Source organism: Castor canadensis, chromosome 4 (assembly GCF_047511655.1).
Source record: "Castor canadensis chromosome 4, mCasCan1.hap1v2, whole genome shotgun sequence".
In the NCBI taxonomy this organism is placed as follows: domain Eukaryota; kingdom Metazoa; phylum Chordata; class Mammalia; order Rodentia; family Castoridae; genus Castor; species Castor canadensis.
In genome coordinates, this window is record NC_133389.1 from 14585599 (window position 1) to 14657687 (window position 72089).

The following is a 72089-nucleotide window of genomic DNA, read 5'->3' on the forward strand; positions in this document are numbered from 1 at the left end:
GGAAAATTCCTATTGTTTAATTCTGGTATTTTTCTACTTTTATTCACCCCATAGTAGTAGATGATTTTCCATCTGAAAGAGAATATAAGCCAAGAATTCCATTCTCTAAAAATATGTTTGCCGTGCCATTGGCATAATATCTAAAACAGGTGAAAATCTTTTCAATTAATTCCTTGAGACAAGTAGAACTCTGTCATCTCTCAGAAGATGACATCCACTGCCTGCTATTATTGTCATTAAGGAGGTTGTGTATTCCTCGGGGTTTTCCAGTACACCGTCACAAAGTCCAGCTTAAACTGAATTAACCACAGGACACCCTGGCTGTTGGACATGTACAGCTGGTAGAAAAAGCCGTGTGTGTGTCACTGCTTCTCAGTATTGCTCTTATCTCCTTCACTGTGTGAAGGAAAGCTCCTTGCATCAGGAGAGCAAATGCATATGGCTTTTACCAATACCTGGATTACATTTATTCCACTTAGTAGCCTCCAAGGAAAGACAGATTCAGAAAGACTCTCTCCCAGCATTTTTCTATGAAGTCCCAGTCTCGCTCTCCCCGCACCCCTTAGGCAGAGTTCTGCAGCTGAATAGTTGAGGGCTTTGGTGCTATGATCAGCAATCTTACCAGATTAGCACCAATTGGCACCCAGACAGATTTAAACAGAGGCTCCTCTTCTTTTGCCAAATAGGATTTTGTTCAACTACCTTGCCTGACTTTTTCCAATATCATCCTTTTACCACTTGCAGAGATGCCCAAATCCATGGAGGACACTTGTAAAACCCAAAGAAGGAAACATTGAATATTTAGTTAGGGGTGTGTGAGCGAAGAGGCCCCATTTCTGTAACTAGTGAGGGACGCACTGATCAAGGTCCTGGGCTGCACCTGTGGTGAGTAACACCCTTCTTACATCTGTTTACTTATTGGCTGATCCCTTTTAAGTTTTGACTCACTACTTACCTAAAGGCTTAATAACAATAATGCAGATGAGTCACCTCCTCTCTTTCCTCCCTGCCTTTTTTAACAGACTGAGAAAGGGTGGCCTTCTGAATGGTGGAAGTAGCAGAGCTGGTTTTGACTTCTCATCCTAAGCCTGAGAAGGTGTCTAGTTACAACTACTCAGGGGCCTTATGGATGTGTAACTCTTTTCCCTTGTGAACATACACGCAGAAGTCCTTAACAAAATATTAGTAAATAAATCTCATAACATAGAGAACAGAATATATTTCATGATTGAGTGGCATTTATTCCGGAAATTCATGGTTTATTTAATATCCAGTACACATATTAGTAGAAAAAAAAATAAAATCACATGATCATCTTGATAAAAGATGCTTGATCAGAGTGTTTTTATCATAATAAAACTCTCAATAAACTAGGAATAGAAAGGAATTTCCTCAGCTGATAAAGTACATCCAGTATAAAACTTTTAAATCTTAATAAAATTCACAAAAAATTATTTGAATAATAAATGAGTTTAACAAAATAGAAGAATAAGATCAATATACAAAGTCATTTGTATTTCTAGACACTCACAATGAATGGTCAGAAGAGAAAGAAAATAAATCCACACATGATAGCATCAAAAAAAGTCAAAATAAATTCAACAAAAGACTTGTGCACTGAAAACTACAAAACATTGCTGAGAGAAATGAAACTGCTAAATAAATGCAAAGACATTCCATATTCTTGGATTAGGAGACTCAATATTGATAAAATTACTCATGTATTTAATCCTATTCCTAACAAAATTCCAACAAGTTTTAACAGAAAATGACAAGGCAATTCTAAACTTTATGTGAAAGTGCAGAAGGAGCTGGGCATAATGGCACACGCCTGTAATCCCAGCACTCAGGCGGCTAAGCCAAGAAAGTCATGAGTTTCAGGCCAGACTGGGCTTTTGAGTGAGACACTATTTTTTAAAAAAAAGGAAAATACAGAGCACTTATTGTGACCAAAATAATTTTGAAAAAGAACAAAGTACACTCCCTGATTTAAAACCATTATCAGGACAGCACTGGCTTCAGAATAATGATATGGATCCAAGGGATAAAATCAAGAGCCCAGAACTAAAGTCTTATATTTATAATCAGCTGATATTTTTATAAATTGTCTTGGCAGTTTTATGCCAAAAGTGACCATCTTTTAAAAAAATAATAATACTGTGACAATTGCATGTACGTATGCAAAAAAATAAAAATGAGCGTGGACACCTCCCTCACACCCCCCCAACCCCAACACACACACAACAAATAGTGTATGGGCCTGAATGGAAGAGCTTAAATTTCTAGAATAAAACAGGAGTGAATCTTAAGTGTTGGGTTCAAAAAAAGGATTTAGATGGTGAATATACCTACACAGTACAGTGAGTATGCTAAATCCACTAAATGGTAACTTCATGGACATTTTATGATATCTAAATTAAGGTCTCTCAGATGAGGTCTTTTCATTAGGAAAAAAGGTCCTCATTTCTTACAATGACTGGGACTTGGCTGCAATTACCCCATGCTTCCTAATTGGGATGGGACCTTCTACCAGGAGGTAACACTGGAATGCAAAATTCAGATGAGATCTTACAGGGAAGACGGTCATGCCAGGAAGACATCCAGGGAGTGATCCCTCCAGGAGAAGATGCGCACACACGGTGATGAAGGTTGAGAAATGTTCTCAAAAGACTTGCTATATAAGGGTGGAGAGTGGGGAAGTCACTGACTGTCAGAAACACAGTTTTTACTTTGGATTCTTAGGAAAATCATGCATGTCCTTTCTGCTTCCCACTTAGAATGAATTACTCTCTCCAGCACTCACCACCTTAGTGCCAAAGCTGACCGGGCTTGGAGCACTCAGCTACAGCCAGTGAACCTGAAGTTGCCTTTAATGCTAATTAGTGACAAGGACAACTGTTTCCATCTATTTAAACTCAGACACAGGAGGGAAAAGGTAGGGCAAAATAATGCCTTCATCTTACAAGTTTGGATATATTGCTGACTTGACAGTTATAAACTCTTAAAGATGTTGAGATAAAAATAAAAACTTGACTTTAAAATTTTTGATATTGTATATTCATATATATAAAGACACTAATAAGAAAATTAAAAGACCACGAAGAAATACTCGTATATTTGAAAAGCACTTACACACAAGGTATATAAGGAAGACTTTCAACACAATAATAAGAAGACAAACTACTCAATTTTAGAAGGAGTAAATGATTCGAATATATATTTCACCAAGGAAGTCCTAAAAATGACCGATATGCACATGAAAAACTGCTCAACTTAATCAATCATTAGGAAAACACAAATTAAAACCACTACAAGATAGAACTTCATACCTACTAAAATAACCATGAAGACACAATACTGATCTTAACAAAGATGTGAAGAGACCAGAACCTTTATACTTTGCCAGTGGGAAAGTAAAGATACAAACACACTACTAAAGAGTTTGACAGTTTCTGGAAAAGCTACTATCATATGACCCAGCAATTCCACTCCTAGAAATCTGCCCAAGAGAAATGAAACACTGGTCCTCAGAAACACCTTTATACAATGTTCCCAGCAACATTATTCATAACGGACAAAAACTGGAGACGATACACCTGTCCATCAGTGATGAATGGATAAACAAAATGCATCCACAAAATGAACTACTTTTCAACAATAAAAAAGGAATTAAGAATCAATACATACTCCAAGGGGATGAACCTTGAAAATAATATGCTAAGTAAAAAAAAAAAGCCAAACGCAAAGTACTATATATTGTATGATTCAATTTAGGTGAAATGTAAAAGAAATTTTATAAAAACAGAAAATAAATCAGTGATTGCATTGGATTAGAGATAAGAATAGGCACAAAGAAACTTTTAGGGTGACAGAAATGTCCTAAAATTTAGTTGTGATAGATGCACAACTTCTAGAAATTTACCAAAAATCAATGAATTGTAATTTAAAATCTGTGAATTTTAGGTTTATAAATTATGGCTCTAAAGTTGTTTAAAAATAAATCAGTAAGCCAGGCTCAGTGGCTCATTTCTTTAATCCCACCTACTCAAAAGGCAAAGAACTGGGGGAGGAGGGGCAGGCCTCAAATTGGTAGAGCTCTGCTAGCAAGCACAGGCACAGGCAAGCACAAAAAAAAAAAGTCAGTTATGTGATCTCATTAAAACCTGATAAAGTTCAAGTAAAACAGGTTCGCAGTGAAGACCAAAAGAAACACATTCAGAGTTTTTCAAAAACCATCTTTAAGAAAATATCATTTGTTAAATCCATAATTCACTAAAAAAAAAAAAAAACAGGATATGTAAATGGGAATAAAGAGAAAAAACTATTATTCTTCTAAAGATTACTCCAAACACTGCTTTCCAAAGACTAAAGAGTAACAAGGTAGGAGTTTCAGGCTTTCCGTCTCAACCATCACACCCATTTCTAATACCAGAATGTTTATGAAACTGACAAGGAGTAATGCACTGTGAGAATGGAAGACAAAACTAAGGGACTTCTCCCTGCCAGGTGCATTGTTTTCTTTTGTTCTGCACTTTAATTTTAACTTGTTTTCTTAGTGGTTCTAAACTCTTTCCTATAGTTTGCCACAATATCTGTTGAGAAAGAAAAAAGAAACACACGAATTTAGCATTTCAAAATGCCAAAATACTAGAAATAGATGGACCCCCCTCAAATCCTCCAAAGAGTCCTCATTTTTAGTTAAAGATAGCATTTCTCCCTACAGTGCACAAAAAAAAAAAAAAAATGCACAAAATCCTGACTTGCTTTCAGGGGTGACGGAGGGGAGTGTGACTGAGCTCGGCTTTGACTCGCCTTACGCACATCACAAGCAAAATGTCGTCTGAGTTTCAGGAAAGTTACAAACGTATATTGTTACCAACCTACACTGCTACCATCATTAAATCACTGATTTAATAGCAAGGTTGGAATGCAAGAAGTAAACGAAATTAAATGCGTGCACAGGTCCGTGGTGGCATTAACACTCCAACTCTGCGGGCTGGTCTGTCTAAGACAAACCACGTCGTGGCCAAGACGTGTTAGGGACAGGAAAACCTGCCAAAGAAGAGGATGCTGTCGGATGCGTTGTGCCTGATGAGGAACAGGAAAGGGTGATTGCAGTGGACGAGTTCACAGACCGGGACAGCAGAGACGGTGAAGCCAATGCCGGTGGCAGCAGCAGCCTGGACGCCCTCCTCGGTCACCTCCAGGAGAGACCTGTGCCGAAACTTGTGCGCGTGCAGGTGGAAGCGCGGGGACATCCCCGAGAAGTCCGCGCTGAAGGCCTCGCGTGTCCCCAAGGCTGCCAGCACCGGCTCAAGGTCGTAACTCTCCTCCACCACCAGGCGCGGCAAGTGCAGGTCCACGCTCCTTTCCTCCATGTGCCCAGGACTGGTCCACTCTATTAATTTCTCAGGACTTATTTTATCTATAATCTATTTTTTTTTTAAAAAATGAAGTCAGATTAGCACAATTACCAATAAAAATTTAACAGTGGAGCATTAATTTATATCAGTCAGAAATTAATTTTAGTAATAAATGTAAACATTTCATTTCCATACACTATTGTCTTTATATAGAAGACAATTAATGGCCTTATATTTCTCCATTTAACTACTATATGTGTATATGTGAAAATCCACTAGCTTTAAATTTATTTTTAAAGATTAAAACGGTTTTGGTTTTGGTTTTGTTTGGAGACAGGGTCTTACTGGGTAGCCCAGGCTGGCCTTAGACTTGCCCAGGTTGGACTTGAACTTGAAATTCTCCTGCCTCAGCTTCCCAAGTGCTGGAATTACAGTGGCTTACCACCACACCTGGCTTTAAAATATCATTTCTTCTTCTATCATTTTAATGTGCATTTCATTTTTTACTATCTTCCTCTATAATTACAATTACAATGAATATCCATTTTATAAAATTTAACTATTTCACACTACTGCATATCTCTCCTGAATGTCTTTAAACTGCTAGGTAATATTCCCATCAAGCTGATAAATTCTGACCAGCATTTATTTATTTGCTCACTTTACAAACATCTAGTATGTATCAGGCATTATGATAGATTCTGATAAATACTGCAGATGGAAAAATAACAACTACTATGGATTTCAAGCTAGTATATTTGATGCTGATATTACTGATTTGACTCAGAAAGACAATTCTTATTTTCTGAATTACTTCCTCAGAGTAATTTCCACACCTGAGTTTTTCTTTTTTTTTTGATCAACACTATTGTTGCTGGTTTTTCGGTGGAACTGGGGTGTGAACTCAGGGCTTTGCACTTACAAAGCAGGCATGCTACCAGATGAGCCACATTTCCAGTCCATTTTGCTCTGGTTATTTCGGAGATGGGCAGTCTCTCAAACTATTTGCTGAGGCTGGCCCCAAACAACTGTCCTCCCAATCTCAGCCTTCCAAGTAGCCAAGATTAAAGGCACAAGCCACCAGCACCTCTCCAGAGCTTTTTTTTTAACTCTTAAATCTCTCATATATATTATTAATTGTTACCCTAAAAATCTTTTCCAATTTATAATGCTACCAGTGAAATTTCACAGCACATGGAATTGCATCCTACAGCAGCTGTAATGCATTGAGAGCCTTCCATGTCCTCCACATAGTCTAGCTACATTTCCCTAATCATGCAGCAACACCATGCCTTAAGCACATGTGGCCCAATTTATAGGTAGGAAAATATTGAGGTATAAGGGAGTCAAGAAGCTTCACGATCAGAGAGCAACTAAAAGAACAAGAACTTGAAAAAAACCCTTAATGATTTCCAGAATATAAGACATCAGCCACATTCAGGTTTTATCGACAAAGTAAGATGTTCTAAATCAATGGGCTCAAGACCGGTCAAAGAAAGAACTTCCAAGTCCAAGGGCTACTGAATCACATGCAAAATTTGCAGTGTGTGGACGCGGTGATTTTTTTTCTGGGAAAGGAGACCATAGATCTCAATCCTTTCTCAGAACAGCAGGAGAATCTTCAGAACTAACTCCTGTATAATCCTAAATGTTCATTTTAGCTCATCCCAAAATATTTGCATGCTGGTTATTCTCAGTCATCCTGATTCCATTTAATGCCCCTTGGTAGACATTTACCTGTAGCTGTGGCACAGAGGGAGATATACTTTCTATTTGACACTGCCAGACACCAACTTCTGTTCAGAAGCCATTTCCAGGTTCTCCTAGAACAGGCATCAGGACACAAAGCCTTTGGAAATGAAAGTCAGATTAGGAAGATGTGTTTACCTTCTCCAGACCATCTATGTCATTGGGCAGGAGCACAAACAGACTGAGGTCATTGTTTTTGTATGGAATTCCCACAATTTTGGCCTGCAGGTCCTCCAGGAAGCTGAAGCTAAAGGAGTGTCTCTGTGCCATCATCTGCACGGGTTTACTTGTGTTCTGCAACAAATCGACAGAGCACCAGTGTCAAAGACGGAAGGCTGTGGGCATAGCCAGTCAAGCAGCTCACTGAAATGACCAGTTCATCCTAAAACAGTGCTAAAGGTCAGAGTTGCACAAAGTGAGCATTTGCCACCTACCAACATGCATTTGTTCAAATATGACTTTTGATCACAATGCCACAAGAAAGTACATCATGTAAATAAAGAACCGTACCTTATTCAACCAAAATGCCTCCTCCTTGGTATTTTCTTTCTTAAACTCCCTGTCCCACTGCCCTTTAAAATAAACTGTGTTTATCACCACCAGCTTGGTGGAGCTGCTAAGAGAGCCATCTGGAAACAGGTCCTTGATTTTTTCTGCAAACAAATGAACAGAAAAGATTAGCCTATCTTCCAAGTTACAGATCTCACATGCAACAGATATGATGCAGATGGACTTTAGTGACCATTAGCATCTCAGCCAGGTCAACACCAGAAGGCCTTCCCCACAAAAGCTTCACTGGCAGAGCCGGTGTGGAGATTCTCACTTCACCCATTCCCTACTTATCCCAAGGGCCAAATTGCGGTTGATAGCTAAATGTTCAGATTGCCTCTGGTCACCTCCAGTTTTGCCTCTTAGCTGAGGATCCTTGGGCAAGTTATTTACGCTCTCTGCGCCTCATCTGTAAAGTAGGAATAAAACCTGCCTCACAGGGTTGCTGAAAGGAGTAAGTGCTCAGAACACTATCTGGCACATTTACTCTTATAAATGTGATACAGTTCTCACCTGAGGTTTAGAGACTACTTCTATTTGAAAAGGAATTGAAATGTGGGGCTCTTGGTTTGGCCCATCCCAAACTAAATTCCAAAAAATACTGTTCAGTCAAACTTTAGACCCCTTATTTTCTGCTTCTTTTAATTTTCTTTCTTTACATTAGGCATGAAGAAAAATGCATTCCATAATAATGGAGAGCTCCCTAACAATAAGAAAATGAAATCCAGAACTCTAAATAGTATAATCTATTGCTGCCCAACATGACTTTCTATATTAATAATTCTCTCCAACACTTTTCGTATGAGGATGAGGGATGAGGATAGGGTGAGAGATTCATCAAATTCTCTGCTGTGGATGGACTAAAAGATGTATCATCCCTGCATGATGTCCAAGTAGAGATGAAGCCCAGGTGAGTCCAGCTTTTGGTAGCAAAGACAAGTCTTAATAGGAGACCTGTAGGTTTTTCACTTAAAAAGAGAACTCCTCTCTGTGACAATTGCACTTACAGACTCAGACTCAAAGGTAAAAAAGACTCTGACATAAGGGAAAGGATTTAAACCCAAGACAGTCATGAGCTCAGCTTCAGGAACCCCAAAGGTATTGTGATCAACAGCTGTGTTTCCATGTGGCTGGTTCCTGTGGTCCTCCTCCTGGTTCCCCTTGAATCTCTCCACATTGACTGTGACATTCCCACCATCTGCAGTGCCCTTCCCCTCTCTTATACCCACCACTTCCTTTTCAACCCTGCAAAATCCATCTCGAGTTTCTTTCCAAAAGGAACCTATGCAGTGTCAAGCCCAGGGATTCACTCAAAACAGGTGGTCAAGAAGTGTTTTTATGATAAATAAACCACCCATACTCTACCATTTGTTTGGCTTTCAACCCAGGAATTAATCTTCTTTCGACTTTCATCTGCTGCATTTATAAAATCAACAGGTTCCAGAGATGCATGGTAATGTTTTTCAACATAATCTAAGTATTTCTTTAGGAGAAATAGGAAAGAAATAGAAAGAGGTTGAAAGTCAATTTACCAGTTACCAACATTTACCAATATTTTTTTCTGTTCATTAAGACATCTAATGTCAAAACAAGAATTTTCAGGTCCTAGGAAAATGACTTTTGAGTATCTCCATGCACATTTTTACACAAGTACATAGGATTAGGGGAAAAAATCAGGTACAGATTTCCAGAACTAAAAAGAAGCTGAATGTCTGGAGAGCAGACCAGAAAGACCACTAGAGATGTGAGTGGAATAAAGCAGCCAACTTAGGCAGCATGCTCCCAGAATCCACATCCAAACAGGCATTTGGACATTTGTTAACCACCATTTATAGAGGGAGTAAACACAGCAAAACTTACTTGAAGGAAGAGGTATGTTTTCTCTCCAAATAGCCTGTTGGTTATGTTCAGTTCATAATCATCAGTGGGTTTGCTTATTTCAGCCAAAAGCTTTTGGAATTGGTGGTGTATCTCTTCTGACTTCTCAATCTTCAAAGACAAAACCTCAGAGGGTTATCTTGGCAAAAGCAAGCCTACATTCTCCTCCAACAGGATGTGGCTACTGGATCTTTCCTTCCATTGGACATCCTTGAGCACAGGCTGGGTTCTCTGACGTCTCACGTGGTCAGTTGGCTTTGACCCACATCACAAACATAAAAGCCACACCCAATCTCAGTCCACGAAGAAACTTTCGCCACAAGCCCAACACCACATATCTTGCGTATCTAATTCAAGTTGCAGTTTAGGTCTGAAATGTAATTGCCCACTAAGGGTTCCATACATTATCCACACATCATTCTTATCCTGCAAAGTTTAGAAATTTATGTTCTAGATATTTGATAAGAAAATTATCTCTTATAGGAGGACAGAACAGGTCCTGTGGTGGGGGTTACCAGTGGGATGAGAGAGGATGTGAGGAAAGGGTGTAGGAGGGTAACTATGCATACATAGTATATACATGTATGTAACTGGAAAAATGAGACCAGTTGAAACTTCCAGGAATAGCGGGAAAACAGGATAAAGGAGAATGATGAAGGGGATGAATTCAAGTATATTTGATATATTGTAAGAACTTTTATAAATGCCACAACATACCTCCAGCACAATATAAAGAAATAAATAAACAAATAAATAAGAAAGAAAAATATGTTGATGGGGTAATTGAAATTTATCCCTTAAACTGGAAATTTCCTGTAGGATCCATCATTTTTCTGATGGAGGTTTGAGGAACACTCCATAGCAAAGCCATGTCATGTCACATTATGTCACATCAACTACTGAGTATTGTCTGAATGCTTTAATTTACAGTGGATTAGATGGAGAGCCATTTTAGTTTTGAAGTGAATTAACTATTCCTGATTGTGCCTAAAAACAGAAGCCATCTTTCTCTAGAATGTGAGCCTTATGGATTGTTTGTTTCTTATTTATTTTATCTCTTTATTACTTGTCTGGTTCCCCAATACCTAGAGTAGTATCTGCCAAAAAATGGACAATTTAATTTTTCTGAATAATTAATAAACATGTGAAGACATTCAGATTCAAATGTAAGCTGGTAGAGTGGCTCAGTTGGTTGAGTACCTGCATAGCAAACACAGGCTCTGAGTTCAACCCCAAGAACCCCTTTAATAATAATGATAAAATAATAATAATAATAACAACATTGAAATATAAAATTATGCTGCTCTAACAAAATCCATGAGGCTGAATTTGACCTTTGGCTATCCCCTTGTTTACTATGAGCTTTTAAATGGCTGATGATAATTTTTTGGCTGCGTGGGTTGACTGGGATGTGCTGGGAGCAGATCAAGTATTGCAGCCTTTGGGCAAGAAGGGATTGATGCAACTATATTTCTGCAGTGAGACAGTTGTGACAAAAATGACCTACAAATGGATCAGGAAAGAAAAGACTTGCAGTCAAACAGTTTGGGGTTTGAATTTATACTCCTCTGCATCTTAGGAAACCCCAAACTAAGAAATTAACTTAAATTGGTCCTGGTTTAGTAATAGATCAAGAACTTATTTCAGAAAAAAAAATCTTTATTAGAAAAGTAACTACATCACAGGCTTCACTTTACTCCCACATATTATCAGCCAAATATGAGCTCATATTCCAAAATTATAAATCATGAGCAAAAAAGTCCCAAATTAAAAATCAGGAAAAAAATACCAAACCACCATAATATAGCCACAATACAGGTATTTAGATGTTGACATTAACAGCTGTCACATTTAGAAATAAAACTATATTGAGAATGCTAATCCCCCAAAATAGAAAATATGTTTAAGGAACATACGTTTCTAGGTTGGTTTAACAATCAACAGCAAGTCCTAGAAATGAATATTCAACAAGCCTTGAAATTAAGAGCTCGACAGACGGAGCTGGGCATGTTAGCTCATGCTTGTAATCCCAAAACTTGGGAGGTTGATGCAAGAGAAGGCTCAATGGATGGTTAAACAGCCTGTTAAGCATTGCTGATTGTGATGAACAATTTTCTCAGCACAACAAAGACAAAAAGTGATGAAAAATAGGTATGACATTAAGAAATCTGAACAATACAATAAGAACTCTAGCATTCTTTGAAAAGGCAAAAAAGGAAAAAGTAGAGGAAATGCATTGTTCAAAAAATCACCAACTAAGAATTTTCCAGAATTAATAAGAGGTATGAATTTTTACATTCAGAAATCAAAATAAATCAAAATCATGGCAAACAAAATAAATTCTAACCTTGACACACTGCAGTAAAAATCAAAGAAAAACAAAACAATGAGGAAAACTTAAATGCAGCCAGAGATAGATCACCTACCAAGAATGCCAATTAAGCCAACATGAGAAGAAGAGAATGGAATGATGTCTCCAAAGGACTGAGACTAAATATCAACCTATATTCAATATTCAGCTAAACCTTCATTCAAACAAGCAAAGGCAAATACAACTTGATGGCATCTATTATGTGAAAACCTTTACTAAAGAAACTGCCAAGGAGTGACACCAGCACTATGGCAGGATGGGAAGCTCCAAACCATCTTTCCACATAGAGACACCAAATTAACAAGAAGGTGGAGATGCTAAGGTATTGTGCTAAACATAGAAACCAGTTAAGAAGTCCATGTACTCCCAGGTGAGTATAAAGTCAACTACATGCAGCTCTGGGGCAAGAAGGTTTCAATTACATTGGAATCCAGAAGAAAAATTCTTAGCACTCACTCACCAGAACTCCTTGCCAACATAGCATTATGAGACTGGGAGAAAAGTCCCAACTCCTGATTCTTCCCTGAGGACAGAAACAAAAGAGTGAAAAAAATGGCCATCATTTTGACTTTTGGGGGAGTTGCCTGAGGGACTGGTCTCTGACTTATGTGAATTTAAGTTCTGAACAAAACAGAGTACCAAGTTGGGATGCACTGAGAATAAAGGTGTTCAAGTGAGAATAAAGGTGTTCAAGGTGCCCTGGAGTCTGCAATTGCAGAGAAAAACAACAGGAGGAGCTCAAGGAATTCCAATTAGGACAAACCTACAGGGCTTTCCACAGCAATACATCATAATAAAACTGTGAAAACTCACAAAGAAAGAATTGTAGCAAGAGAAAAGCAACTTGTAACATACAAGGGAGCTTCTATTAGACTATGAGAGGTGATTATGAGAGGTTTTGTTTTGGTTTGGTTTTAGGGGGATTTTTTAGCAAAATTTTACAGACTAGAAGGGAATGGGATAATATTTTTAGTATACTAAAAGAAAAAAAAACCCTTCAAAAACAAAGGGAAAATTAAGACTTTGCCAGATAAACAAAAGATGGGGGACTTTGCCACTATTAGACTTGTCCTATGAGAAATACTACGTGGGATCTTTTCAGATTGAAATGAGGGAATGTGGGAACATAAAACCACATGAAAACATTTTTTTTAAAACTCTCTTAGAAAAATAAATATATAGGAAAAAAAAGTATCCTGTAATTTGTAATGTAAGTATAAAAATCACTTCTAAATCTGGTATGGGATTTTTTTAAGTATACAATTATAGCCATAAATCTACATTAATGAATCTGCAGCATAAAAGAGGTCAGTTGTGTCATCAATATCACAAAGCAGTAGAGAGATATAAAGGTATAGTTTTACATGTGCTTGAAGTTAAGTGGTTATCAGTTTCAAAAAATAGATTGTTACAAGTTTAAGATGTTTTATGTAATTGCAAAGGCAATTACAAAGAAAATATCTACAGAATACCCAGAAAAGAAGATAGGAAGGGAAGGAGAGGGGAGGGGGGGAGAGAAGGCCCATTAATAGGATAAATATATAAAGAGCTGTGAAAATGAATCAACCAGAGCTACAAGTATCCACCTGAAATAGATGAATCTTGCAAGCATAATGCAGAACCCAAAATAATCAAGTTGCAAAGAACAATGTTAAAGGATGCTGTATGCAAAGAAATAAGTTTGTGGGAATGTTAAATATCTAACTCAGGACAGTGGAACCTCCTCTCAGAAGGAGATGGGCACTCAGAGAAGGTATGGTAATGGTTTGTTTCTTCCACTGGAAGGAGGTATTAAAGGGTACTCATTGACTTCTTTTATTCCTTATGCAGTTCGTACATAGGTCTTAAGAATTTAACAGCCATTTTTAAGGGCAAGGTTCAGAATACCCTGAACTTGTGTGATAATCAAATGGTACACGTGAAGCCTGGTTCTGGGCAAATCACTTTACTTATCTGTTTCTTCATCTAGTAAGGAGGATTAAATAGCCTCTAAAATGCACTCCAGTCAAACTCTTCTTTCAGCAGTCAGTAACTAGCTTTTCGTACCTTTTCAGCACCACCCAAAAAACCTGTAGAAGGGACAAAGCTACCTCACATGGTTGTATAGGTTGTGCCTACCCAAAGCTGAAATTCAAGTTCCATTCAGTCATAAGCCCTCCATCCAGGATCAGGGCATCTATCCAAGGATTGTGTCTGTGTCTAATTTGCACAAAAGTTCAGCATGGACTACTGTACTTGGGAGGGAAGGCACTCTGGAAACAATTGCACACCTTAATTGAGTACACATGAGGGCAGGTACCTGACCCAAACCCTGTTGAGCAAACCCTGAAAGCAACTGAGCCACCCAGACAACCTAGCCTTTTGGGATTATGAAATAAACAGCTCCCATTGCAAAGGTGATTTGAGCTATGAATTTATGAGGGGATGGAACTGGATTATGACTACTGTCAGAGCAACTACATCTTTCCTGAGAGCTCTGACTACCTCCTAATGCTAGCCCTGGCCTAAGGGACTTAACCCCTTCCCATATTTGGGAAGATGGAGTGAGGGATACAAGAAAACCAGAGCTGGGAGAAACCCTGGAAGACCAATGATCCTGTGCTAATTTCTTAAATAAAATGTCAACAAAATATAAAAGGGATTATTGATAATATAACCTATGACTACCACCACAACTGAATAAATTATCTCTGTGTCCTGGATTCTCCTACTGGGCACTTTACAGAGGCTCATGGATGATAAGTAACTTGCCCAAAGCACAGTCCTTAAGTGACTGAGTTAGGACTTTAACCCAAACACCATCCACTCTGCTGTAAGAAATTTTCAACCTGAAAGCCTTCACAGTGGTTATTTTCCATTAAAGTTATGATCTATTCTTAATCATAGATTTGTTGTTATTATATAAGACTAGCACTATGATCTGGAAGTGGTTCATGTTCTCGAGGTTTGCTCCCCAGTGCAGTGATGTTAAGAGATGACAAGAAAAGATCTAGTGAAGGATATGGTTAGATCACCAGAGGCACTGCCCTCAGAAAAGATTAATGCTAGTCTCACAAAGTCAGTTAGTTCTTAAAAGAGTGGATTGTTATAAAGTAAAGCCAGTATACAACGTCGGCCCCTTCTGCATATGGCAGGTTCTCTTTCCCCTTATCCACCATGTTGTAATGCATCCCAGGGGCCTCTCACTGGAAACTGAACAGTTGAAGCCACCCAATCATGAAATTCCAGCTTCCAAAGCTGTGAGCTAAATAAAAATGCTCTTTTGTTTATAAAGTACTCAGCCTCTAGTGTTTTATTATACCAAGAGAGAGTAGAGTAATAGCAATATTTAACTATGGTAAGTATTAGTGCTTACTAATAAATTTGACATGTCTCCTGTTTTATGCCATTCCCAGTCCTTTCCCCAGTGAACCACACCTAAAAAGTAATCTTACAGAAGGTTGCAAAACACATGTCCTCACCTCTTTTTCTTCTGCCTTTACTCCAGAGTTTTCTTTGTCTTTTTCAGAGTAAAACACCTAGTAGAGAGAAAACATTATTGCAGTCATCAAAGCAGGAAAAAAAGCTCACAAAGAATCAGTCAGGTTAAAGTGGAGGTTTGTTCTAGAAACCCTGGTGATCCACAGATAATATTTATCTCCTTGCAAAATCAAGAGAAAGTCTGGGTTGTCCAATGATCTCTTCAGAGGAGATTATTTACATATTCATCTTTGATGTGTCATTTATACTAAGTGACGATGATGCTACTTCTCTCAGTAGTTTTGCCTTTCATGCCCGTCTTTAATTATGAGAGTGATGGCTTTGGACAAGGCCTCTCAGCCCCTACTCGAAGGAATGTTAAACACCAAGGAGCAGCAGGTGGTATGACGGTATTGAGAGAAGGAAATTGCTCCACGTCTGTCTTCATAGTCTTTGTTTCCTGGTCCACAGGTCAGGATGAGCATATTTTAAAGCTAACGCTAGATGGTTGTGCCCCAGAAATAAATCTGTGTCTGCAAAGCAAAGGAAGCCCCCACCTTCTGTAACTGTGAGGCGGTAGCTCCTCCAGTCCCAAGGGGCAGCATGCCAATGGCAGTTGAGATGCCCAAAGGGGAGAAGAAGATGTTACCATCTTTTGTTTCCTTCAGTTCTTTGAAAAGATCAAACCCAAACTGAGTGATTGCTACACTGAGTGAATCCATGATGACTTTCTTGAGATCTGAAACAGCAACAGTAACAAAAAACAATGAACAGTTGGATAGGACTGCTCTGTGTCCCAGGAACTCTACCTGCACTGACTCAGAAAATAGGAATTTCACCCTTTCAATACAGTCACTGCTACCTTGTCTCCCCCCATCTCTTGACAGGAGAAGTGAGTCAGCAGGGAATTTGACTTCAACCAATTTATTTCCCCCAGGGAGCAAGGTTAACTCCTTAATGGTTCTATCCTCTCTTGTTCTCTTGTCAGAGCACGCCTGCCTCTGCCTCCCACTGCCTCCTCCTTGTGACCAGCTTCCTCCAGCAAACCCAATCCACAACCCATTGATGCCCAACTGCTCAGCCTGTGACAAAGTGGGGTTCAAAAAGTGCAGGAATCTCCACTGGCTTTGAGCCCAAGCAGTGTTTTTCAATCCAGATCAACAGTAATGAAGCCAACACTTGAATCCTTGTCTGACACCATCTATTTCTCAATGAATCCAAAATCCAATCTAGAGAATGGCAGAACAGATTCATTCTCTTAAACCCCAGTCCCTAATCCCAGGGAAACTTGACTCCGGGCTGAATTTTTCCTAAAGACCAATGAAATAGCTCTAGTCATGGATTGATTATTAAATCAGGGATTAGTAGGTGAGGTGGAAGGTTTTCTTTTTTGTACTTTTCTGTATTATTTCAAGTTTGTTTAGTGAGCTAATATTACTGTTATCTCACAAAAAAGTAATTTTTAAAGAGCAATTAATATTTTTACCAAAATAACCAACATGAGGACATTTTATGTTTTCTCATCACCCACTACTCTACAACTATTTAATAAAAGCTTTACATAGAATCCTAAAAACAAGAATAAGATTAATGCAGAATAAAGTTTTTGAAGGCTCACATACTTCAGGGGCCTTGGAGGTTCTTCCCTGCTAGAACATTGTAAATCTGCTGTAGTAGCTTCAATCTCAGCTCATTTCCTTACATATTTACTCAGAAATAAGATGAATTAACTTACTGTCAAACAAATTGATGAAATACATTGTTTTGGCCATGTAAGCACTGAATTAAATAGAACCACTCCAAGAATGAAAATATTTATTTCAAATCAACAAACATCCATGTGCTCAAAACACAGGAGTCTTAAATTGGAACTGAGGAAGAACTTACCTGGCTCCTGGAGACCCAGAGATGACTGGACAAAGAACTAAGAAGCCTTTGTAAAATGAGTAGCTGAGGTCTTTAATTTATAGCTCTCTCTCTGCCTCTCCCTAGTCATTAGAGTTTGTATTTCCAGTGAAACAACCTTTGGTTTCTCAATGATAATTTCCCTAATAAAAATAGCATGCAAAGTTTATGACAAAACTGAGGACTTAATTCCTGATATTTTCCTTATAGTCATAAAGTTATGCACTTGAGGTTGTCAACACTGTATTTTTAGCTATAGCTCAAATAGTATGTACTTTAGACATAGAGAAAGTTGAACCAGACTAGATTGAGGAGGAGATAGGGAAATTATAGTATTTTAATAAATATTAAAAGGGTGGGATTCAGACTTTAGAACTAGGAAGTAAAAACTGAAAAAAAGCTTCCTTCTACCACCTCCTTTTAGAGTTAAATAAAAAAATAGGGAGGCAGGAGGGGCTATCTGCATTTGCCTTCATTGTTGAAATGTTAAGAAGCTGCAAGCCTTCTTGAATAGGCAGAGAGACAGAAAAAATTAAAAACTTACCTAGCAAAAGAAAGACCTAAAACGCCTACTGTCCCTGTGTTCTGGGTGACCTAGATCACTTTTTAGCACTTTAGAATAATAAATGGCACCCATCTTGATCCCCCAGAACCACTGTCTAATGATTAAGGGTTGCTATACTTTGACTTGATGACATATATTTCCAGAACACATAGATCCCAGAAAAAGGCTGGCATTTTTTAGTACACTTCTAACAGAAGGTGCTTTTTCCTTTTTTAAATTTCTCCCTACTTTTACCTTGTTATGCTAAAATAAATCCTTGCTAAAACTTTCATCTTGTGAGACTCTCCTTTTTGTGTGTGACACCTTAAAATTCTTTTCACATTTATGGATCTCAAGTACTGTGATTTTGCATGGAACCTGGAATCTGAGGGAACTCCCTCATTTGAGAACAAAATGAATTTAAATTCTAACTTCTGCAAAATCTCTTAGAAATTTTTTTATTGGAGTGAAACATGAAGATATCTAAATTAACAAAAGAACAAAACAAGACTAAAGTCAGAAGTTCAAGACAGGACTCAAAGCAGAATTAAAATGACTGACTCAAACGGATTATGGCCAATAGGGGGAACCCATGAGTGGGCTTTAAGCCCTAACGCTATTAGGTTACTTCAGAAAAACTGTTTAGAGGAGTGGTTTTGCACCTTGGAAGCACATTAAAATCTCCTGAGGAATTTTTAAATATTTATGCCTAAATCCTATCCTGGACAGAGTCAGCATCCATGGAGTGAGAAACAGGCATCAGAATTTTTGTCACTCCAGGTGACACAGATGTGCAGCTGAGGTTGGGAAGTACCAGTTTTTATGGGTTGATGAAAACATCAATTAAATGCATACTTTACTTACCACAGATGAGCAGCGTTTTGTCTGGACAAGCCATTTTCTGTAATAAAATCTGTTTTGCAGTTACATTATTTTTCAGTGTCAAATGCAAAGAATAAAATTTAAATTAAAAACAAACAAAAAAAAAAACTCTTACTAGAAGAATAAAAAAAAAGAATTTGGGCAGGCAGCTTCACACACACAGGTATGCTTGTGTGCTCTCATGTCACACAAAACCACTCTTGTTCTCAAATATTTAATCTATTAAGAATTCTCATTTTAATTCACTCAATAAATCTTATTAAATATACTATATACCAGACACTGTGCTAATCACCAATAATTTATAAATATCCAACAACTTCACTGAATTCAGCAAAACAGCACTGTCAAAGGGGGAATAAAACTTCACTAGGGCATTAAACCTCCAAATTCCAGTTTTTCCTGCCAGCCCTGGAGCATTCCTACTGGCTCTACTAGTTCATCAGAAGAAACTTTAGATTAGTCTCAGCTTTGGTCTCCAACAAAGGGTGTGAAGATTAGTCATTGTTGCTAAGCAACAGCTCTTGGAAGGGCATTTTAGCTCCCCTGAAGTAGAGCCTCCTTAGAGAGGCAGCCTTAAGGGCATGGCATCTGTACATACCTGTCTCCATACTCACAATTCACTTAATTAAACTTTTTTTTCGATTACAGCTCTTTAAGCAAAATTCAAAGCAGTATTTAATCAGCTTGTTTTTTAATTGTCACTGAAAATATCCAAATTGAGTGAGACTTACCACTTATAGAATTAAGGCTGTATACTAATGAAATGAAAATGTTAGCTTTTTTAAATGACATAAAATTCCTCAGTTGACAATAACGTCCCTATCAGTTTGTGTTCTCTAAGTCCTTTCTCTATGGCCCCTGGACTCTGCCCCATTTCATAGCCTCTGCTTTTTTGTGAAGTCTTTCCTTTGCCATCTGCTTCCACAGGGAAACCGCTTTTCCCCTAGGATCATAAGAACAGCAAGTCTTCTTTGGGAGCAGGAAGGAAGGTCCCATTCCATTCCTATCGTCCCTTCTTCTCTCACTTCTTGCAAGATACTTTTTCTCCACTCATTCCACTGTTTCCCATTTGGAGATTCCTCATCAGCCTTTCTGCCCTTTCCCCAACTATGCACCCTTCTGCACTTTGCTCTGGCCTCCCTGTGGGCTCTCACTATGCCACCACTCTGTGCCTTGTAAGTGTCCACCACAAATGTCCACCATATATCACTACCCTGACCCTTTTCCCTCTCCTGTAGTGGCCCACTCACATGCTTAAGTTCTTATTGCAATCTGAGAAACACTGAAATGCCTCCATCTGCTTACAGATTCCCACTCTTGTTCTTCACAACCCCCAACCGTTAGGCTCCTCCTGTTCTTCTACTTCATCAGTCTTCTTTCCAGTTTCAAAGCTATCAAAGTGAAAGAAAATGTGTTGATTAATAACTGGAAAAGTAGTCCGGATGCTCATGAGTGAGGAAAGGAAATACTTGAGCCCTGAAGCAGAACACCGATGGATCCCTTCTCCTGTCCCATAACCCACAGTTCTGCTGCAAGCACTGCGTGTCTGTTGCTGATGCTTGCAGCATTTTCCTTTTTCAAGCTTGTAATGCTGTGGTGAATGTTGCCAGTATCTCAACAGACTCCTTTCCCAACCTCTGCATCCATCACCCAGTTGCTATTCATAGCTGCCGTTTTCTGGGGCCAGTGACCCTCACTGAATAGGATCCACTTGCTCAGATACAATGTACCACTCCACCCCCAGCCAGGGCACACCTCAGGCATGACTCGCTACAATAAGGGTGCTACAAAACAGCCCCTAGCAACGGATAGGACTAACTTCATAGAGCAATTTGACCTCCAATGCTCCCTCCATGGAATCAGGTCTTCTGAAACCATGTGATTGAATAATAGTTTTCCCTTGGCCTGCCCTTCTTTTCTCAAAGAAGCATCCCCTCCCACCAAAAACTTACCTGAACAAAAATGATTGTTTGGATGTCCTTCTAGGGCACCTAACCCAGGACAAATGTGTTTCAGTATCTAACCCAAACCTGTCATTGTTTTTGCAAAAATTCCTTGACAATTCTTGTATAAATTCCCCTTTCCATGATTCTTTAATTGATTTCTGAAGGCCTATGAACAACTTCAATTGGGTTTCTTTAGAATTAATATATTAAGTGGTAAAATTAAAATTTTTACATATTGCATAAGAAGTATATCATCTCATATGTCCTTCAAGACAGTTTATAAATAGAAATAGAGGGAGAGGAAAAAAGTTTTCTCCTTGTGGTCAAAAACATAAGAATCAAAAATGAAACAGAGCTAAGAATTTCTGGAATATAAGATTGTATGCATATCTTTTTCATTACATATGTAATGCTGATCAGTATAAAAATCTTAATTACTGTTGTGGATTATTTCAAATAACTTCAGCTCAATATATCAAATCAAAAAAGAAATATTGTGATCCTGGTACATTGTTTGATTGATCAGTAGACATTATTCACTCACATATGACTAGAACTATGCACATAATCACTGCTTCCTTTCAAAACCGAGCCAGAGTTGAACAAGGACAGTGACTTAATTGTTTGATTAGCTAATTATTTAAAAGATAAAATTATTCAAAAGGAAAAAATGATTGTTATTAGAAAGCAATTCAGACACATGTTGTGATAATTAAACCAAGTTTAGCAAGATTGATGTGAGGCGAATATTAAAAAATAAAATATTTTTAATATGTTAGCATATTAGAAACTTTTAAATACATAACTCAAAAGAATATCAAAAGGCTATGTAAGCCGGGCATGCTGGCTCATGACTGTGATCCCAGCTACTTGGGAAGTAAAGATAGAAGGATCAGGTTTGGGGCCAGTCTGGGAAAATTGTTAATGAGACTATCTCAAAGAATAAGTCAGGCATGGTAGCACACAGCTGTAATTCCAACTACACAGGAGGCAGAAGCAGGAGGATTGCTGTCTGAGGCCAGTCCAGGGAAAAAGTGGAAGACCCTATGGGAAAAATAACTAAAACAAAAATAAAAGGTGGGGGGGGGTTGGGGACATGACTCAAATGATTTAGCACTCATCTAAAAAGTGCAAGGCCCTGAAGTTCAAATCCCTGGACCAAGGATAAATAAATAACTATAAACAGCTATGTACAGCCAGGTGATGGCGCCTGGGAGCACTTGGGAGGCAAAGGCAGGAGGGCTTTAAGTTCCAGGTGCCAGGTGGTGTAGGCTACATAGCAAAAGAAAGGAACTGTGTAAGGTAATGCAGACGCTCATCAGCTAGACGTAAGCAATGCATACATATGTATGTATAATATATTGTATATATATTATAATATTGTACATAATATATGTGCACCCACATCAAAACATCGTCTTCTATACAATTGCACATATATATATACATACACACCTGCATCTAAACATCGTCCTTCACACACTTTCAAAACTAAATAAAACAATGAAAAACATCACATACCTAGCAAATACAGAAGCTGTATAAGCCTGTAACAGAAGAAGATTAAGTATAATTTAGGAACTTAAGCAGTCTAAATAAATATAGGAATATACTTTACTGATGGTTGGAAGATTTGCTATTGTAAAGCCATCAGTTTTCTCAAAATTGATCACAGAAAAATTGATCCTAGCAATTTCAATCAAAATCATCCAATGCTTCATTTTTCAAAAAATTGGCCAGCTGATTCCAAATTTATAAGAAATAGCAAAGGGCTAAGATTATAACCAAAATACTCTGGCAGAAGGAGGAGGTTAGACCTATTCTATCAGATAGTAAACCATTATCAAATGATTAAGTCAGTCTGGTTTGGGCAAAGGATAAACCATAACAGAGGTCTGGAAAAGCATCAGTGCATACATGCATACTGGAAGGGAAAGAAGGGGAGTGAAGGAAGGAAAGAAGAAAGGGAGGGAGGAAAGAAGGAAGGGAGGGAGGAAGGGAAGGAGGGAGGGAGGGAGGGTTGCCACAGAGAAATGGATAAAGAACAACCTTTCTAGTTACTCTGAGCCATTGGATATCCATATAAGGGAGAAAGAAATCTTGATTACTACTTCACACCATGTGTAAATTTCCATTCTAAATAAGTTTCAGAGGTAAATGGAGTACACACAAGCATTTACAATAATAGTAAAGATCACCAATTTATACTCCATAAAATGTAAATGCTTTCATTAATCAAAGGCACTGTCAAAATCGAACATATACACACCATGACCTGACAATTCAACCTCACATATACGCCCAACATAATGTGTGCTCATGAGCACCAAAAGACATGAATGCAAAGGTTTATAGCAAGCAGCATTGTTCATAATAGCCAAATACTAGAAGCTTAAAAGTATACCAACAGTAATCATGTAAATATGGTATGTTCACAAACTAGAACATTACAGAATAATGACAATGGATGAACTAAAGCTAAGAAATAAAATGGATGAACTCCACAAGTAATATCGAAAAACTGTGGCAAATATAAAGGAATACACACAGCATGATCCACTTATATGAAATTCAAAAACAGGCATGACTAGACTGCAGTGCAAGTCAGCATTTTAGCTAATTGGTAATATTTGGAATAAGACAAAGTGTTTGTTTTTGGAGTCATGATAGATAATGACTTATTTCTCCATGTGGGAGGAGATTGTATGGGTATTCACTTTTTGATAATTTATTCAGCTGTATGCTTAAAGTTTCTTATTTATTTTTGTTTCTGAGACATTCTTACTGTGTCGCCAAGGCTGACCTTGAACTTGGTATGTAGCCCAGACTGGTCTTGAACTCACAATCCTTCTGCCTTAGCCTCCCAAATGCTGGGAATATAAGTGCATGCCACTACACTCAGCTATATGTTTATACTTCAGAATTTCCATGTTACTTTTATTCCTCACAAAAAATAGTGTTAGATTTTATTCTTAGACACCTTATGATTTTGCTTTTGTTTGGTTTTTTTGGTAGTAATGGGGTTTGAACTCACTTGCAAGACAGGTGGTCTATCACTTGAGCCAGGCCTTCAACCCCATTTTATGGCTTTTGATGTTCTTGTGAATAAGATCTGGGTTTTTCTATTTATTTATTCAATAAATATTTTTGAACATCTACACTCATTTAAGTACTGAAGTACAACAATAAATATGATGGAAAAGAGCCTTTTTCTCAATAAATTTGCATTTTGTTGGGGAGATGCATCCAATAATTAATCAAATAAGTAATGAGATTATCTCAAATAAAGTGCTGTGAATTAAATAAAGTATTACATTTTTAAATCGCTATTACCAATATATAACATAACTTTTGAAGGGAACGTCTAGATAACTTTTAGATAATTCTTCAAGGTGTTCTTTAAGAATAACTTAAAGAATGTTCCTTTGGTAAGTTTTCAGCTAATTCACTAGGATTTTCTAAAAATCATAAAATCTCTGAATGATGTGTCAGTATCTCTTTATTAATATTTATTCCTCTGTATAACAGAAATCACTTTATTTCAAATCTCTGTGAACATAATCCAATCAAGAAGCATAGTAGTAAGTCACCATTGTTGGTTTGTTTAAATAAAGTACTGAGGATGGAACTCAGGGCCTCACACATGTTAGACAAGCTACCACATCCTCAGCTACCAGGCACTATTTTTAAAACTGCACTTAACTATACCAACAGAAGAGGGCAATCTTGAGCCAAGAAAACAGAGTGGGGCACCCAAATCATCTTCATAGTGTGGCCAGTGATTTTTAGTCTGAAAACTCTACTCATTTTAGTGTATGCAGGCAAAGGTGCCTTGAAAATACGCATCTCAGCTTGGTGTGTTAGTGCACACCTGTAATCCCACTTACTTGGAGGTAGAGATGGGGAGGATCATAGGTTGAAGCCAGCCCAGGCAAAAATTTAGTCAGACCCACTCTCCGTCTCCACCAATAAGCTGGGAGTGGTGGTTTGGACCTGTAATTCCAATACACAGGAGGTATAGGTAGGAGGATCACAGTCCAAGGCCAGTCCTAAACAAAAAAGTGAGGCTCTATATGAATAATCACTAAAAAGTAAGAGAGGACTGGGGGGGTGAGGATCAAGTGACAGACCACCTGCCTAAGCAAGCAGAAGACCCTAAGTTCAAATGTATATATATAAATAAAGTGAGATCAAAACTTTTCAGGGGTAAAAATACTACCCAATAAATAACCATGAGTGGAAAGGAAAGCTTATGGAGTAAATGTTATTTAAAAAACATTTGAGAACATGAAGAAGGCTCCAAATCATAAATTTCAGAACAGACATGAATAATAAGAACAGCAACAACAGAAAGATATGTAATCATATTTGTCTGAACCCAGGAAAGAAAATTATAGAAGTAACAAAATCATCATAGAAATGAGACTAAATAACAAGTTGCCTACAGGTAAAGCACAGTAAGGAACATAGAAAGAGATGTAAAAATAAGCCAGAGAATGAAAACTAAATAAAGAGCTTTTTAAAAGACCAGATAAAAAGGATAGAAACAGAGAAAATAAGAAGTCTAAAATATATACAATTGTAGTCTCTGAAATACAAAATTCAAACAGTGGAGTAGAAATAAGGTTTAAATCTATAATCTAAGAAAAAATATATATGTATAGAAAGACAGAGAGAGAGAGAGACTGGAAAAAGTGACCCTGAGTGATGAGGTCCAAGACAATTCTGTTCTAGAAAAATTAATAAATCTTTAACATGGAGAGAAAGAGAGCATACATCAAGCCAATTTTTATAAAATACAGAAAATTAACTTGAATCAGAATCTATTTCTTGTGTGTGTGTGGTGGTTGGTACTAGGGTTTGAACCTAGGGCCTCACACTTACTGGGCAGATATCCTACCACGAGAACCACACCCCCATCCCTTTTAGCTTTAGTTATTTTTCAAATTGAGTCTTATTTTATGTCCAGTCTGGCCTGGACTGTGATTCTCCTTTTTATGCTTCCCAATGTAGCTGGGATGACAGGCACCCACCACCACGGCCAGTGATTGGTTGAGATGAGGTCTCAGGAGTTTTTTGCCTGAGCTGGCCTTGAAGGGTGATCTCACGTTAACTAGTAATGAGTTAACATGGGAATTCTTGAGAGCAACAGAGTGACATGGTACTTACAAGGTCTTAGAGACAGTCCAAACCAAGGATTTCACACCCCAACAAGAACTTTTTCACTAATAAAGCCCACAGAGAAATGCTTTTAAATGGTCAGGAATTTAGAGGATATTGTATTTCTTAGCCTCCTTGAAGAATCTACCTGAGGATGAACCTCTCCTAACAACAAAAAAATGATTTGGGAGATTTCAGCAAAAGGCTGATATCATGATATCATGAAGGTACTCTAGTGTAGGTTTAAGACTAAAATAATGTGGGGATAAGGATAAAACAATAATATGTAAATGTTACATGCTTTATATGTTCTGCAAAAGTAAAAACAATGACTTCAAAAGTGGGGAAGATTCTAGAAAGAAATGAAAAGCTAGAATACACCCATCATTATTGCCTAGGCAACAGATGGGAGTCAAAGGATATTGTTTGAAAATGATAAAAATCTAAGTAAGGAAAAAAGTAGTGTAAGGTCATTATACTAGTAATACAGTACAAAAGTGATATTCAGAAAAAAGTATAACCTTTTCTAAATATCACAGGGAAAATTAAGAAGGGAAAAATAGTGAAATAGCAAGACAAAATGGTCCAAAATTCATATGGAAAAGTAAACAAATAAGAATAAATAGGAAGCCAGCATAGCAGTGCACACCTATAATTCCAGCTATTCAGGAGGTGGAGGCAGAGGGATTATGAGTTTGAGGTAGTAATCAGAAGGGTGGACAAGTGGATGTGGTGGTATATGCCTGTAATCCTAGTCACTCAGCAGGTAGAGATAAGAGGATCATAGTTCCAGGCCAGCCCAGGCAAAAAGTTAGCAAGACAGAATTACAAAAAACAAGCCAGATATGGTAGTGTTCATCTGTAATCCTGGCAGAGGCAGGAGGATGGCAGTGTGAGGCTGATCCAGGCAGAAATGTGCGACTAAAAAGCAAAAAGACTGGGGCATGGTTCAAGTAGTAGAGCACCTGTCTAGTAAGCACAAGACCCTGGGTTGAATCCCCAGTACTGGAGGGGAGAAGGGAGAATAAGTAGTAAAACACCTCAAAGAAAAAGCAATAAACATTCTGTCACTAAAACACTGGTATTGGCACATCGGTAGACAGATCAACTGAGGAGGATAGACCACCCATAAATACACCAAGGCAGGCGTGGGCATTTAGTGATGTAAGCGTGTGCCTCAAATCAGTGAGGGAAATGTACATGTTTTAATATATCATATTGGATGACTGGATAGTCACTCAGAGAACACATGAAAATCGGATACCTATTATATCCTATGCCAGGACAGACTCCAACTGGATCAGAGATTTAGATTTTAAATAGGTCCTATCTGGAAGATGGTACCAGTGGGAGGGGGAGGATATAAGGAAAGGGTGAAGGAGGCTGAATTTAGTGGAAATATTATATACGTATATGAAAATGGAAAAATGAGACATGTTGAAATTATTCCAGTAATGGAGGGAGGGGGGATAAAGAAGAATAATGGAGGGGGTGAATTTAACTATGATATATGGTAAGAACTTTTGTAAATGTCACAATGTACCCCCAGTACAACAGTAATATAATTAAGAAATTAATAAAAGAAATAAATAAAAAAGCAAATCAGGGAGATAAGGGAAGATGAGTAAATTCCCTTACAGACCCTGTAAATCTAGAAACAGTAAAAGAATTGATAAATTCAACTTGTGAAAATAATTTTTAAAATAGATTCAGTGATCCCGGACAAATAAAAATGACAAGCTGAAAAAAAGATTTTTGCTAGTATGAACACAAAGTATCCTCCTAACACCTAAAGAGCACATAAATAAGGCTAAATTTTTTTTAATAAATAAATATTATACGGGAAAGGATTCACAAAATGAGTTGTATAATAACAGGCTCAGATTCCCTCAAAGCAAGAGAAATTTGAATTAAACCTGTAGTAATATGCTATCTTATCAAATTGATCAGCAAAAATCCAAAGGTTTTATGACATTCTGTTGGGTGCTTGTAAGGACACAGGCACCGCTTATGTCATTAATGGGAAAGCTGTGGTATAACCTTTAAAATAAGAAGTTAGCAATAGCTAGCTGTAATTAATTAGCATGCAATTATAGTGTGACCCAGCGGTTTTACCCTAGGAATTTATCCCAAAGATATTCCTCCCCAAATGCAAAATATTGTATGTTCCTTGTCTTGTTCCTAGATCATTAGTCTTTATTCTTTCTTTTAGTCATACCCTGAATTGTTTTGAAAGCCTTTGTCTTCCATTTTTTAAATTTCTGCCTTTATTATTTTCACCTTTATTTGGATTTGTCAGGCATGTTGTTTTCTGTTCAAACTTTATGGGAAAAAAACACTTAAGTTATTTTATTTATTGCTTTTTTCTAATAAATAAATTAAACCCTTTACATTTTTCTTCAAGTAGTTTTCTTCAATTTGAATTGTTGGTGTCTAGAAAATGTACACCAAAGATTTTTAATATTTTTATACATTTTTCTATTTCTATTTTATTTATATGACCTTGAATTTTGAAATTATGCTACTAGGTGATATTTTTATGTTTGTTCAGTGGATTATTTTATAAAAAACAAATATTTATCTTTGCCCTTATAATTGTTTTAAACTTTGATTAGATTTTTTTCTGGGATGGTTGTTATTTGTGATTCCCAGAAAGAAATATTTATCTAATATCTTTTTCTCTACCATTACTTTAAGTTTTCTATCGCTATTATGTTAGAGTTGTATGATGGTTTAATTTAATGTGTCAATTTAATGGCACTAAGAAATGCCCAGCAAGTTAATGAAACATTCCTGGGTCTTGGAAGAGTGTTTTGGGAAGAGATTAGCATTGAGTCTGTAGGCTCATTAAGGAAGATCCACCCCCCTCACCAATGCAAGTGGGCACCATTGATCCATTTTGGACCACATACAACAAAAAGGCAGAAAAAAGGCAAATTTGTTTTCTCTGCTGGAGCTGGGATTTCATCTTTTCTTGCCCTCAGACTTCAGACTCAGATTGGAAGTTACACATCACACACACACACACACACACACACACACACACACACACACATACACATCCCTACACTTGCTCCGATTCACAGCTTTTCAACTCAGACTGAATTGCTTCCCATCTTACCTGGTTTTCTGACATGCAGATGGCAGATCCTGGGACTTCCCAGTCTCCATATTCATAGGAGGCAATTCCTCATGACAACTCACTTTCTGCATAACTACTTATCTATGTATCTATTTTCTATATCCTGTTGGTTCAGTTTCTCTGAGGAACTCTGACTAATACAAATTGTCTCCTATAAATAGTTTATGATTGGATTTTTGTCATTTTAATGCATTTTGTCTCTAACTGACGAATTTAGTTCATCACATTTTTGGAAGTAGTTGTATCAGAACTTGATTTTTTTTACCATAGTATAGTGCATATATACCACGCTTCCTTATTTTTCTTCTTTTTCACAATTCTCTGATTAGATCAAGTATTTTTCATTATTCTTTCTCTAATGATTTTGGAAATTATACATCCTATCACAGTTCTTCAAATGGTTATATAGATTTAATATCAATACTGGGCATAATTTTCTACTAATGTCTAGGATTAAATACATATAAAACAAGAATTTCAGGGGTTTTACTTCTTTCCATTCTCTCTCCCTTTCATCACCTTTACATTCCTCAACACCGCCATCTTCCACCTCGTATTTTGAGGTCATCTGAACCTTGTTTTTAAAGATCAGTTCTACCTTAAGCACCCCCTTTGTTTGTCATGACACTATTCACAATAGCCAAATTATGGAATTGGTCTAAGAGCCCACCAACAAATGAATGGATAAAAAAAATGACGTATAAATACACAATGGAGGATTATCCAGCCATAAAGAACAAGAAAATCATGTTGTTTATGGGGAAAATGGGTCAAAGTAGAGATCATCATTTTAGGCAAAATAAGTCAGACTAGGGAAGACAAATTTCAAATGTTTTCTTTCATATGTGGAATCTGTATTTTTTATTTAAAAAGACATGAAAAAGAAGAAAGATAGCTATTTGGAAAAGGAAGGTTACCAACAGAAGTGAGGCGGGGCAATAGTAAAAGAGAGTGAGAGGGTGAAAATGATCAAGGTATGTTATATATAAGTGTATGTATGAAAATGCCATAATTAAACCCATTAATTTGTATAACGAATATATGTTAATTTTTTGAAAGTTAGCAACAGTAAACTTAGAGTATTGGCTCATGCGTGTTGCCTTTACACTTGAATAGTAATAGTTTGTGTGGGCAAACATTTTTGTTTCATCCATTTTAGATTACTTCCATCAGTACTTCAGAATTTCAAAATACTGTTCTATGTCTTCTTGTAGAGCCAAAAGGAAGCCTGAACTCAATCTGATTCCCATTCTGTTTTATGAATTTGTTTTAACTCATGGTGCTTTTAAAAATATTTTCCTTGATCTTACAAAATTTTGTCATGGTATAGAAGTGTGGGTCCCAATGGACTCTTTAATCTGAAAATACATGACAGGTTTCACTTCTGTAAATATATGTGTTATATGTGTGTGGTGCTGGGGTCAATCCCAAACCTTCAAGTGCTAGCAAACACTCTAACAGTAAGCTGTACCTCCTGAGTGTATTTTTTAGTACTTCTTCCTCCCCTCAATTCTTTCTGTGCTTACTCCTCAAGTTAATAAATATAAGTATTTTCCAAACCACTTTGCAGGGTTCTTAACATTTTATACTTATTTACCTTTCTTTTTATTTATCTCTTTTTTGTGGCACTGGAAGTTTGAACTCAGGGCCTCATGCTTGCTAGGCAAGTGCTCTTACCACTTTAGCCATTCCCCCAGACTTTATTTACCTTTTTATGTTGTACTTTGTAGAATGCCATAGTCCAATTGTTCAGCCAACTCTTAGCTGTGCTTATTCTACTGTCAGTTGACTTGCCAATCTTTTTTGGTAATTAAAATTATTCCCAGGAACTCTAAATGACTCTTCTAGTAACATTCACTTAGAATGGATGTCATTAACTATGTATGTTACATTACTCAAGTCTCTCATTTGACCTATTCTGTTGAGGCTGGTTCCTCGTGTGGTTGTTTTCTTCAAGCATTTGGTAAAGATAGGCTATAAACTTACCTTTTTTGCATTTGAGATCCCTCATGAGACTGCCAATGAATGCCATTTTAACATTTTTCACAGCCTGCCTTGGCCATTTAGGAGAGTGAAGGGCCAGACATGCTTCCAGGCAAGTGCACTAGCAGCTTGTAACCCTCCTGTACAAACTTCTCTCCCACACTTGATATTGCTAGACACCTGCAGGTACTGACTGCTATACCTCTGATGCCAGCAAGCACACTGTTCTGGCCTTGAGCAAAGGCCTGTGCCACTTATTGCTTTGCACATGACAGGACCAGAAGAGACAGCTGCCTGGATACTCCTACTGCAGTCCTCAAGCCAGTCTCCTCAATGGTTGCCTACCTCAAACTTTGCAGCTCTCTGAAACCTCCACCTCCAAGCTTCAAGAACACCAGCATTCTCAACTCCAAACTGTACTCTATCCCCCAGAACTTCACCTTGAATGAAGTTCTCATTGTTCACATATATAAAATAAATAAACAGAAACAAATGACCCCCCGAATTCTTTATTTCTACTTGAAAGGATGCCCAGAGTATAGTTACTAATCAAGTGTATAGTATCCAGCTAGCCAGCTCCTATCAAATCCAGGTTCAGTCATTTGGTTCCCTGGGAACATTAGGCAGATTTCTTAATCTCTCTGTGCCTCAGTTTGTCATAGGTTTAATGTGAATAATAATAGTAACCCAGTTCTCAGGATGACTAAGAGGATAAAATAGGTTAATGAAGTTCTCCCCCAATGCTGGCACACAATAAATACAGTAAGTATTGGGTGTCATTATTGTTTCAACTCAGTTCATGGCTACATTCCTATTTTCAAAATTGAAATTCATCTCATGTATGGATCAACATTTAAAAAAATCAGCTGCCAACAATTTTTAGATATATATTTTAGATATAGTGAAAACTCTAAATAAGGAAGTTTTCTTCTTTCTTTGATTACAAAGATGTGTTTTTAGTGAAGGAATTTCTTTGCTGGATTTTGGAGTCTTTGATTTAATTTTACACAAAGCAATGTGCATTTAATTTTAATTTCTTTAATGTTTACAGCATGGTTCAGGTGCCAGGGATTAACCACAGCCACACTCACATACACAAAATCGTATCTGGTAATAAATCTCTGTTGTATTTGCACGTGGAATTTGACTTGACTGAGTATAGAATTCTATTTTTAAGGTTTTTATTAGCATATATTAGTTGAACGGGGAGGGGTATTTTTTTCACTGTGACATTTCCATAGATGCTTACAATGTGCCATTATTAGATTCACCCCTCCATCGTTCTCCCTCATTCCTCCCCAGTCTTAAAACAATTTCAACAGGTTTCATCATTCTATTTTTGTACCAGCATATTAAGTATGTCACCCATATTTACCCTCCTTCACTACCTCTATTCACCTTCCCCACCCTGTATTACCCATTCTCAAACAAGACCTGAGAATTCTCTCCTTCATTTTTTTTAGCATATATTCATTGTCAAAGGGATTTCATTGTGGATTTCACACATGAATATATTTTACTTTAATCAGATTAATATCCTCTATTACTCTCTTTCCCTTCCTTCCCATCCCCCTTCCCACCTATTTTTCAACAGTTATCAGTGTGCTTCTTCAGTTATATATTTTCCCTTAAAACCTATGAAGTAGTTTCTATTTTCTTCAGAAATTCAATGCAAAATAAATGCTTGAGAAACATCTGACTTTTTTTCCGTTACCCATAATCTATGTTCTTTAGTACTTGGATAGGATTATATTCTCAAACTTTAGTTTCTTGACATGTCTGTTTTCTTTATTTTCATTATTGTTTTATTTGTTATTTATTTGATGGTACTGTTATCAATATTTGCTAATATTATTTTTATGATTCTTATTATTTTTCTTGGAACTCAATTGGTATATTAGGTGATATCCAAGTTAAGAGGATTTCCTTCCATGATGTCTATGATTATTGACTCCATGCTAACCAATCTGCTTTCTTCCTCAGGAACACCATAATTTCTACTCTCTTTATGTTTACCAACTTCCTTCTATTTCCTGTATATTCTCAGAGAATTACTCAAATATACCATATTAGTCACTAATTAAATTTTCCAGTGTGTCAGTTTTCCTTCATGGCTGACTTTAAAGTTCATTTAAATTCTTCTACTGCATTTTAGCTCCCTAGCAGTCTTCCTATTTTGGCACAGCTTATCTTCAGCGATTTCTGCTCTAATTCCATATTTACTTAATAAGCATGCCAAAAATGTTTTCTAAACTTTTCTGAACATTTTTTCTTCCACTCCCTGCTATAAATCATTTTTGAGCTTTTTTCACATCTTTTGCACAGCATTTTTCTCTTTATTTAACACAATATGTTCTTCATGATCTTATCTCTTTCCATTTATTTCACATTGAACTTGAGATGATCTATTCAGAACCTAAGTGAGTCAACAAAGGGTATGTGGATTTCCTTCAGCATCCCCCACACACACCTCCTGCCCTGTTATCTTATTGCTTTTTACTCATTTGTAGCTAAAACTTGATGCATATGATGGATAGCATTATTCAGAAGGGAAAATTATCATATTAGAATATTGGAACTTATAAATTAAGCCTATGAATAATACCTGAGTAAGACATATGTTTGGGAATTTTTTTAACTATTTTTATTGAATAAAAAGGAAAGAATTTGGATTCTTTTGATTGATAAGAAGAAAAGAACAAGAAATGAACATGGAAAAATAAGAATGTAACACTGTGATGTGGAGAAAGATTAAATTTGTAGTTGATACTCAACTGTGGAAAAAAGAAATGCACTGAGAAAACTGCATAGCCTCCACCTTGCTGGTCCAGTTGCACTTCTGTCTCAGGTTAATGATACTGAGGTTTTTTAAATACCATGCATGCAAAAGAAGTAAACAGCAATTATGGATGAAGCAACATGTTCTGACTTGCCTCAACTAAAGGGAAAATCTGGGGTGGAGTATGGAGGGAAACCATGCATTAGACACTGTAGGAAACCATAAGGAAGAGTAGGGTAGAAAAAACTTGAACACGAATCGGAGAACACTAGAGGCCCTGTTAGGTCCTATACAGCCATGGTTCTCTTAGCAGAATTTAGTCAGCAGAAAGGAAGCGATTGTTTTTGTATCTACATTGCCTCATTTTTCTACCTGATGTCAACATTGTTAGATAGAAGGAAACTTGGACTGAAAAATAGAGGATCCCATTCTCCTAATGATTTTCATGACCTGTTTGGTTTTCTTCCAATTACAGCAGCCTGCTAGGCTGGATGTTCTTTCTGCCTCTGGCTGCCATATTGGCAGGTAAGTCTTGCCAGTACAAGTAAAATGAAGATTCAAGAGTTTCTTTTTGCCTCCAACTGCCTATTATCAATAACAAATTGTTTTCTTCCATAAATGAGATTCAACAATGAGAAAGCTATATAAACAAGAAATTCATCTTTCATAGCAGAAAGAAGTTACTAGGGATAGGGGAGGAGGCCAGCATAAGATCAGGTAAAGTTAACCTGTTGACTCAGCTACTCAGAGAGGCAAAGTTTTAAGGAGGATAGCAGTTCAAGACCAACACTGTCAAAGTTAGTGTGAGATCCTATCTGAAAATCAAACAAAAAGCAAAGGGACTGGGGGTATGACTCAAGTGATAGAGTGCCTGCCTAGCAAGCACAAGACCCACTGAGACCAATCCCAAGACCTACTGAAATCAATCCCCAGTGTGTGTGTGTTGGGGAGGGGGGGGAGGTTGTATGTTGTATCTATTGACTCCCACAAAACCCACTGCAGCAACCCTAAACCAAGGCCATGGCAGCTGGGAGGACCATCATAAGGCAGGGAAAGTGGACCACTAACCAAGATCAGAAATTCACTTTGGCAGAAAAAAGGTTGACTGCTTGGATTAGATGTCCAGCAGTCATTGCAGAGTATTTTTGTTTGTTTGTTTAACTTTTTGGGGTACGGTGGTCTGAACTCAGGGCCTCATGATTGCTAGGCAAGCACCCTACCACTTGAGCCACAGTCCCCATGGCAGAGTATTTAACTAAGGCAAAGATCATGAACTTAGGTTGATTACTGTATCAGAGACAAAGCTGGAGGACCAAGAAGTCTGATCACTCAGGAGTTCAGAAGCATGGAGCTTGACATGAAGCCAATGACCTTCCTCAAAACGGTTTCCATGTGCATCATGTCCAGGCAAGGACTGCTCTCACAATGGGTCCAGACATGAGGACTCTGGGGGGACAAATAGGTCCATATTGCCAGACAGCAGAGAGGGGAGAATGGGGAGCCAGCCATCCATAATGGTGGCAGGTTCCTTTCCCCCTCTCAGCTTGTTGGGTATTTAGGACCAAATGGCTACAGGTGGGAATTCTCTGAAGAAGTGTATGAAGAGACAAAAGGGAAATGCATCATGATGATGCTTTAACCAATTCAATAAGGAAAGCTAAGAGCAAACATTTTTCAACCCACTTTCCACTTTCCTGGGTCAGTGTCAAATTCATAATACAAATGACATGACATTGTGCAAATTGAGTGCCTGGTTGGGGGATTCATATATCCTTGGGCTCCCATTTAAATATACCCCAAGACCTACCATCTTCCAAATGAAAAACTCTCACAAGACATCCTCTGTGCAGTGGAAGATGGATGAGGAAGAGGCAGAGCCTTACCCAGGGATGGCCATGATTATAACCACCCTAGAAAAAGAACACAAGTTTCCAAAAATATCCTAGTCAAACACTTTCTCTCGCCACCATGCTGAAGAGATTTCTGAGTTTGCCATCTCTCAGAAGTGATCTAATGACAATCTTTCAGGAGTCTCTTAAGGAGGTAAGTAACTTAAAGCCAATACCAGTCCACATTGTGCTGAGCTTCAAGTCACAGAGGTGAGTCATTGTTGGGTGGGGCGGGTGGTACTAAGGTTTGAGCTCAGGGACTCACACTTGTTAGGCAGGCACTCTAACACTTGAGCAGTAACCCCAACCATTTTTTGCTTTAGTTATATTTCAGATAGGGTCTCACGTTTTTGCCTGAGGCCAGCCTTGGACTGATCCTCCTATCTTCATCTCCTGGTTGGGATCTCAGACTCATACCACTACACCCAGGTCTTTTGTTGAGATGGGGTTCACACTAACTTTTTGCCCAGGCTGGTCTTGCACTGCAGTTCTCCCAATCTTTCCTTCCCAAGTTGCTGGGATTATAGATGTGAGCCACTAAGCCCAGCCTCCACAGATGGTCAAAATGTGTACAGGAAAGTTTAAGGCAGTAAAAGTTAGAGAAAAGGAAAAGTGTTTCAATAACCACTTCAGGTTATTGAGCTAACTTCAGGTTGACAGAAAAATCAGGACAAACTCAAGCTGATGATTGGAGGAAGCAAGCATGCAGCAGTCACAGAATTGGATCAGCTTTAGATATTAGCAAAAACACAAGTAATCATGACATAAAGGGAAGACTGTCTTGCCATTTTCCCCCTGCACCCAAGTACTAGACCATGTGCCCCTTTCAAGGAGAGCAGACTCTACCGTAGAAAAGAATCGTTTGGGTTTTGTTGTGTCTAATGAAGAAGAGAAAAGGGCGGTTGGCATTAAACTCTATCCAAGATGGCTGTGATCTTGTCAGGCCAACAGCCCCGCTGGCTGCAGCTGCCTGTGTGCCAATTTCATCCACCTCCACAAAGGTCTTGTGGATAATTTTGGACAGATACAGATTCGGGTCTGGAGAGATTCCAGTAAGATCAGCCTTCATCTCATTGAAGATATCCGTAATACCCATGTCTTGCAGAATAGAATTGAGATCATAGCTGTCTTCCATGGTGAACTGGGGGAAGGAGACAGCTACTTCTTGTTCTGACATGTTTTCTGAGCTACTCCAGGCCACCATTTTTTCATAGTTTATATTTCTTTCAAGCTACAAAAGGAAGAAAATAATATTTAGGGTCAGATTGTAAACCTACAAAGAATGTCCCAATTACTTAAAAGTGCTGAGTTCATTTGAACAGTCAGTTACATGCAGTCTTTAAGTTCATCCCCCAAGCCTTAAAATAGTTTGAGTTCATTAAAATGCCTCCCAAGCAAATCTCTTTCATTTCCAGAAGTTAAAAGACAATTTGGGCTCCAGCATCCTTTGGTATTTGACAGACTCATGTTCAAAAACCAACAAAGCTCAGGTGGGTAAGCTTGGGCAAGGTCTAACACTCTATAATTAAATTTTCTCTTCTATAAAATAGAGACAATATAATTCAGCTCTTGCAAATATTAAATAAAATAATGTATCTAAAGTACTTAGCATACATTAACAAAGTGCTGGCACATAGTAAATTTTGAATAATGGTTGTTACTATTATTGTAATTAAAATACTGGTATTGTGCTTGCTCACTCTCTCTCTCTAGCTCTCTGTCTCTCTCTCTCCCTCCCTCTCTCTCTTTTCATCTTTAGCTCTTTCTTTTTACCCCTTAGGACAATATGTAGCTATGCCTCTCCAGCTTTCATTAATTCCTGCCTTATAGTATCAGTTTCTTTGTCAAAAAGTGCATGCACCCAAAAACAGAATGCAGCCAAGGTCCTTAACTGAACTGTAGCAAAATAGTCTGAGTAGAGGCCAGAAGTTGGCATCTTCAGTGAAAAGGAAAAGCTGTTTCACTAGAGCAATTCTCAAGTTACTCAGCATTCAGATTCCTTGGTCAATAAAAATGACAGCAGAGAGTTGTGAATTTTAAAGACAAAAACCCCTATTCCAATATTTTTGACATTTGTTCTTTGGATTTAAAATATAAGAGATAGACATCTAATCTCATTCAAATTCCTACATCGTCTTGTATATCTCTGATAGCTGGGCTATCAGCCTTTCTCAGGATGGTGGATGATAATGCTGCTCTCTGATGATTAGAACTACACTTTTGAATGGACATTACCTCTTGAAGGCCCTTCATATTGTCATCAGACCAAGGTGGCAGCAGGATGAACATGCTGAGTTTCCCCAAAGTATACTTCATTTCCAGGATCTGCGCCTGCAGCTCCTCAATGAAGCCAATTGGAAACCGACCCTTCTGATTCATCATCTTTACAGTCTTCTTTTCATTCTGCAGTAGACAGGCAGGAAGTCACAGATGGCCATAGAAAGCTCACAAAGTCTCACTGTTCCAACTTCCCTGAAAATGGGGGTTCTTTAAGAGAAGGGTCTGCACCAGAAGTTCAGAGCCATGCTAGTGACCCAACCTGAGAGTCCTCTGCCAGTGATCAGACTTTGATCTTTAGGGTGACTTTTCCAACACTTTGTGTTCCCATGCTTCTACTCAGTTCTTCAGCTTTCAAGACTATTTATTGGTAGACTTTCCATCCAATCGTCCCTCACAGCGTAGTCAGCCAAAGCAAGACCTGAAAGCTCCATGTCTTCAATGCTCACTCCACCCCAGTCCCTAGCTTCACATCACTCATGTCTGGTGGCCTAGACAACCCCTCCACTGCACCAAGGGGAGCCATGATTAAGTAGCAACCATCTACATATTAAATAATAGCACCTTCCTTCAGAGGAAAAGACACTCTTCTGGGCACCTTAAACTTTGTAATAACCATGAGGTTGAGGAAGTCACCAATGTACAGAAAAAGGCTCTGGCACTGGAGAAGAAAATGTGCCCCCAGTAACAAAGCTAAGCAGTTGGTGATTGGGACTGGATCCCTGCGGTCTCCTCCAATTCTAAGCCTAGTGGTTTAGAACATGGGCTTTAGGTCTAATACAGATGTGAATCCTAAGGCATGGCTGAGGAACTTAGCCTTTGCATTTTTTCCTCTTAAATCTTAAGTGGAAATAATATCAACCATTTCATAATGCTATTTTGGAGAACAAATGAAATTATGAAAGGATAGCATTCTGGGTAGCTCACAGCAGATCTCTTCCCTTTTTTCCAAGAACCACCAACAAAACCACAGGCCACTTCCACCATAAAACATGGACTAAGGTGGTTTTAGTTTCTGACATGAGTATGGACTGTGATAAGTCTTGGGGAAGATGGGGCAAAGGAGAAGAACACAGTAAGAAAACAAGAAACAGGGAAAAAAATTAGAGAAATTGAGTCCTTTTACTTCTTGGCTTTCTGAATTCAGAATGAAGAGGCCAATATCTTTTTTAAGTGTATTCATTTTTATTTGCTTAATAAAAACTATGTATTTATCGTATACAATATGATGTTCTGAAATATGTGTATATTGCAGAATAGCTAAATCAAAAATGCTCAATGAACTTCATGTGCTGACTTTTGTTAATCACAATCACAAAATGTTCTAATTATAAGCTACAACTCAGAGACCTAAGCTTTAGACTTGACTCCCACATATGGTGAATGTTGTAGAATTCTGAGTGGATTATCTAGGAAACCGTGGGCTCTGATACAGTACCTCATTTAGAGAGAAAAGTGCATCAACTGTATTTTCACAGTCAAAGCTTTTTTCCCATTTGGCCTTGAAGTAAACAGCATTCACCAGGACCAACACAGTTGCACTGCTGATAGTATCCTTGCTGAACAGTTCCTTGATTTTACCTAGAGAAAATTTTGTGAGCATGAATTACAACAAAAGTATTCACAAAGACAGATCTCTTATAACAAAAGTATCCATGAAGACAGATCTCTTAATGCAATTAACATGCCCAAGGTTAGAAAACGTCCATTCAAGAACTAACCTAAGAAAACTAAAGGCCTCATAAAAGTGGTTGAGTGGTAGAGGAGGAAGGGTGCAAGTAATGACCGGGAGGAACTTTTTCATTCCACCTAAAGGAAGATCCAATTCAGAACACTTAGAACTAAAAGAATCTTCTCTGATGCTCTGTTCCACTTTTGGTTGGAACTTGCCACCAAACATCTAATGCATGGTTTATCTTTCAAATTATAGTCCAACCACCTGACTTTTGTCAATTCCTTGAGGAAATAGCTATGGTATGAACTTCTTGTCTTGAGTGTTTATCATAGTGCAGTATGTATGCTGGCATTAAGCAAATATGTATACAAATGTAGTAGGCCATGATACAAAACCTATTTTGTAGGGACTTTCACATGCCCTCTTTCATTCTACTCCATATAAGTCATAAGAAGTAGGGATGGTTGTCTCTTCTTTATAAAATAATACACTGAAACCAATCAGAAGTGGTGATGCCAAAAAGCCAAGAAGCAGCATGGTTGCCCAGGATTGGTCCTAGGTCTTTCTCTCTTGGCCCAGCTCTGGGCTCCTTCCACAATAACACAACCCTGTGGATGACTGAAAACCCCATGCTATCAGACACTAGTCCACCTCAGGGCACATCTGCTCCACCCCAATATACCAAATCGCCCGTTACGTGAGTGCATTGCTGAGGAATAGGAGAGAAGGCATTCTACCTCGAGAATGTCTGTATTTACATCCAATAACAATATATTACGCTCATTTCATCTACACTTAAAATATTCTGGGAGAGATAACTCACTAAGGAGGAACAATGTATTCATGCATTAGTAAGGATTCCCTTCTGTTACTGCTTTCCTCTTGCCCACTGATAGAGCCCTGAAAGAATGGGAATCCTGTGGCATGTGGAAGAATGAAGGACAAATAATTTGGGGATTTAAAGACTTCCCCTAAGGAAAGACTAGGGGTAAGCTGGCCCTAAGTCAATGTGAGGAGAACAGGAGACAGGAATGGGAAGCCTCCAAAAAAAAGACAAGTCAAAAAGTGAGTCAACTATTTTTCCCATGCTGTCAGTCACTCAAAATATGCCATATTTTGAGTTATAACCATATTCCAGAGGCTGGTGCTGCAATGCACCTCTCAGCTTCTCCAAACTTTTTATTGCACGTGACATTTTCTCCAACTCCACACAGTGCCGTGATCTATGTCTAACAGCTTGACATGACCCCACAGGCTATTAAGTTTAGGACTGAGAGGCAGAGTTCATCTAGTTTTGCAAACCTAGGCACACACTGGTAGAAGGGAGCACTCTCTAATCCTCACATGGAGAATAAGGAACTAGCCTCCTGCCTTAGAAAACTAAAGACTGCCAACAAGACCACAGGCCACGACCTCCACAAGTCATAGACTTGGAGAGGTGTGAGTATCTGACATGGAGATAGTGGGAAATAAATCTATGGTGGAGATGGGGTAAAGGGGCAAGACCACTGCAAGTAAGCAAGAAACAGGAATAAAATTTTAGAGCAGAGGCAGAAGCCTCTCTCTTGTTGGATGAGTTCAGAATCAAATTCAGAATGAAGAGGCAAAACTCTTTTTATTTGAAGAGCCTGTAGCAGGATCAACTCAGAACACTAGACTATGAACTCTATTAACAAACAAAAATGCCACTTTAGAGAACCATGGAATTTTGTGGCGACAAGAGACTTTCTCATTCTTATGCTGTCATTTCACAGTCATGTCCACTGACAACAGAGTAGGCATCAACTTCACAGCCATTTGACTAATCTCGCTGCCTTCAGGCCACGTTTCATTTAATTTCTGTTTTGTTTTAATTTAAGCAAATCAGAAATGAAGAAATTCTTAAACAAGGTACAAATATTTCACAAAGAGTAATATTCCAAAAAACTCTATTTACTTGTTGTTTGCAATAACCATGCAAATGAGTTAAATTAAGAAAAGATTACAAAGAAGACAATTACAGAGTAGGTGTGGCTGAAGAATGAATGGTGGGGAGGGCAGTCATCCATGGCATAGGGTTCCCTTGCATGGTGGTCAGAAAGTACACTTGAAGGACAGGAATACCATCGAGCAAGTTGGGCACCACATTGTATTTAAATGTGACTAAGAAGAAATGGCCACTTTAGGAGCTCCATGTTCATAAAAGCTGAACTCACTTCCATTTAGAGACTTCCATTTTTCTCAAAGCCAGACAGTGCTAGATAAGCTTTACAGTAAAATATTATTCCATTTATGTCAAACTTAGTGTTATTACTTGTCATCTCTCCCCCTTCACTAAGAAAATACCTATAGCTGGTTACCAGTGGCTCACATCTGTAATCCTAGCTACTTGGGAGGCTGAGATTGCGAGGATTGCAGTTTGAGGCCAGCCCAGGCAAATGGCTCGAGACCCTGTCTCACCAACAGATGGGTGCAGTAGTGCACCTTTCATCCCAAGCTGTGCGGAGGGAAGAGGAGTGGGGAGGGATCAGGAAGATCATGGTTCCAGACAAGTCTGAACAAAAAAGTTCATGATCCTCCATCTCAAGCAGGCTCTAAAGTCAAACCCCAGTTCCACTGAAGAAGAAAGAAAAAGAAGGAGGAAGAGGAGGGAGAAGGAGGAAGAGGAGGGAGAAGGAGGAGGGAGGAGGAGGAGGAGGAAAAGAAAAGAAGAAGAAGAAATAAAAGAAAATATCTACACATTTAGTGAAAAATTTATACAAACAAGGATTTTATTATTTCCCTGTTCTCTGAGAAACTGGATTTGCTTCATAACTTTTACTAACCTTTTAAAATTAATGGGAAGAGTTAACATCCTGCCAGCATTGTGCTTGGCTGGCAGGCATTTCCCCTTTATTTATTTTGGAGCAAAAGGGTAATAATACTCAACAGAAATATATAAGCATTGTAACTGTTTGATGCTACTCAAAATGAGCTTTGAACATAGTCCACCTATGTGAACATCTGGCCCCAAAAGATTAGCAAACTGTAAAGCTGTTCTGACTGGTTTGCTTTGAAATGGAAAGGAATACCACCAGTTACAATGTATTTAGTCACTCTTACCTTGGCTTTGACTTTCAACCCAGAAGTTAATCTTTTGTCTAGACTGTTCAGTGTCTTTCTGAAAATCAACACTTTCAATCGTTGTGTGGTAAAACTGAATTACACCATCTATGTATTCCTGTTCAATTAAAACAAATGGGAAATATTGCAACAAAATCACACAGAGATGCTAATAGTCAAGAATGAGGAAAGGCTAGGGGGGTGGCTCAAGTAGTAGAGTGCTTGCCTAGCAAGTACAAAACCCTAAGTTCAAACTCCAATAGAGTGAGGCAGAGGAAGCCTAAAGAGAAAATGTGCTTGTTCATCTAACAGTGGAATGAGCTTGTATCTAGTCCCACTTTATTTGAAGACATAACTTATTATTAAAGCATAATTATTTATAAGGACTCTTTCAGAGAGTCAACAATGTGCCTTACTTAAACATTAAGGATGCTTAAATTGAATTTCCTTCTTTAAAAAAAAATTTAACTTCTAAATAGAAAAATAATGTTGAAGTACTTTTCTTGGCAGCATTTGGGTTTAAACTCAGAGCCTCACACTTGTTTGAGCCACTCCACCAGCTGAAAAAAATAGTGTTATAAGTTAACATTTTTGGTCTTTCCTGTAGATTCAGATATGTGGGCTACTGTGAACCTTTTCTGAATGTCTCTTGCAGCATTATCTCAAGCAATTGTTAGAAGATACATACAACTGAGTCAAATAAATCTATCCTAGTCTTAATTACCCAGAAGCATTTCATTCATTGTGATAATACAGGACATAGAATGTTTATTCATGAATTAGTCTATAGTAAGAAACCCAAACATGAAAGCATTTGATGTCTCTACTCCAGAGGAACTAATACAGAAACCTTAAAGTGACAGAGGTCAACATGAGAAGGGGATCAGGAACCAGTGTAATGATCAGTTAGAGATGAACCAACGTGGGTTGTAACACATTTGTGCATGAAAGCAATGCTAGGAATCTCTTTGTACAGCTGTCCTTATCTCAACTAGCAAAAACGCTGTCTTTCTTATTACTGCTTATTTCTACTCCTCTGGAACTGAAGAAAAGCACAGAACAGGTTCTGCCTGGAAGTGAGGGGGAAGAGAAGAGAGAGGGTGGAAAATTTTTAAAAATGAAGTAGTCTATAGTTACAGTGACAGGGACATTCCTACCAGATACCCTTTTATTTAAACAGTCCACTTACAGAAACATCATAGGTAAACATCAAGTAACTTGAGAGGCCTAGTTGTTAAATGCTTCTGTTTTTAAGCATTAAAACCTCAATTAATGCTTGCAGAGTTTCTGTTTGGGGTGCTTAAAAAGTTTCAGAGGTAGACAGGGTGATGATTATACAATATTGTGAATAATTAATACCACTGGGTTGTAAACTTAAAAATGGCAAATTGTGCTATGTGTATTTTAATTTTTCAATGAATAGTGTAATATACCAAAATCATTGATTTACATACTTTTTAATAGATGACTTGTATGATATATGAATTTATATATCAAAAATCTGTTGTTTTTCTCATCTGATGCTAAGTCTCATTCCCAAAGTAAGAAAACACACTTACTTTGGTCAAAAGTAGATTCTCCCAACCCCTGATTAGAACTCTAACCAGTTATGTGCATATTTGCCTCTGGTCACATCTCCCACAATCATTGCTTAGTATGCTGCTCCTTCTGGGGACTATAGATGTAGCTGAGCCCAAACTGAGACCCATCGTGCTCCAGTAAAACCTACTTGACCACAGAGAAGCCCTCTGGCTTTTGGCTTCCAATTGGGCTCTTTGTGCAAAGCAAGAGGACACAGCTCCACTGCAGGCCACCTGATCATGGCACAGATGTGCCCAGGGGGCAGCCAACAGGCAAAGCAGCTACAAAATACACCTACCAGGCACCTTGATTAGGAAAAACAGTCGTGAGAATGCAATCACCAAGCCCACTCAGACTCTGGAGGCTATTATTCATATGACTCTTGTCCACCCACTCTATGGCACTTACAAAGAATCTCTTAAGCTCAAGTTGAAAACTGGGTGGAAGGAAATACAAGTATGAGACAGACAGAGGTAGCTCCAGGACACCCCATCAGTCCACAATGTATCATCTTGTCAAAGAGTTTCATGTACTTGTGGTAGGTGAGTCATTCACCTACCCACTTATTTTTAAATAGCATGCTCTCTGGTAGCTTTAATCTCCACTCAGGGGCAACTCACCGGGCAGATTGGGTATTCCTGCTCTCCATAGAGCCTGTTGGCCATACTCAGAGTGTAATAAGCTTTGGTCCTATCTAGTTTGGCAAGAAGCTTCCCGAAGTAGCAGCTAAGCACTTCATTCTCATCATTTGAGGACTCGGTCTAGCAAAAGAAGAAACAAAATGTGATGGTCAGAAAGGTTAAATACCACTAAAGGAAACGTATTTTTACAGAAGTGAGTTAGAACTGCTTGGTGAGATGTCATTTCTCTTTGTTACTGGGTGTAGCCAGCAAGTGGTGTCCCTGGGAACTCGTGGCTCCCACAATGTCAATCATCCAGGGAAAGCATTTTTGGGAATCAGCAATGCACAGGATATTTTATTTGGGAGCACTTGGTTTTCTTTGTATCCAAAAAGATATAAGAAATCCATCTCTCCACCTTCCTCTCAAACTTTCTAAGGTAAGGATAACCTGGAAAATATCTTCCTTGCTCCCGGTCTGAGGCCACCATAACAGTTGGGTGTGTCCTTACAGTGTTCAGCACAAAATAGAACTGGCAGAGGTACAGGGAAAAAGCTGGAATTCCACAGTAACCCTTACCCTTCAATGCCCTTCACCTTCAAACACACCTCATCCTGGGAACCTGTGACCTGTAGAAGCAGGTGAGTAATGGGGCTGAAGACACCAGATCCTACTCATTAGGAAACTAGCTCATAGCCAAGGACATATAAAAAGCATAGTTATAAAGAAAACACAGGTCATATAGGTTATTGCTGTTGATAGCAACCAAGACCTTATGTTTGGGGATAAGCTCCCATCATGAAATACAGTTCAGGCAGAATGAGCAGTCAGTCGGTAAGCAGGGCAGTTGACAGAGGCAGCTCACCTGCTGATCCCGAGCCTCTGTCTTTTGTTTCTGTCCTTCCAGAGAGCTATCCCGCGGCACTTCTTTAGTGCTTTTTCGACAGGGGTCAGGGTCTTGGCTTTCACTCTGAGAAAGTTCATTGAAGTGGAGCACCTGCAGAATAACAATAGGGGTCTCTCAGACAAGACAAATGGTAGGAAGTCTGAGTAGTTTCAGACACATTTTATAATATGAAATGACAATGGTTATGCCGTCAACAAACTAATCAACAAGAGTTTAAAGAAGTGGGTGCTTCTTTCCTTGGATTATGAAGTGGAATGGAGGGGAAGTAGCTGATTGCCACTCTCCCCCAGGACTAGTTTAGTCTTATAGCCAGACTAAAAGAATAGAGAGGAATCCATAAGCTACATGTAACTATTAAGCACTTCATACATGGTCAGCCAGTCTGAATTGACTATTAATATAAACTGTGCATTAAATCTTGAAGACAGTATGAAAAACAAGGAATTAAAATCTCATTAAAATTTTTATATTGATTACATGTTGATATTTTGGAAGTATAGTAAATATAACTTATGATTAAAATTATTCTTACCTTTAAACCTTTTTAATCCAGCTACTACCAATGTTTTAATTACATATATGACTTGAAGTAAACTTGCATGGGGCAGCACTAATCTTGAGTTTCAAATCAATCAGGGCAATGAGGATGGCACTAGACAAGCTGCTCAGATCCTCACAGAAAATAGTGGACAAGAGGTATATCCCACACTGCTCAGACCCAGGTTGTTGTCAGATGACCACTAAGTGCCTGGAGAAAGAAGATCAGGCAGACCTGGAGGATGCAAACCACATCCTACAACTAAGTTTTGCTAATGGAATAAGAAAATACTGCCACAGCAAATCTAAATAGACACATGAAACAGAATGACTCCAAACACATTCTGCCTTAACTCACGAATATTACTCCTACATATTCAGGAACAATGGCCTTATTGATACCTAACCCTACTGCTCTGTGGTAGATCCAAGGAAGTTTGAACCAACCTGGGGAGCTTACAGTTTATGTAAGGAGTTGTTCTCATCATCTTCATTTATTCATTCTACAAGCATCTACTCTAAGCTAAGCACTATTCTAAGACAAAGATTCCTGCTCTCTCAAAGATTATATTCTAATGGAGGAGACATACAGAAAAGCAATATGCACAGTAACTGTTACCTTATGCAGTATACTAAATGGTGGAAAATGTGTGGAGAAAAGGGGCTAGGATCACTTATGAGATTGGGAGCTTGGGTTGGCATTAAATGAAGAAGTCAGAATGAGTCTTTTAGAGGAGGTAAACACTGATCAAAGTCTTGAAAGAGAAAGTAAATAAGAGATTTGATATCTGAAAGATGAGCCACCAGGCAACGAGACCCAAACAAAGGCCCCAAGACAGAAGTGTGTGGCTTTCCCACAGGCATCAAGTGGCCAGTTTAATAGGCAAGGTAGGGGAGAGCAGAGGGTGAGAGATGGAGTCAAAAGATGGTTCTGAGATTCAGATCCCCAGATCTTCATGGATCATTTGAAGGACCTGGGTTTCTATCATAGGCACAAAAAGAAGTCTGGATTTTTAAGAAACTGAGAAACACGATCTGCCATGAGTTTTGAAAGGATTTCAGAACGAACTATCAGGGGAGCAGTATTAGATCTCACAGAAGCAGGTTAGAAGAGATGTGTGGTTCAGAACTCAGGGAGATGGTGTCAAGTGCCTGGATTCTGAATTTATTTTGAAAGGAAAGACAACAAGATTTTCTCACAATGTGGTATTGAATAAAAGAGGAAAAAGACTACAGGAGAATGCCAAGGTCTCCAGCCACTAGATAAATAGCTGCTACTTAAAGAATGTGGAGTTAATGGAATGAATGAACAAGAAAACACATACACTAGTAAAAATTACCAATGCAGAAAGAGAATGGATGTACAGATGGAAATGATTTGTGGAAGCTCCAAAAAGGAAGTGGAAGTTTGATTGAACCTAGAAGAATGCTAGAATTAGAGAGAAAGCAAGGTGGGGGTAGTTGGGCATGGTGATACACAGCTGCTCAGGATGTACAGGCAGCAGGATTTCAAGTTGGAGGCCAGTCCAGGCAAAGTTGGCAAGACCCTATCTCAAAACCAATTTCTTTCAAAGTGGGAGTAGAGACAAGGTTCAAGTGATAGAGTACTTGCCTAGCAAGCTGGAAGACCTGCTTCAATCCCCAGAACCAAAATTTTAAAAAAGAGAGAAAGGAAGGAAATGAAAGGAGAGGAGAGAAGAAAGGAAAGGAAAGGAAAAGAAAGGAGGGTAGGAAGGAAAGAAGGAAGAAGGGCGGGAGGAATAGAGGGAGGGAAGATGGAAGAAGGGAGGGAGAGAGGAGGAAAGGAAAGAAGGGAGGGAGGGAGGAAAAATTCAAATGAAATCTCAGAGGTAAAAGGGTCCCCCACAAGTCAGGGGTGCAGGGAGTAACTCAACCCACCTCAGAGTAGGATTAGTATCTGACTTTGAATGTGGATCCAGAGTTCAGAACCCCATGCAGCACCTTCATGGATACTCACCTCATCGATCTGATGTGCACTGTTACTTCTAGCCCCCAGGCGGACCATGCCAAGGGCAGCTGAGAGGCTTAGAGGACAGAAAAATATATTTTTTTGGGAGTCATTTTTGGTAATCTCTTGGAAGAGATCAAAGCAAAATTTCGTGTTTGCTTCTATAAGAGAGTCCATTGTAAAACTAATAGCTATCTGAAACAAAAAGAGAGAAACCATGGTGAATGGAGGAACATTGGTAAGCAGACAATTATTATTTCTAATACCCAAGATATAATCACATGCAATTATTCAGTTATTAAAAACTGGAAACTAAGGTCATCATGCTTGTATATAAATGTTAGTGTTGATACCATATTTAAATAGATAGAGGTCTGTTTTTGTTAACTAGTTTAACAAAACAAATACTACAAGCCAAGTGGCTTTAGGCAGCAGGAGTATATTCTCCCATAGTTCTGGAATACAGAAATCAAAACTCAAGGAGTCAGCAGAGTTGGTTCATTCTGGAGGCTCTCAGAGAAAATCTGTCCCATGACTCTCTCCCACCTTCTGGTGGTTGCCAGCAATCTGTGTCATTTCTTGGCTTATAGGTGCATCACTCTGATCTGTGCTTCCATCTTTACATGACATTTCTCTAAGCACGTGTGTGTGTGTGTGTGTGTGTGTGTGTGTGCGTGTGTGTGCATGTGTGTGCATGTGTGTGTGTGTGTGTAGACTTCTCTCTTCTTCCACAAACATCAGTCATGGAATTGGGGCCCCAAATCAAAAAGTCCTCATCTTAACTCAATTACATCTGCAAAGATTCTATTTCCAAATAAGGTCACATTTACAGGTGTACAGGTTAGGACTCGAGCATATCTTTTGGGGATACAACAATTCACTCATTTTGTGGTGTAATTTCCTTTATTCAGGTAAAACAAAGTCAAAGGCTATGATTCCCCATGGTCAAATTAGCAGCCAAAAGAACATTCAACTTCTTTTTCCTCCTCCACAGGCTATGTTGGTTATTCTTAAGTCTTTTGTCTCTCTTCTCCCCTCAGTGGTCTGTGACTAAAGATATGTCTAGTAATTGTCATAACGTATTTCTTTTGTTAATGCTCTCACCCCCTTTTCACTCATTCCATGCACAACTACAGAATTTAAGGCACTTCAATTACTCATTAATACCTTTCAAGAGACAGATTAGATCTGGAAAGATATCAGAGGTATAGACATTACTAGATTTAATGTTCTCTTTGACAGCATAGAACCGCAGACAATATAGAACCGAAGTAAGAGATCAACTTTCCCAAGAACAAATTCCTCGCCCTCACCCCTAATCTACTCCAGAAGCTGAAAGAGAATCTTATTTATATATCACTCTGGATATATGCCTCTCAAATGAAATGTCTTTTCTTTAGTCTCTTTGCTTATGGATATTGTGTATTTCTGAGACAGAAATGTGTTTTTGTCATTAATCCGTGGCACACTGTAAACACTGAGAAATAGTTACCATATTGAATTGAATGGCATACATTGTAATGTTAATTACTCCAGTATAATACAGGCTCCTTTAGCCTATGAAAAATTTCAAAAGTATAACATTTTGTAATGGTTTTTAAATGTGCCTGACACATATTAAATACTTTATGTAGATTAGCTTTACTCCTACAATTCTATGAGATGCATATTATCACTCCTCTTTTACAGATGAGGAATCAAAGAATTAAATCACATATATATATACTTAACCCCAAGATAAGTACTGTTACACTATATCCATTATTTCTACTAAGTAGCACCTCAAATTAGGATAAGCTGTTTACACACATGCTCACTGCACACTGATACTTTATCTCCTTTTTAAGTTTAAAGTCTATTTGTAATCCTTGAATTTTTTCTGCCAAATATGTACCTGAATTGTATTTCTCATTTCATTCTTGGGAGCTGAGTTTGAAATATACTTTGTATTTTAAAACTAATTTGTGAGTACTAAAATTTTTGTTTTGTTTTGTTTTATTTTGTTTTAGGAGTCATCTATCCTAAAAAGTAATGTACATCTTGGGTATCTCTGGAAATACAATAATGCCTCATACCTCAGAAAACTGCCCCTGCATTTGCTGAAACAATCTTTAAATACACTCCCTCCATAAGATTGTTTGCACTACCCACTTAGCAACAAGTCTACTAAGGAAATAACAACAGCAAAGATGGCCTGAGTAAAGGCGATTTCACAGGCTTTTGTTTAATCATAAAATTTTGTGTAAAAGTAGTCTAATATTTTTAAGCTTTGGTTGATTAGCTGTGGTTGTATTTAATCAAAATCTTTGGCCTCAAAGGAGAAGGCAATGTACATTATGGTCATTTGTTCACTGCAACTCAGAGATTAGAAACAGACAATTTTGGAGGAAATGGCAGTGTGATGCACCAGCTGAGGGATCCGAGCCCGACCCTTCCACTGTTCCGCACACCTCCTTCCTCCCTTCTGGAGATGTGCCCTGGCATGGGCGTGGATGGGTGTTTCTTTCTCGCATGAGCACACACACACACATAACTGAGCAATCTAAGTCTTGCAAGCTTTAGAAAGGGCATGACTGCTCATGTACACCAACTCCCTTCTTCTCAAGATTAATAAAAGGTGAAGTGAAGTGACTTGCACACCACCATGCAACCAGCCAAGAGAAAGGCAAGGCTAAGACCTCATCGTGCCTAGGCCTGCTCGCTACTTCTAATTGTGCTACTATTCTTACTCGCCCTGTGAGCTGTAGAGCACCCTCAAAATCTCTCTGCCCACTTCTGCATAAAACTTTGTGAACTACTTTTCATGAACCCCCTGGCCTGGCTGCAGCTACTGTTATGCTGTCACCCTAGCAATGGCACCCTTTTCTGAGTGTCACCTGGTTATATACTCAGACTGGTACTAAACTTCCACTGTAGTTCTGTGCCACTTTAACACTGCCTCCCTTTGCAAAGGAAAGCTATAAATGGTAACTATTGTAGGATTAGATATGAGTAGGAAGATTCATCCTGGCTTTATACAAAAATCTAAAACACAGGAAAACATAAATATATACTAACTTAATTAAAATGTATGATAACCATCTTCTGAAGGTTTGTTTGTTTGGAGGGAGGGACTTGTTTTTAAATTAAAAACTGGCTAAATCTTACAGTAACCTAATTATTCAACAAACACTTATGAAGTTCTCTCATTGAGTTAATCTCCGTATAAGAAGAATGAACTAAAGGAGGCACAATTTCTACCTTTGAGAAATCCACTTCCTGACAGAGCAGATAAAGTTCCAGAACTGGCAAAACTAAACTGAACCTTTAGAAGTCAGGAGAGTGTTAACCCTTGAAGAAGGGTTGGGGAAACTATGATAAGCAACAGAGAACGGTGGTGGTCTAGTAAACTGACTTCCTAAAAATAACAAACAAAATGACCCAGGATTTGCAGTATTTGCCAATTTCCATGGTATAAATATACCCACCATGGTCAAGTTCAAACTACCAGGAAGACATCACTATACCCAGAGTTGGGAAAAGATGAACTAAATCTGCTCTCATGAACTGGTAGTAGCAGGCTTCAGGACACCTCAGGGTCTAGACACGAAGGAGACTTCTAGGAAGCTGATCATGAACCGTTTGTTAACCTGGATGTTGGTTGCACAGTAAATGTACACTTATTCTTATGCACTTGTGTTTATAAAGTGATAACTTTAATGTATATGAATTCAAAGTTTAATTTTTTTAAAATACTGTAAAAGTATTGCTAAACACTGCAATTAGTTTAAGACAGTGCACGTTTATGTTTGATACAAAAGCTAAAAACATGTGGAAAACTGCAAAACAAAATCTCAATGAAATTCAGTCTCCAGATGCAACTAGGACCTATTCTCCAAATATTAAATAGGACGTACTTTGCTTCTGCTCTGGAAAACACACACCACATATGCAGGTTGCCTCCTAATAAGCTTCAATTTGAAAACCTTGCACATTATTTAGTTCAGTCATCATTATTTTCAAACAGGCTTCACCTTTTAAAAGAGTAAGGTGTCCCACCCCCACCAATCCATTCAGCACACAAGGAGTGAGGACTACCCTTCCCCACAACGATTTTAGAATAATAGCTACGATGCACGTGGTATTTCACAAATAATTGTCTCCAATTGTCAAAAAGTCCTGTAATAAGATCTTACATCCAACCACTGAGTGACACAGTCACTGAGCAAATCAGTGAATTCAGTCTGATGTCCAAGGCACCCATTTTCTCCCTACACCTGCTTCCCTCTAGTGCAGATAATACTCATGTCCTAAAGGCCAGAGGCTGGATGACCCTCCACCCAACCTTATAGTACAACAATGTCTCCAACAAATGAATGCCTGGCTTGTGTTGCTTTCCAAAGCCATATGTTGGAGAGAGGATGCCCCCAGCCCCGAGGGCCCAGTTCAGGCCTTCCCTGAACTCCCTCTCTGCCAATAGCATCTCAGGCCCACTTGGTCTTCCTAAGACTCTTATGAACATTTGCTAGAAAATTTTTCAAACCATATTGAAATCTGACGAACATATTATAGATACAGATTGAGACTTCAAGACTGCAAATAATCTTACCCCAAATTAGGACTATTTTACATAATTTCATACCTACTGTTCCTAACATCACCCTCTGCTAACCTTAACTGTATAGGGAGAAGATCATGGATAATTTTACTCAGAAAAAAAAAAGTAGTAACTCATTTTGCATCAATACAAATATTATCATATTTTTGCCTTTAGTACTTTCCAAGTAGGTAGTTCACTATTTAACCTTCAATGAAGTAAAAGAAGAAATGTGATCCTCAAATTCTAATTTCTTGTAAAATTTTAGAATAATAATGATGAGGTATCTGCTCTCATGATATTGACAAGTTGATTGCCTTTATTTTTCCATTGATTTCCAGGCTTGCAGGCTTAGCACGTATGTGCATATGTGCCATGTTCATTTGTCCTCACTTTAAAATGTTTATCCTGTCTTCATATTTGTCCTTTTACTATCCTTAGAATTGCTTTAGAATAAGAATGTAAAAATTTTGACTAGATAGATGTTCTAACAATCCAAAATATTCTAAGTGAAATTGTTCTTTCTTTCCTGTATACAATAGGAAGAAAAATACTCCAAAAATACATCAAGTCTTATAGTTTCTATAATTTCTCCAAAGTAACTAATAACCCAATATGAAATTCCAACATTACATAGGTAGATGATATTCTGCCAGAATAAATACTCAAACTGGGATATAGCAAACTAAATAACAAACAATAACTAAAAACAAGGAAATACTTATGAAAGATGCAATCAAATGTTTTCTAATTTATGGCATAAAAAAGCATTAAAATTTACATTGATTAAAATATAGAAATTCTAAATATCATACTGGTTTTTATTTCAGAAATAATTTATCAAAAATGAAATATCATCTCAAATAAAGGTATGAAGAATATTCAAATATCCATATCTTTTAAAGGATCAATCAGATACATGAGACATCTGACCAGGTGGTTGGGACCGAAGGAGGCAAAAGACATTATTCATGTCTTCTAGTGAGTTACTACCTCATCTGCAGGAAATCCAACCATCATAAAAAAGACTACTCTTTTTTTTTAAGGCATTTGACTTAAGAAAAATAGCATATATCTCAGCTTCGATCACATCACCATTGGGTTTCTATTGTTTAAAGTAAACTTCCAGTGCTGTGTCCATTGTTAAAAATTATAGTAAGCTATGTGAGCATTTACCTTCTTGCCTTCAGACTTGCTGCTGACAGCTGGCCAGGTAAGTTTCAATCCACACCCTGTGGGGAATGGAAATATATCACTGTGGCCCCTCCCACAATGGCACTTTTCCAAGTGCCATGTTGGAATCTAGAGTAAAACTGTCAGTGACTGATTAAAGAGAAAAGGAAAAGAAAAGTGTGACAGATATTTTTTAAACAAATTTGCATGTTCTATGCTTTCAACTAAATCAAATATTTAGCATACATGCTTATATTTTGTTTGCTCTTTTTAGTTGGATCTCTTTTTTCTTAATATGGTAGTAAGGATCAAAGCCAGGGCCTTGCACATGTTAGGCAAGCCCTCTTCCACTGAGCTGCTTCCCCAGTCCAACTCAATTAGGTCTTTTAATAGAGACCTCAAAGTGACAAATTCTACATGAAAGAAAAACAGAGATCTGTTTTACTTCATATACTCATTGTCTTAAACGATTTCTTATATCTGAATTTAGATTATTTTAAACTTATTGCATAGGATTACAAGTGCATTTTAAGCAATTTTCAAAGTTGGGTTTTTTTTTTCTTGCAGTAGTGCTGGGATGGGGGATTTGATTGTTGTTTAATTGTTGACTAGAATTACTGGACGCCAGAAGATAGAAATCATCAAGTTACGCTGACAGAGAGAGTGAGATAGAAAAAGGAAAAACTTTCTAGAAGAGAACAAATTTATCAGAAACAGAAGAACTGATTAGCTCTGCACAAAATCTCTAGAAATGTTGTCTAATCCAGCCTCCTGAGCTCTCGGGCCTGCTTACCTATTTACCCTACTTATTTCGTCAAGGGGCTTTATGGGTTCAAATACCCTGGCTTTTTTTTTTTTTTTCACCTTATAAGGCTTCTGAAAAAACTTTCATGGGAAAAACATATCCACAACTGAAAAAAGTAAAGCTGAACCAATAAATGCCCTGATATTACTTGTAATTCTAATACTCTGTGATCCCGAAATATTTATGACTATGAATTTTGGGTCAGTTACAAGAAGGAGGCTGTAACAAGGAGAGAGCTGTAGAAAGTCAACACTCTGGGAACTGACGTGATTTAGGGGCAAAATGAAGGTTCCTGTTTGGCTTGGTTCCCTTTTTGGCCACATATCTTCCTTTTCTAACTTCTTGTCAGGCAACAATATTGTCCAAACTGCAACCCAATGAGTGAGTGTATTAGCTATAGGGAAATTCAAAAGAAAACTTTAAAAAAAAAGATATTGTGTTTATGGAGAATATAAACTACTTATGCAGATAGTGCCCTAATGAAACAAGTAAAAACCATTTTCATAGGCAAGATAATCAACCAATGGAAATCAGCTGCTACACGTTGAGAGGTTTTGTCAAGCCTCAACAGTAATGAGAGAGAAAAATATGCTCTTAATATTCTTTACTCCATAATCGCTCAAAAATGCTTGTGCAGTTTTTCTCTCTAAATGCTTCCTCAAAATTCTAAAAACCAGTCTTGTTATTGGTTATGATTTGCAAGAGGTAGAAAAATTCAGCGTGTTAACCGGTTAATAGCTGAAACTAGTTGGTCCCTAACCATTCCGTGTACTTACTGCTCATGGCAGTCTTTAAGAACAGTATGGTTCTTAAACCTGCTCCCCTGGATTTGTGATTGTCACTTTTACTATTATTGTTGTGGATATTGCATTGAGCTTCTAGGTAACTCAGCAGATTCCAACCTTGTCTGATTCTCTTTAATCTAGGATTGCATCTCTTTATCCTCTCAAATATCCCAACAAAGATCTGACTGCAGATGACTGAGCCTTACCAGCCTAAAAATTTGATGTGGTGTGATTGTTCAAACAGCAATGATGAAATCTGCCACCAAATGAAACCACACATTAAAGTCACTTGACAAATCACTGCTAAAGAGGGAATGGGAAATTACTGAGCTAGTACTGTGGGCCAAGCACTATTTGGGACTTTGCACTGCAATCATACTTGAGCAACTGAAATGCCAGTCTCTCACATGTTGATGACTTCAAGCATCAGAGAATTACATTGGAGTTTGACGGTATTTTAGAGGTCAACCAGCCTGACACTGCTATCTAAGGTAAGCAAAAAAAAATTTCTGCATCATCAACAGATCATAAAAATAGTGCCTGTTTCATCAAATGTAGATGTTTCCTCCTGGGTATCTTATGACTCATCATGAGTTATAAGCCAGTCAATTACCTTTTAATAATTTCTGCCTGGGATTAAAAATTCCTGGATGCCAGAATGATTCACCCACCAAAGTCTTTGCCAACTTCTGATTCAAGGCAGTATGATTAAAAGTCCCCTGTTGGTAAAGGCAGTACATTTGAAATATTGCAAAGAAGAGCCTTTGTGTTGACTTTTACATCCTAACACCAAGGAAACAAAAATGTATTTATAGGAAAATTATCAGGACAAACACTTTTTATCCATATCTCTTATCTGAAGTAGCTGATTTACCTGCTATCCATCATTTTATCTTCCTAACCTAAAAACCTGATAACACAAAATCCAAACAAAGATTTAAAAATCCATTAAAGCAACAGTAATAAAGACTAAAACACAACAAACTTGTTTTAAAACTCCCACTCTTAAAATAGCAATTGTTATTTTCATAAAAGCCCTTAGTTCTTTCAGATCTCCAACTGAAGTTGCCAGGATTGGAAATAATGCCAGTTGCCTGCCCCAAAATAATGAAGTCACAGAGAGCAGAGACAAGCAAAGCAGTGAGATGGCAGAGAACCTATGACAGGAAGAGCTGGACACGTGCAATTAAGGATCCATAGCCCATCTGAATCTCCCTGCCTGACACCTCTTGAACTTCAATTTTCTCACCTGTAAAAAAAATAGAAATAATGATATAGTTTTCCATGTCCTGTATTACATAGCTATTCATGTTATTAATATAATTACATAGAATTAGTGCTGCATAAAGTTTTTATTTCCTAGCTGAGTCTGTATGATATATATTTATTGTTTCTGAAATTGTAAATCCTTCAAAGCACAGTTTATAAACTATAGCCCTGGGACTAAACAGCCCATTGTCTGATTTTATAAATAAAGTTTTATTGAACAGCGTCACACCCATTCACTTACTATTGTCTGAGGCTGCTTTTGCTCTATAACAGCAGAGTTGAATAGTGGTGAAGTAATCATATGGCCTACACAGCCAAGAATATTTACTACTTGATCCTGTGTTGAAAAGTTGGCTGGTCCCTGCTCTAAATGATGAAACACTGTAATTTTTAGAACCTATGAAGTGCTTATATCCTTACACAGAACATTAGTTCTGACACACTGATGTATGACATGCTGAAATAACATTTCTTCAATTAAAAAATGTGTGTTTTAGTTTGATCTCAACTCCAGATAAAGTCCTAAGTCCCTTTAGGACTATTGTTATAAAATAATAGTCCAGATTTTTTTATTTATTGAACAACTCCTTCTCAAGAGCCAAGTGTGTGTCGGGTACTAGGTATACCATGAACAAGAGTTTCATTGTCCTGTACTTTTACACTCCAGATTGCATTACCTTCATCTAGATATAAAAAACACTTACAGAGGACCTAAAGCATAGCAGGCTCTTCCATGCCCATCATCTCATTCAGTCCTTCTGACCCGTTGGAGACATAGACATTACTATCCAATATGACTGATGGGAAAACTAGAACACAGAGAAGTTAAATTGTTCACAGTCGTGATGTTAGAAAGTAACAGAAAGATCAGTAACTTGAGCTCTTCCCTATCTCTCTGATCCCAAAAATGAAGACTAGCAATATATAGGGCTTCAATACCAGGACAACTAGCCCCAAAAGATATTCTACCAACAGCAGCTTGTCCACCGTGTCAGCACATACCTGGAAGCCAGTGAGGATTGTCCTCAACTAAGACATGTGCTCTGATGGAGTCACTCAATATCACACAGAACAGAAGAAGGAGCAGCCAAGTCCTACAGGCTGTGTAAACTGGTAAGTAAGAGAGGGGTTGAGCAAGCAATTCTGTGACTAATGAGCACGAAGCAGAATCTTTTCAAGCTAGTGCATTGCCTGCTTATTTCCAGGAAGCCATAGATTAGGAGCTAAAGCCTGTAATAATTTGGATGCTAAAAAGACCTGAGCTTCTGATCTCTGTTCCTCACTCTCCCTAAAGAACTTACAGAGCCCTGCGAGCACTGTGCTACACCATGAGTTCACAATTTCCAAATGGAATACACAAAATCCAGCAGGATACTTTTCATAGCTGATGTCAGTGCACCACCACCACCAAGTGACCTGAGTAGGGACAGCACCATTTAGTTTTGAGCCAATTGTAGAATTATGTTGTTCAGCTATTACCAACTTCTTTTCTCCATTCTTCTATTACCTACTCGGTCATGACTGCAGTTCCACTGCTATCCAGGACAATTCCCCAACATCTTCATCAGTTAGTAATCTTTCTTCAGGCGTCTTAGACAGACCCAGCAAATAAACAAAAGTCTCCCCCCTCTTCCCTTCTCTCTCTGGTTCCTTTGTTTCATCTCTGTCTTTCATCTTCTCTATTCCCTATCCCTCTGTTTCTCCCTCTGTACTCCCCACTCTTATTAAGGCCATTCCAGATGGATTGATTCACCTGAAAATTTCACCAGATACTAGATATCACCATACAGCATGGACTCTTTTTTCAAAACATAGTTCATATCTTGTTCAGGAACATAATACATCCTTGGAGGTTCTTCAAGATATTTGAGATCATTTAGTCCAATTTGCAGTGCTAGAATGAAGCTATGCCATTGGATTTCCATAGAAAGACTTTTCCTAATTTGAGGACAACACACCTTAGTTCTTTGGAAACCCACCCCAGGCCATGACCAAGTGAGGGTCACCATTTGGGGAACACATACTGACTGCAATTAAATTAAAAAATACAGACCATAACACACTACATGAGAAAACCCCTTGGGTCTCTAGGGTGTTAATGTTTTCAATCCTATCCTATAAACCAGAGACCAAGAGACTCTGAAAGAAAGTAGCATATAACCTGCAAATCAGAAATTGAATTTCTATAAGCCAGATATAACCCTCAGAATAATCATATAACTATAAAATCCATAAAAATTTGGGATGAGGGAGATGGTAGAAAAATTTGGGGTAGTCGAGTATAAATGAATTTTAAATAATGTATGTCATTTGAGAACATTTTTAATATTGAAATTATAAAGATTATTTATAAGCCCATTAAAATCCATAATTTCCTTTTTCCTATACACTCTTTTTACATAGTTGAGATCATACTACATTTACAATTTTATTCCCTTCTTTTTAAATAGTTTGACCTAAATATTTCTCCTTATTTTAAAATTCTATTCAGAAGAATATTTTAATGACTATGTGAATGTGCCATAAGTTACTCCATTCCCTTATTGAACATTTAGATAGTTTTCAAATTTATGTAAGAGTACTATTTAAAGCATCTTTGCTTTTAACCTTTTTATCAGCATCTCAAATGCTCTCCTTAACATGCCATATCCAGGTGCTGAGCTACTGAATAAAATGCATGACCATTTGCAAGCTAAAGCGTTTCACATCAAATTGTAGACCAGAGAAATGCCACCAGCAGTGCATGGAGGGGCAGCCTCCCCACTGAGTTATCTTCTTAACCAGCTTTCTCTACTAAAACCTGGTAAGCAAACTTCCCTCTCCTAAGGGAGGTCCCTGAGAAAGGAATGAAAATGATTGACAGGCTTTCCTACTGCTGTCATATAAATCATTGCTCTGCACAAGTAGACAAAACTATTCAGATATTCTATGATTCTTTCAAGTCAGGTTTTCAGCATCTCTCCAACTAGTCTGTCACCATGGGGTGGGGACAGGGTGTAACCACCTAATTTCCTGGCTATTCTTAAGAGAACAAAGACAAGTTGGAACCTCCCTGTGACTCTCCCAACTTGTTGCAGTTCCACATGTCCATGTATTAAACTTCTCCAGGGCCACAGCAATGACTTCTGGAAGGCATGACATTTTAAACTCCTAGGAGGAAGATGAGCCTCAAAAATGCTATTTATCTGGTTAAATTAGTGCACCAAATGCAGACTAAAGTGCACATGAGCAAGTGACTCTGGCCGATGTCAGTCAGGCTTTCCCTTCCACCCGGAGGGTTTCTGAGAGAGCAATCACCTCACAACACCTGTTTCCCAGGGTGCTTGGGAAATGGAACTCATTTTAAAAAAGAAAAAAAACCCTACTTCAGACATCTGTGTGAGTACCCAAAAACAATGTCAGGATTTTGCCAGCCTTTTATTTGATAGTAGAGAAGGAGGAAAAGTGGCAAGGCTGAGAGGACAAATGTTTTTAATTCCTTGATACAGGCTAGATCAAAAGCAGATCCTTCCTGCTGCCCTCTGTTCTCCTGCCTCTGAAGACAATAGTGGTGAGCGCATTGTGATAAACCACTGCCATGCTTACTCATTTTATTGGAGCAGTGTGAGAATTTTGTGCATATTTTTTCCTATTCTATTTCTTTGCAAGAGATTATTTCCTTTCTTCTGTACTGGTAATTAATCTCAGCTCTTGAGCTTGCTAGGCAAGTAGTCTATCATTTGATCCTTGCCTCTAGGCTTTTACCTTCAGTTTTTCTTTCAGATAGGGTCTCAAAATGCTGAGGATGGCCTCAGATCATGATCTTCCTACCTCTGCCTCCCAAAGAGCTGGAATTACAGGCATGTACCCCCAAACCCAAACTTCATAGAATATTTTGTAAGAGCATTTTTAGGTTTACTGAAAAATTGCACAGAAATTCACAAAGCATGCTTTTTCACACCTCCTGCTCTAATTGAGCCTTTGGAAGAACCTTGGCCATAGCTGTTAATGAGAATAACTGAAGCCCTCAAGAAAGGTCATTGTCATAAAGAGTTTGGAAAAACAATGCTAGGAGAAAGCAAATGGCCTTAGTGAGTAAGGAGCCATAGTTCTCACATAGGATCAGGTGATAGCCATAGTTTAAATATTGACCAGACAAAGGGGAAAACTTCAAAGAGAATTCATTTCTATAAGTTTTAATCCAGAGCGGGGTGCCAGTGGTTCACGACTATAATCCTAACTACTTGGTAGGCTGAGATCAGGAGGATCAAGGTTCAAGGCTAGCTTGGGCAAATAGTTCAGGAGACCCCATCTTCAAAACAACCAGAGCAAAATGGACTGGAGGTGTGGAACAAGTGGTAGAACACTTGCTTTGCAATTGTGAGGCCCTGAGTTCAAACTCCAGCCCTACCAAAAATAAATAAATTTTAATCAAGTTACCTTAGACTTGTGAGGGAAGAGTAAATAACTAGGTGTCAAGTCAGGGATTTGCTTCATTTTCTTAGTCTCAACTGAACTTCTGTATTTTAAGTAGTATGAGGCTCAATGGCAACACCCAGGAAATCTAAGCTCATGGATTATGCCTAAAACCCTAATAGAGAAAAAAATTGTGTGTGTGTATTCATTCAGTCTAATAATTATATTCAAACTTAAGGAAAATATCAGAACATTTACAGGGAAGATTCTGACAGACTTGCATAGTGTGCATTGACTGGTCATTGAGCCTGTTTCCTCATTCAGAAGCAGCCTTGTCAAAGTCAAAAGAAATTAGGTTTGTTTGGCCTTACTTGTTCTGGGTAAATTCGTGGTAACTTAGTGACCTACTACTTTCTTTCCTAAGTCAAACAAACTACGTGTATTCTTTCTGTATTTCTTCTTTAAGTGCATTCTTCTGTCATTCATTCAAGTTCTACTCATTCTGACTTAAGACATCCTGGAATTATTGTTCACTTTTGGTTATAAAAGCTGCTTTTTTAATACTAAAAACTGATTTTTAGTATTTTCTAAGTAAAGCATGCAGTTTTAACAATGACAACTATCTGAGAAAAAGGCATTCTTATGACAGAATATAAAATTAATGTTACACTTGTTAAAGCAACACTTTAAATATGAATACCATGTTGTTACACATCACATCTACCCACAGAGATGAGACAACAAAGTGCACTTCCTTATAGCTGAAAACAGGCACTGCCATATCAACAAGTCCCTGAAGAGTGGCTAAAAAAAACAGACTGTGGCACCACCAAGTCCACTTGACAGTTGATTTCACTCAGCAAGCTATTCAAAGACTTGAACACATCAAGAGATGCAGCCAACTGAGTGTTGTAATAAGAGAGCACATGTTATAAGAAATTATCACAATGAAATCACCTCGTATTATTAACATATGCTAATTCAAAAATTTAATTTAATCTTAAGAAGTTAGAGCACATGTGTGGCCAGCCTGGCACAGACACAACACAACGTGGGCTTCCTTGAGTGTACCATAGGGAAAACAGGACCACACGGAGTGTGAACCAGGACCTTCACTGTGCTAACCTGCCTTTGTGAAAGTACATTGTTTAAAACTTGCAGGACTGAAAACTTGAAATAAGAGTTTTAAATCATGAAATGACAGAACTTTGAATGTTCAAATATATGTTTCATAATATGGGAATAAGTATTTGTCAGGAAGGTAGGACTATGGGTTTTCCAGAGCTTCTAACATTTGGGGCTCAAAGTGTTTTAAGGTAGAGGCTGATTTTTGCCTGTTATATAAGGTGTTCTTTTTTTCTTTCATCAGATTTCCTGGTTATTATGGGGTCAGAATTTTAAATTTTAGTCTTCTCGATTCATAAGCCATTTTAATCTCTCAGTGCAAAGGACTAAAATTTTTTGAGTTCTTCAAAATATACTTTAGAAGGTACACGGTACATACTTCAATAGTCCTTGCATTCTTCACCTTGATCTTCAGTCTTTGTCTTCATGTTCCTAGGGCTTCTCTTATCCCATTTAGATCTTTCCCTATTAGTCAAAATTAAATCCAAATTATCAATTCTCCTTTTATTCATTTTCATCATATTATCATTAAGTTATTGCTATGTCCCAATAATGATCAGTTCTAATTTATCTCTTAAGCAATTTATCCTTCCAAAAGATTAGTTTATCCACATGGCTAGTAAAAAATGGATCAGTTGTCTCAGAGTCTTTTGTTAAAAAACTATCCTTTCTCCATTGAATTGTCTTAGTACCTTTGTTAAAAATCATTGACTATAAATGTCAGGATTTATTTCTGGATTCTCAATTCTATTCCATCTATTTATATGTCTAGTCTAATACCAACACCTCACTGTCCTGATTACACACACAAAAGAATAAATTTGGACCTTCCTTGGTACCACACTCAAACTTGATCGAAGATCTAAATGTAAGAACTAAAACTAAAAAATCCCTTGAAGGAACTAAAGAAGTAAATCTTTATAACTTTGGGTTGGGCAGTGGTTTCTTAGATATGATACCAAAAAGTATAAAACCAAAAGCAAAAATAGATTGGAATTCATTAAAAGTCAAAGCTTTTGTTCTGTAAAAAACACCATCAAGAAACTGAAAAGACAGCCCACAAAAAGACAAAGATACTTGCAAGCCATATCCAGACTATGTAAGTAGCTTTTACAACTCAACAAGAAAATGACAAACTACCCAACTAGAAAATAGCAAATGATCTCAACAAAAATTTATCTAATTGGGTGCCTGTAGCTCACATCTATAATCCTAGCTACATGGAACACTGAGATTGCAAGGATCATGGTTCCAAGACAGCCTGGGAAAATCGTTAGCAAGATCCATCTCAATGGAGAAAAGGCTGGGCGTGGCATGAGTCTGTCATCCCAGCTATGACAGGAAGCATAAAACAGAATCACAATTCAGGCTGGCCTGGGCAAAAAGTGACACAATGTCTCCAGATAACCAGAGCAAAAAGGGACAGAGGAATGGTGCAAGTGGGAGAGTGCCTTCCTCTCAAGTGTGAATCCTTGAGTTCAAACCCCAGTTCCATCACACACAAAAAATACATCTTAAATGCCCAACATCCTACATTCTTGGGAAAATAGACATTAAAACCACAATGTGATATCTAATATAATCTAAAAGACAACCAGTAACAAGTGTTGGCAGAGCTATGACAATATTGGAGCCCTCGTACATAGATTATAAAATGGTGCAGCCACTTTGGAAAAGAGTCCTGCAATTTCTTACAATGCTAAACTTAGAGTTACTACCTCACCCAGCAATTCCACTCCTAAGGATAGGCCCAAGAGAAATGAAAACATATGTCTACCGTAAAAAAAAAAAACTCATATGTGTTCATAGCAGTATTATTCATAGTAGCTAAAAAGTAGAAATAACTCAAATGTCCATCAGCCAATTAATAGATAAACAAAATGTGGTCTATCCATACAATTGAATATTACTCAGCCTTTAAAAATGAAGTGTTGATATGTGCCACAATATGGGTGACCATGAAAAGATGCTAACTGAAAGATGAAGTCACAAAGGCTACATATTTTATCATCTCATTGGCATGAATGTCAAATACATAGAGACAGAACAGGGAAATTCATTGAGAAGGAAAGTAGCTTCTAGGATTAGAGAGAGAAAATAATGAGGACTACTACTGTGTATCAAGTTTCATCTGGGGCAGATAAAACTGTTCTAAAATTGATTGTGGTTATGGTTGGGCAACTCTGTGAATTTACTAAAGTCCATTGCATTATACACTTTTAAAGGGTGGATTTTATTACATGAGAAGTACATCTCAATAAAGAAGTTTTCTTATAAGATGTATCAGACTTCTTGCTTTCAGCAAATCAAGACTTCCAATAGAGGTCAAGTGCTTGAAGACCATCTATACTTCTGTATGTTATTTCCATGTTACATTTATTCCAAATAAAATTCAGCAAACATTAAGCAACTACTCTATACTAAAGTAGATGCTTCTAGAAATGAAGAAAACATGCACAAGTTTAGCATTGATGGAATTTCCATTATGTAATAGAAAGGCATCAATAATTTTCCTAACTCATCACAGTTTCACTCCTGTCCTTGCTCACTTTTCACTCACCCACATGTGTACACACATTCTCTGCACCTCATCCCCAAGTGCAAACCCATTACCATTTTAAATAATAATAGAATGTTTCTAACTATTAATCATAAAATATAAATTAATACTTGTGACCTACCCATGAATTTTTTTAACCATGCACAAGAAAGTTTCCATGTGATAATATTTAGTTGTTGGTTCATAGTTGACACCCTAGAAAATTAGAATTATACTGGCTTATTTTAGTCTCCCAATCTTCCAATTACAATTTACTGGGCACAAAGAATATTCATGTAATTCATCCACATTCATAACGAATATAGAAATACGGGCATAGATGTCAGTCAATCAAATGATCTTTCAAGCACTAAATGCTCCAGTCTTTTATTACCCGTGTTGTGTCACCAGTCTAGGGGCCTATTGTGCCTTTATTGTTCTCCTTTGATCACACCCAAATACCATTCTTTCATTTGCTCAGTCAATCAAAAACATGAATAGAATGCATACTGTTAGGATGTACGATACAATACACTAGGAATGCACAGGTGAGCAGAACATGGTGCCTCCCTGCAGGCATAGATGATTGAGAGTCACCTACAGTGAACCAAGAATCAACCTGCAAATCTCTGCAACCTCTAACGTGGTTCTAGCTGACTCAAAACAACCATAGTGGGTGATCAGTCCATGATGGTGATATATGCTTATTGATTCTGATAAACACATTTTATCTAATAAACTTAATTTTTCCTTGATAATCTCTTTAGTTATTTTATATTTATGAAGTTTTTCCCATTTCAGAAAACAGGTACTTTTTCATCTGCAGCTACTTTTAGGTTTCATTTTTAACTTTTTCTTTTCAGTCCAAGAATTTATTTTGTTCTGTGATGTGAGGTAGGGATTTTATCCAATTTTTTCTCCTAACTATACAGTGTTCCCAGTATACTATGTAGTGAATTGCCAGCTTCTCATTTGATTGGCATTGCTTCTTTTACCATACTATTAATTATACAGGATAACACTAAAACATTGCTAAAAATATAAGGAACAACATTACTAATTTTACAGAATTGTTTTGAGGTGTGAGAGAAATAATGTATTTACGTAATGTACCTCACATAGTGTCTAGCACACAAAAGCCTCCAAAAGAAAAAAAAAAAGATAACTTATCCCAAAAGAGATCAGGTCTGCCCCATCTAGGCAATCTTCTTTAGGTGGAAAGGACGCCGAGTACAGAGAGATGGAAGCATTGGTCCGTCTGTGCTTCCTTCATGGGAACAGGCGAAAGGATGTGCCTGTGTCTCTATGAGAAAGGTAAGTTCTCTGAGTATCAGTTTTTCTAACTTCAGCCAAAAGAGCAAAGAATATAATTATTTTTGTTTTGATTTGTATTTTACAAATGCTTTAATGCTTTAATTATATGAACTGTACCTATAATGAATGTCCTATTTCTGTCATTTGACCTTCAAATTTATTTTTGTTTCTTTCTAAGTATAATTTTAATTTTTACTACATCAAATCTCTTTCTCTTTCTGACTTTCCTGAGATAATGTTTGCTTCTTTTTTATTTTTATTTGAAACTAATTTCACACTTACAGAAAGTTGCAAAATACTACAAAGAATTACTACATTAGCTTTATTCAGATTTACCAACTATTAATATTTGGTCTCATATGCTTTACTATTTATCTCTCACATATATGTAAGAGAGGTGAATATATATATATGCATTCGCACATGTGTATTCAGAACTATTGGTGAGCAAGATGTATACTTAGTAACTCCTTGCTTCTAAATATTTTATGCATTTCCTAAGAAAAATTATATTCCCTTACATAACCAATTATCAAAATGTGGAAATTTGGCATAGTCCATATTCCAGTTTCCAATTCCCCAAAAATATCATTTGTAGCAATTTTTCTCAGTCTATGATCCAATCCAGTATTACAAGTTGTGTTTAGTAGTAGTCAGGTCTCTTTTGTCTTCCTCTGTCCTTCTTTGTTTGTTGTTGTTGTCGTTGGTGTTGGTGGTGGTGGTGGTGGTGGTGGTGGTGGTGGTGGTGGTGATGTGCTGGGGACTGAATTCACAGACTCCACCTCTTAAGCCACGCTCCAGTCCTTTTGCTTTTAGTTTGTTTTTCAGATAGGGTCTCACACTAGTTTTGTCTGGGCTGGCCTCCAACTGCAACACTCCTGTGTCTGCCTCCTGGTACTTGGGATTATAGTTGTGCTCTACTACACCCAGCCCCCCTCTGCCTTTCTTGGCTTTCATGGAACTTACATTTAGTAGGGCACAGCCCAAATATTTTTGTAAAAATGTCCCTCATTTGGGTGTTTAAGTCTCCTCTTGATTAGACTCACAGTATACATTTTGGACAAGAATAATGCCTAAGCAAGCCTGTGCATTCTGAGGGCATCACCTCAGAGGAGCTCCGTGTTCATCTTTCCCATTACTAATGAAGTTGCTTTGGTCATCTGACTGAGTGATGCCCTGTAGGTAGTCTCCCTTGTAGTGGATAAAATACAAAAGGGAGGGAGAGTTTTTTTCTTTTTTTTTTTATTGTTGTTCTGGGTGGGGGTACATTGTAGCATCTACAAAGGTTCTTATAATGTGTCAAATATATCATACGTGAAATCCACCCCCTACTGCTCTCTTTCATCCCCCCAGGGAGAGAGATTTTGCAACTGTACTACTATGACTATCCTCACCAAACATTTCCACATTTTCGCACTCTTTAATGGTGCTCACTTAAGTCAATTACTACTATAACTATTGCAAAATAGCGACTTTTAAATCAGCATCCCATCTACATTTATTAGTTGGTGATCTGGAAAGACATTCTTAAAATCAACTTTCAAACACTCATCTAAAAATTTTAAGAAAAATGGTCTCACTTTTTGAGACATTGAAAAATCTAAGAGTGTTCCATATGTACATATTATTCTGGCGTGTACTAATTTGTCCTACGTCATCTGTTATGAATGAGTTCGTCTGTTGCAATTTCAGTTTCTAAATACATGGATCCCAGGCACACACCTTCCTCAGCCACCCAGTCATTATGGCAGGAGAAGTCACCAAGACAAAAGTGCTGTTGCAAAGTGTTACCACTACTGAAAAAGCCACTGGCAAGACAAGTCCTGATGACTAAGGCAAAAACACAATATGAGTGGGTACAAATTACTGGGGACTATGCTTAGTGGGTTTCTCCTATACATTAGCTTTCTGCTGGGGGTAAAAAGAAAAAAGCCTTTGGAATTTCAAGTTCCCCCCATGTCCCTTACATTAAAACCTCAGAACCCAAGGGCTCAATCAAAATCAGCAGAGCTTAGCTTTTCTGTGCTGTCCAGTATCATGTTTGTTCATAAAACTATTTTGTGAGTAGGCAGTAATTTGGGAAATCCAGTCTTTGTGTGATAAATGATACAATAAGGCAGTAAGACCATAGTATCATGAATTCAGGACCCACTAATTTTAGTAAGTCCCTACAGTCACCCACAGACAATTTTTAATAAGTTGTCTCCTTCAAAAGAGAATTGATTACAATTGATTTTGCAGTTGCTTTTAATGATACAACCTGGCCACTTTATTGGATTTGTTCTTTATATAGACACTAAGACTATTGGTGAGGACACATTAATTTAAAACTATTGGTTAGGAATTTCTCTACAAGGCATGTGAGTCTAGTAAACGGGAATCAACTTTAACAACCATGCAACAAAGTAAAAATGGTACCAAGTCTGGGACAAGCAAAACTGGAAGCAACAACCTTGTCCTTGTGATTCCAGACTCTGAACCCAACAACCTGTCTCTGCATCCCAAGACTACCTCCCAGACTTTTCTCTGGAGGTGGCAAACATTATTGAAGAAATTAACTCACTCTCATTCAGTCAGTATACTCTTTATCTAAGCCTATATAGCACATACACACCATAGTCAAAAGACTGTAAAGCCTTATACCAAAAAAAGAGCAGGAAGAAAAAAGAAACCCCCTTATTCCAAATATGTGTATTGCTCATATGTCTGTGTGGGTTTCTATAATTCTACCCTGTACTATTTTCGTTCAGCCATGAAAATGTAAGGGTTGGGAGGGTGTACTGAGAGGGGAGGAGAGAGGATGCCAAAATCTCAAATATGCCATTATGGATGAACTCATGAAGACTAATCTCTAAAACCCCAGCTTTGGAGCAACAATGACAAAGATCAGATATTATTACAGCAATGAGAGAACCTGGGTTAACATGTTCTCAAAAGGATTAAACTATCCCTCTGTTACATTATCTATAAAATTAAGGGGTTGGATAAAAGGAACTGTGATTCCTCCCAGCTATGACATTCTGTCATTTCAGACTTTGGGGCAAGTATAATAAGGTGCCATATTTGTTCATGTGAAAATTGAATGGAGGACAATAGCTGGATTAGCTGGTGATCGTAGCAAAATGTCAAGGCTCAAAGACCCCATTTAATGCTATATTTGTGACTCCACCTTCTCATACACCCCCAAATTTGAACTTAACTTTTGATTCATTTGTTCATAAGCATGTACTAAGTGCTTACTATATTCCAAAGATTTATGTAATAAGGAGTTTCTATCACACCCAAGGTCAGTTTTTTCAGTCACGGATGGGTTTAGGGAAACCTTAAAAACATACCTTGCTCTCTAACAGCAAGAATAGTGATGGGTTTGCTCTTGCTGCTGCTGTTGCTGTCATTGTTTTCTATACTTTTCAATCATCTTCATCAACATCGTTCAGAAGCCAGAATTTGTACCACCTGGTTTGTAGACTCACCCTTAAAGATTCTGCTCTTTAGCAAAGTCTTTCCTATTTAACTTCAAGAATCATTTCATTTACCCTGGAGACAATCTCTTTAATCTTCAACAACCCTGCTCTTGAAGATGAGTATAGGGTGGAATGAAAGGCAGAATTGTAGAGTAGACAAAATTTGCCTGAAGTTTACGTCTCCACCTTCAACATCCTATGGATACCCAGCCCAACCCAGGACTACATCATATAGCCATTCTCCTATTCGGCATTCTCTACCTGTATCCCAAATTCCCAACATTCAGACTCCACCTGGAATCTGACATTTCCATCATTCCCACTAAGATAGAAGATGTCAAATAGATTGCTGATTTAATAAGCTGGGGCTAAATGGAATCTTCCAATAGTATATGTGACCTTCTCTGGAAACCCCTCACCCTGATGGACAATCATTGACATAGAATTCTATGAAAATACTCAGTGGAGAGTATTTTCAACCACATGAAAGAGGATGCCAGGATCTTAGCAAACTTGTAAGTAGAACACTAGAGGTAAACAAACCCTGAGTTTCTTAAACTGAAGTGTACAATGTGTCCTGTATCTGTGTAAGGATGTCTACCACCAAAAGGATTTTCCTTGTTTTACCTAATAGAACCTAAGAAATAAGGAAGCAAAAGCATGAGCTAAAGTCTTAATGGCCTTGAGAACCAGCTTATGAGTTTGTATTAATTATAATGATCTTGGAAATAACCTTTTAAAACAATAGGAGTTGTGAGATTGTGTAGTGACTACATGATATGGAACAGAAGCCTTCCTTTAGTCGCTCTGATTGGAGGTTGTCAAACTGAAGATATCTTATTAGTTTATCTCACTTAACCCTCAACAGAAGACAGGGAATATTGTCTCAGTTTTATGCACCAGAAAATGAAAACTCTGAAAGGTTAAGTGACTCATCCAAAACTCATGTGATTTAAAACTATATCTATCTTATCCTGAAATCTGTGCTGCCTCACAAACTATACCCTTAATTTATATCCATTAAATACTGTTCTTGAGTTTCATAGTGAGTGTTGTGTGGTGGCCCATGCCTAAACAAGTTTGGAAATTGCCAACTTGGCCTTTGTCTTTCACAGTGTCTCTTCCCTTCCTATAAAGTTGACACAAATTACTAATCTATATGTTGGTTAGAGTTTAGGAAAATCCTCAGTTGGTCAAGCCAAGGATCCCAGGATCAGCAAAGAGTGGGAAAATTAAACAACCCAAATGAACACTCTTAATCTACTTGTATATGTGGATTTATGACTATCAACAAACACTAATGGAGTTCTCCTGAGTATTAGGGTTTGGCAAACCCCAGTTGCACAGCTGGCAAACCCATGCACATTTGGGCAAGTATGCCATGCTTTTCAGGCCACAATGTAAAAAAAAATTCTCCACAGAGTAGGATCTTAAGGAATATTGTTCCTTCTTGCCATACAGAGTATGTCTAAGTATGAATTCTTTTTCTCAGCGCAAAATAACGTACATGGAAGTGGGTGGGATTTAGTTGCTCATCAATAAATGTTGATTCATCAGGAATCTGAATTGCTGAGCTGTTTCAAAGTCTACCACCTCCTTAAAGCTTTCTCAACTCATTCTCCTCTTATCTAGCCCACCCCTCCCAATTAAGGGCACTGTTCTAATTATTCCTTTTTGTGACACATTTCATTTTATTATATACTTGTCACTTGTACATCTTTAAGGAAAAGCCAGAGTCTGTGAGTGCCAGTGGTAAGTAATCAGAGGAAACTGATAAGTACTGCCTGGTTGATTATGTTGACTGATACAACTTGATACTAGATGTTGAGGGCAAGTCTTTGAAAGTACAACATATTTTGAAGGCAGCAATGTGACAACTTGTGATTTTCATCCACACTATTTTGACTGAGCTCTAACAAGTGGAGTAGAGAAATATCAATCATCCTCGGATGAGAAGTAAAAGCAAGTCCTGAATCCAAGAAGGACCTTCCTGTGCTTCAAAAGATGAGACATGGAAGTTTGTACCTGTCCAGCCTGTGGCTTCCCTTAGAAAAATGACTGTGAGTCTATATAAATTTACAAACAGATAAAAACAATAAAAGGCAGTGTCACAAAAGAGAGTCCAGACCTGTGGTGATGCAGTCTTCACAAAAGAGTATGCTAATGAATTCAAAGACATCACCTATTCTGTTCCCAAAACACTATCTCAGTGGCAGCAATGGCAGCTTCATCTTTAGGTCAGCAAAGATTTTTGCTTCAGTAGACAGAGCTGTCCCACCACTGCCAAGCAAACTGGCTGGGAATTTCTGTGCCCAAGTCACCTAGCTCACCCAGCAGTACGTGAAGTGATGCTCCCAGGATTTCTGTGTTTCTATGGGATGCCACAGCAATAGAG

At 37.9% G+C, this 72089-nt stretch overlaps 2 protein-coding genes and 1 long non-coding RNA gene across 4 annotated transcripts; all 3 read right to left on the minus strand.

Moving 5' to 3' along the window:
- Window positions 1-1216: 1216 nt before the first annotated feature.
- Window positions 1217-17371, minus strand: Serpinb13 (serpin family B member 13). Of its 2 annotated transcripts, XM_074069673.1 has the most exons (9): window positions 17257-17371; window positions 15927-16108; window positions 15372-15428; window positions 12371-12433; window positions 9522-9650; window positions 9027-9144; window positions 7623-7765; window positions 7251-7406; window positions 1217-5432 (listed from the first exon to the last, which is right to left on the minus strand). In XM_074069673.1, exons 2-9 carry the CDS (start codon window positions 16089-16091, stop codon window positions 5037-5039), a joined length of 1227 nt encoding a protein of 408 aa, XP_073925774.1. In that variant the 5' UTR covers window positions 16092-16108; window positions 17257-17371; the 3' UTR covers window positions 1217-5036. The 2 variants fall into 2 exon arrangements, with proteins under 2 accessions (XP_073925774.1, XP_020030886.1); XM_020175297.2 differs by lacking the exon at window positions 12371-12433.
- A 16184-nt stretch (window positions 17372-33555) lies between these two features.
- On the minus strand, window positions 33556-54057 carry Serpinb12 (serpin family B member 12). The gene is made up of 8 exons (XM_020175305.2): window positions 54002-54057; window positions 48259-48444; window positions 45702-45833; window positions 44837-44977; window positions 42636-42753; window positions 39318-39460; window positions 37838-38005; window positions 33556-36833 (listed from the first exon to the last, which is right to left on the minus strand). Exons 2-8 carry the CDS (start codon window positions 48424-48426, stop codon window positions 36429-36431), a joined length of 1275 nt encoding a protein of 424 aa, XP_020030894.1. The 5' UTR covers window positions 48427-48444; window positions 54002-54057; the 3' UTR covers window positions 33556-36428.
- A 2573-nt stretch (window positions 54058-56630) lies between these two features.
- On the minus strand, window positions 56631-57968 carry LOC141422450 (uncharacterized). Its single transcript, XR_012447005.1, has 3 exons — window positions 57860-57968; window positions 57562-57666; window positions 56631-56837 (listed from the first exon to the last, which is right to left on the minus strand). It is a non-coding gene; the product is annotated as an uncharacterized lncRNA (long non-coding RNA).
- Window positions 57969-72089: the final 14121 nt, after the last annotated feature.

Excerpts from the sequence above, each read along its gene's own strand:
- Serpinb13 (XM_074069673.1), bottom strand. The coding sequence starts at position 16,091 with ATGGATTCACTCAGTGTAGCAATCACTCAGTTTGGGTTTGATCTTTTC. Across the intron at positions 15,429-15,926 it reads CCGCCTCACAGTTACAGAAG|GTGTTTTACTCTGAAAAAGA; the intron begins GTGGGGGCTTCC and ends TCTCTCTACTAG. Across the intron at positions 9,651-12,370 it reads TATGTTGGCAAGGAGTTCTG|ATTGAGAAGTCAGAAGAGAT; the intron begins GTGAGTGAGTGC and ends TTGTCTTTGAAG.
- Serpinb12 (XM_020175305.2), bottom strand. The coding sequence starts at position 48,426 with ATGGACTCTCTTATAGAAGCAAACACGAAATTTTGCTTTGATCTCTTC. Across the intron at positions 42,754-44,836 it reads AGGAATACCCAATCTGCCCG|GAATACATAGATGGTGTAAT; the intron begins GTGAGTTGCCCC and ends TTAATTGAACAG. Across the intron at positions 39,461-42,635 it reads GGTTGAAAGTCAAAGCCAAG|GTAAAATCAAGGAACTGTTC; the intron begins GTAAGAGTGACT and ends AATTTTCTCTAG.